Source organism: Gigantopelta aegis, chromosome 2 (assembly GCF_016097555.1).
Source record: "Gigantopelta aegis isolate Gae_Host chromosome 2, Gae_host_genome, whole genome shotgun sequence".
Classification (NCBI taxonomy): Eukaryota; Metazoa; Mollusca; class Gastropoda; order Neomphalida; family Peltospiridae; genus Gigantopelta; species Gigantopelta aegis.
In genome coordinates, this window is record NC_054700.1 from 34,747,996 (window position 1) to 34,820,084 (window position 72,089).

At 35.5% G+C, this 72,089-nt stretch overlaps 4 protein-coding genes across 5 annotated transcripts in view; 2 read left to right on the top strand and 2 right to left on the bottom strand.

Moving 5' to 3' along the window:
- The window catches only part of LOC121384357 (heterogeneous nuclear ribonucleoprotein K-like), a 65,242-nt gene extending 56,884 nt beyond the window's left edge, over positions 1–8,358 (bottom strand). The window contains exon 1 of the mRNA XM_041514724.1: positions 8,264–8,358. The gene's annotated coding sequence lies outside the window, so the exon portion shown is untranslated. The remainder of the gene's footprint in view (positions 1–8,263) is intronic.
- A 722-nt stretch (positions 8,359–9,080) lies between these two features.
- Positions 9,081–15,337, top strand: LOC121384375 (DET1 homolog). The gene is made up of 3 exons (XM_041514751.1): positions 9,081–9,112; positions 11,482–13,071; positions 14,785–15,337. Exons 2-3 carry the CDS (start codon positions 11,522–11,524, stop codon positions 14,975–14,977), a joined length of 1,743 nt encoding a protein of 580 aa, XP_041370685.1. The 5' UTR covers positions 9,081–9,112; positions 11,482–11,521; the 3' UTR covers positions 14,978–15,337.
- Positions 15,338–21,316: 5,979 nt separating this feature from the next.
- LOC121384381 (GTP-binding protein Rit1-like) lies at positions 21,317–48,824 on the top strand. 2 transcript variants are annotated; one of them, XM_041514765.1, is made up of 5 exons: positions 21,317–21,498; positions 33,306–33,362; positions 39,435–39,526; positions 46,369–46,557; positions 47,673–48,824. In XM_041514765.1, exons 1-5 carry the CDS (start codon positions 21,414–21,416, stop codon positions 47,904–47,906), a joined length of 657 nt encoding a protein of 218 aa, XP_041370699.1. In that variant the 5' UTR covers positions 21,317–21,413; the 3' UTR covers positions 47,907–48,824. The 2 variants fall into 2 exon arrangements, with proteins under 2 accessions (XP_041370699.1, XP_041370707.1); XM_041514773.1 differs by having other exon boundaries at positions 39,435–39,508.
- A 16,339-nt stretch (positions 48,825–65,163) lies between these two features.
- Positions 65,164–72,089, bottom strand: part of LOC121384398 (ATP synthase subunit alpha, mitochondrial-like) — a 10,604-nt gene continuing 3,678 nt past the window's right edge. The window contains exons 5-10 of the mRNA XM_041514783.1: positions 70,016–70,182; positions 69,451–69,599; positions 68,447–68,598; positions 67,507–67,839; positions 66,377–66,521; positions 65,164–65,590 (exon numbers count right to left, since the gene is read on the bottom strand). Of these exons, the coding sequence (XP_041370717.1) occupies positions 65,361–65,590; positions 66,377–66,521; positions 67,507–67,839; positions 68,447–68,598; positions 69,451–69,599; positions 70,016–70,182 (1,176 nt within the window). The 3' untranslated portion in view covers positions 65,164–65,360. The remainder of the gene's footprint in view (positions 65,591–66,376; positions 66,522–67,506; positions 67,840–68,446; positions 68,599–69,450; positions 69,600–70,015; positions 70,183–72,089) is intronic.

Here is a 72,089-nt window from a genome sequence, read left to right on the forward strand (position 1 = left end):
CAGTGTCTGTATATTCAATGTGTTTCTGGTCGTCTTAATATTTGTAAAAAGCCCAAACTGGATTTTGTCTTCAAATAATTTTGTACGTACGAAAAAACCCATTTTTGGAAATAAAATGAAATTTAACCTACTACAAATATTAGAACGATCAGAAACATGTTTAATATACAGCCACTAATATTTTATGCAGAAAAATACATTTGATATGTAATTACAAACGTTAAAAAGTGTCTGTTAGTCGAAAACATCTTAAAACTTGCAGCAAACTCAGGAAGGTCCCTTTAATAAATCAATGTGCTTTAGTGGTGTCGTTAAACAAAAAACGTTTTTGAAAAAACCCCAACAAGTATTAAATACCAACTATACTGCATTATCACAATACAATTTTGACCACATCATTGCACCAATATTACAAAGGGTCCAAGCTGTTGTTGTCATGTGATGCTAAAATAACAAAATTGTCAAAAAAGATATTTGATCCTCAACACATATTATTACTTTTATGTTACTGTAGTTTAACTGGATAAAACAAATTAAAGTTGACACTGCATTTTGTATTTGAAACAATATCCATCAAACCGCAAGTATTGCTCTTTTTTTCTACATATACTTATAAACTTTGTTCCACTCAACTAATGATCACATTGTCAATACAAATGTGGTTCTGGTGAAAGCAGATCGTGAATTTTTCAAGGACCATCTGGGAAAACTGCCAACATCAAAGAGGCTGTGAGTCTGTCTATCCTGAAAGGCTGCCTTAGACTCATCCACATTGTTAAAAATAATTTATTATTAATTTCATCATTACTTTCAAACCCCAAACAGCAGATGCTTCCTAATTTCAGTATTTGTGCTGGCAAGTTATTAAACATTCATGTTTCCATTCACGAAGGAAGTCAGGATATATTTTCACACTACTGCTAAGTGAATGAGGTAACCTGGGAATTTCATCACCTATCATATTTACAGGTTACTACCAAACAAAATCCACGACTTTCCATGACACTTTGAATCCTTTTTCAACTACCTTTTTAAGAACATTCAACAATTTTTTCTGTGATCATTCATAGTGATCATTGTTTTTAAACAAATTGTCCTTCTATTCAATTTTAATATAGAAATCTATTCCTTCCACCGGCCTCAGTGGTGTCGTGGTTAGGCCATCGGTCTACAGGTTGGTAGGTAATGGGTTTGGATCCCAGTCGAGGCATGGGATTTTTAATCCAGATACTGACTCCAAACCCTTAGCGAGTGCTCCGCAAGGCTCAATGGGTAGATGTAAAACCACTTGCACCAACCAGTGATCCATAACTGGTTCAACAAAGGCCATGGTTTGTGCTATCCTGCCTGTGGGAAGAGCAAATAAAAGATCCCTTGCTGCTAATCGGAAAGAGGCCCACGTAGTGGTGACAGCTGGTTTCCTCTCAAAATCTGTGTGGTCCTTAACCATATGTGTGATGCCATATAACCGTAAATAAAATGTATCGTTAAATAAAACATTTTTCTTTCTTTCTTTCTATTCCTTCCTTTTTTTTAAATTTGGTCTTAACTTCACAATCTAATTTCTTTGCAATATACATAAGGTGTGGGGCATGTAAAAAAACAAAAAACAAAAAAAACTACTGCCATGATGTTCAGATGACTTTTTAAATGCATATTATTTGAAGTTGAAAATATTTCATTCTGTTCCTAATTTATGAATTTCTACGGCAATTAAAAAAGCATAATATACAAGAACAGGTCACTGCAGATTTACATAAGACATTACCAGACTAATTTTTTTAATGAATACTATTTATAGGATATTAAATGAGCTTCCATTTTGTACCGTATGTGTATGTCCAGATGGAAATAATTTTCAGCTGTCACAAGATTTAGCGAGTGACAATGAAAATTTATTTCACAATTAACCAATCTTAATTTATATCACATAACTTGCTTGCTTGAGGTTTAGTGCACCAATCAATGATGTCATCAAGTGACATCAAAGTCTTACGTCCCACTTAGCTTCAAGTGGAATCTACCACCGATTTGCACCAAGATATTTTTAACAATAAATGTAAATATAAAATAATTTTTAAAAAAACTTTTGATCCACAAAGTAAATTTCTGCATGCTGAAAAATAATCAAACGATCAGACAAAAAGAAAAAAGTACGCAGAAATAAGGAATTCTCTTTTCCACAATTATCTCTGCAGAAAAAGTTAAACAACATCACTAGAGCACATTGAATAATTAAAAATCCTGGTTGATATGACTGTGATGTTCCAACTGACTGCACAACACATGAGATGATGTTAGCTTAATCATGAATCACATAGAGACGACAACATTAAACGATCATCTTGCCATACCAATTTAAAACCAATTTACAGTCAATATACTCACCCTTTTGGTCAGTTTATTTCACATGATTTAGATACATTCAGTAAAATAGGAAGCTTTATTGCCAGTCTTTCATATAACAGCATTCATTATCAACATACCAATAAATTATAAAAACAGAATATTTTAATCTGCACCACAAATTTCACAGGAACACATTGCAACTTTTGTATACACTATTCTCTCTCTGCATATGCAAGATTGAGCTAGCCCACGTGAAAAGAGTAATGTAGGATACATCTGGCCTACGTGGCTACACATGACAAGGGAGCTAACTATTGTTATGTATATAAACTCATCATTTAGTTTGAATAGGATAAAAACTAGATTTTTCTGTCATTTTTTCTCTCTTTTACCTGTGAAGTGAAGCAAATTTATTCCTATATTTTGATAGTGTTCCTATTTGGTATGAACAATCAAAAGAACAAGCCTGTTGTAGTACTTTATTATAAACAATTGAAAATATACGACATATTAATTAGTTGACAACATGAGGTCATCCAAAAACAGTTTCAGGGCTCAAAACGGCCTTTGCGACCAAAGCCCCGTTCTTCTTTCTATAACATATGAGCTACTATTAATAATTGTATGACATATTTATTCCACATTAAAATGTTGCTCGTGGGTCGCAAAACTGAACATATTTTCTTAAACGTACAGCAAGAAACAAAGGAAAAAAGTAAGCATGCCAAGAATTTTAATTTGTTTTTCAGTTCTGTCTAGCGCAAATGAAGTTATGTTGTTTTAGGATAAGGAGAAATGTATCCCCGTTTTGTTTGTATCCATTTCTTACAAATATTTATATTAAACACTGAACACATGAACAACACGTGAACAATTATGTAGCCCAGGTGGTTATTTTTTGTATTATACATGAGCTAAACCTGGGAGACGAGTCACGCTGCGTAATTTTGCACTGATGATGTAAACAAAAAATTATTAAGTTTAGACATTTTGTAAAATATGTACAAAATAAGTACATAATTTGCTCGTCAGTGTTTTCTTTTAATTTTTCACTTCAATATCATGTTTGTTGGTATCTTTGCTATTTAAATGTATGTTAAAACCTGAAATATGAATATTTCTTGTTTGTGCTACCTAAAGCAAGTTTGGGTCACTGAAAATCAAATTTTATTGGCCGAGATATTTTGGGGGGCGACCATATTTTTGGCAAGTTTTAAGCCTTGATAATTTATTATTACACTGATGGAAAAAACAAATGCAAGTTCAGTTTTGGTAATATAATTTTTTATCCGTATACCAAATGTAGTAACAGTTGACACTTAGCTATCTCATGGTACTTTCTAAAGAATTTTTGGTTAAAATTGGGTCAACCATGAGCATGTGCGAAGCTGCATGCTTTTTACCGATTTGTCAAGAAAGGGTGCATCTTGGCCACTGCCACGTGCTATGAAGTTTTGAACAGTACACAGAGTGCACAACATTTCATTTCAACACAATTGAAAAGCAAAACGTTGATAAGGGTAGGGCTATTGCTCTGATTATGCAGGGGCAATCGCACCATTGCATCGCCCAGCAATTTGGGATAAATGAGTCAATGATAGCTCGTTTAGTTGGGCAACTCAAAGCCACAGGAAGATTAGATGACCATACGAGGGGCAGATGTCTGTGCGTTATGTTGCCACGAGGAATACGTCTCACACACTTGTAAATGGCGTAGGCTACCCACATTTCAATATTATCCATACAAACGGCATCTATGATAACACAACAAATCTTGTCAAAATTTATTCAGTAATGAAGACATAACCTAAAAATCGAAACAATGAATTAATCATCAATATATCAAATTGTTTGTTTTCTTCCATCAGTATATTATTATTATTAAAATCTGGATGATGTCATCTTGACAATTTGTAGTGTTAAATGATGGATTCTTATATTCACAGTAACCCTTACTTCAATTAATTAACAAAGTTTACTTCACTATTCTGATGAATGCATCATCCTCCTGGTAGTAATCAATCAAGTTTTTATGATATAATGCAACTTTTGTAATTTATTAATACAAATAGGCAAAATATGATTACATACACAAAAATTAATCAGCTTAGGTACCTTACTATATATTAGCAGTCGTTTCAAGTTTAAAATTACCATCCTGGGATGAGGGATCGACCAAAAAAATGAGTCAACAAAAGAAAAGTCTAAGAAAATCAACAATTATAGGATATTAAACGAGCTTCCATTTCGTATCATGTTTATGTCCTGAGTGAAATATTTTTTAGTTGTCACAAGCTTTAGCAAGTGACAATGAAAATTATTATACAAGGGACATAAACATGAAATGGTAGCGAGTTTAATATCCTATTTATTATCCATAATTGATCTTAATTTATATCACTCATCTCACGTATGGTTATAGTGCGCCAATTGATGACGTCAAAAGTGTTACGTCCCACTTGACATTCTAGTGGGACGTATCACTTTGATATGCACCACGATATTTTTAAGCATATGGGTAATAATATAATTTACGCAAGGCTGTTTTTAACAACTTCCAATCTTTCTATTATTTCTCCTATTTTGATCTGCAACGATTACGCATTTCTTGTACTTACCCGATGCAGAACATCGTTGGGATCTTTTTACATTTTCCTCAGTATCAAGTTGTGATTCAATACACAATTTTCAGAGATCACTACACAATTTTAATATATTAAACAGTAGTTGCTAATCAATTTTTAATGAACTAGAAATATTGCTAATCAATATTTTGAAAACAAAATGCTCGCTGTTATAGCCTTGGCTAATGAGGGCCATCTACCTACATAGCAGTCATGTTATTGGGAGAAAGCCCAGTTTAAGGCCACCACACCCCCATCTAAACTTTCCATGTTAAGAATGGGTTACATCTTGTACTATATAATATGGCTTGTATGTTCTTAAAATTTGTAATTGGTGAATTTTGGCGAGTGTCATTTATCATTCTGCAATTCATAATAAGAAAATTACAAAATTATTTACTCTTTTACATAACATTAAGCTGTAGAAAATGTTTTAAAAAAGTAATGTTTAGTAAGCATAAACAATGAATGTGACAGACATTAGTTAGTTCTATTTACCATGAAGAACAGAAATGTATAAGATACTTTCATTTATTAGTGTTTTTTAAATTCATCACCGATGGGTATTAAAATGTATTACATTGTATATAAAATAACAGTTATGAACAAATTTAATATATGTTCAGCATAAAATTATTTCTTTTAATTATTTTTATTTTTTATTTTTTGGTTATTGTTTTGGTTATTCAAACATTTACAGTTAAAAAACATCAAATAGGTATGTTCCAATGATTAACAGAAAATTGATTTGTTGGGCTATACCTAAAGTGATGATCGATTATAAAAATTATTTTAAGAATTTAACGTGGTAATTGTTAAGGTTCATGGAAGAATGAATGGTGTTGCGTATTAAGAAGAGTTTTATCACCGATCATCAACTTTAAATTACACAATCGGTTAGAATTAATATGTATAGGATTTGAATTTTAAGGACAATGTTCCTGGATCTAGACAAAGTAATGTCTAATTTTACCCTTAATAACTATTTAATATTTTTTTCTTTATGTATACATGAAAACAAACACCAACCCCATCATATAAATACTCATTACAGATTTTTATAATTGATCATCACATCAGTTGAGTCAAACCTATCAATTTTCAAGTATAATCAATATTTGGAACATAACTAATTAGTTCATAAAAAGTGTTTAAAGTAGTTCATTGGTTCAATAACAAATTTACTTTAACTTTTAAAAATAGCAGTCAGTTTTTTATAATTCAGTAAGATTCAGTGTTTCTATTACTTCAATATAAAATTTTATCAAAATACATTTTTTTTTTTTTAAAGACAGAACCCCCCCCCCCCCCCCCCGAACCAATTTGGTTAAAACGGCATTTCAATGTACCAGTGAAACTGATTGCATTGCACAGACTTCTAGCAAGCTCAATGGACAATATTTCGAAATGTTAGGTAACCAGAAGTCAGTTCACACGAGTTTTACTTAGGTATGTTACATGAATATAGTTCTCATAACCTACGAGTTAGGCCTACCTAATCCTAAAACACGAACTACGGTTCTGTGCTACATTGGTGGTTCAAATGTATTTAAAAACAAACGGATTTTCTCTTTCATTACTGATATATGGTATTTTTAATTTTAGAATGTAATTTTCACCACATAACCGATTGGCGGTTCTCGTGATTTTAAAGTTGTGTAACTGACACACAAACAGAACAACGGTTCTCGTGAAATATTGTGCCCTGTAGCTGCTAGTATTTCTCTGTCCTCTCTATATATAATATAGCCGTAACAGCATTTCAATGTGTTGGTGAAATTGATTACATTGCACTGACTTCTAGCTAGCTGTTAATACTTCTATCTCCCCTATATCAACATAAAAATAAAACAAAGTAATAAATTATTAATATAGCTGTTGTTTTAATGAAGATATCATCATTCACATGTTGTAATAATACCATTATAATCATACATTCCCTCCCATTTTAGCCATATATTGTGGTGTCGCCATATATTGTGGTGTCCGTTTCAGACAACACTAGGTGCCTTTTCCCCCCAATTTTGTTCCATTTTCGTTTGAGGCCGTTTTAGCTATAACCCGTTTCCAGAATGTTGCACTTGCCCTATTCAGAACTGTGAATTTGTCTATTGGCAATGTGCAATCTGATTAAAATTAGCTCTGCTAGGTCTAACAGCATTGCGTGGACTCCCATGTCCAGGTGATACTTCATCTATTAATAACAATTTAAATATCGACCAATTACACTTCGCCTTTTATAGCGTTATTCGGGAGCATACAAATTCTAAAAATATTGGGCGAGACTATTTATGCAATAGGCGAACTTGTTTGTGCATTTCAACATTGAAAAAAAACGGGGGGGAAAGTGCAGTAATAAACCCAGGATTGTATACTAGTATACAAACAGATTTTATGGCTATACCATCAGGGTGTTTGTTTTTTGTCTTGAAACAAATTTTATATAAAATTTTATATTGCAATTAGTTTCCAGCATACTTTGTAATTCACCTGAATCATTTCGTATACCCTCGGCATAATCCCAAATGTTTTCCAATTCTTTTCCAATCACTGGCATGATTTTGCAAGTAAGTTTTTGATTGTTCGAATTAAAGGTCAACTGGACATGAGATAACAGGCTGCTGTTAGATTCACATGTAATAGTGGAGCTAATTTTAATTTGATTGGGCAATGTGGTGTATGTATTTCGATATCATTTTGAACTGCTTGTTCGAATGGTTTGGAATTCTTGCACAGCTGATGCAGTCACTAATTCAATGCAAAAAATAAAAAATTATAGTATCACCAGTCCCACTCGTAGTTGCAATTTTTAACGAGTATGTTCTGAACCCCTGATCACATTTCAATAAAACTCCATGTGATTTTTCCTTAGCACCACTTCAGGAGTTCTTTATATTCCCCTGATCAAATATTACAGGCTTTTAGTTTTAAGCATAACGGAATTAGGGCACTGACGATAAATAAAATAATCCGTGTCCATATGAATGATGTAAATTAATAATTGAACTGCTGAGGGGGTTCTTAAAGAAAACAAGGACGACGTGTGGGGAGTGGAAAAAGGTGTGACGGTTTCTGATAATTCCAAATAATCAATGTTATTAAACAAGGAAGTTAATAGTCTAATTCGAGTCGGAAAGTTCTAGCGTAAAACGCGTTTTGCTGTTTTCACAGTTACATTTTGGCTATGCAGTGAAGTAAGAAGTCTGTGTATGAAATAGTCTCCATATTGTGTCATTTATACAAGTGCTCAAAGGCTTATCACATTTGAGGCATATATTATTTGTGCTTACCGCTAATAAAACATAAAAACACCCCAATGATCGAGATGTTTCCTGGAAAAAATGGCTTCCTCGTGGTCGCGTGGCCTAGTGACCTTTACCATAAACCCAAATATACGAATTAACAACGTAGGGTTAATTTTTATGATTAAAAATATAGCATCCTTATTACAATTTGGATATTAAATTAATAGTATAAGCATTTATTGTTTTAAAATGCTATTAATTGCAAAATATATTAAATGAACTTCAAATAAGACGTACCATTTGATATGTGGTATTACCTTTATGGGATCAAAACGTACCCAAACAGAAACGTACCCATTCAAAACGTTCCCATTATTATTTTTTATTTAATAAAAAGAAGATTGAAAGGAGAAAAGTAAAAATCAAACGATGGATATACTTCCAAACTGGCGTCATACAGTTTACAAATATATAACAAAAGTAGGCCTACTAAGTGTCTCTCAGTTGTGACGTTCTAGAACTTTTATCCTGTCCCAACTGTCGTCGAATTCTGTATGTAAATAGGTTCTGTAATACTAGTATATTTATTTTTTTATTTGTAACTTATCTTTGATATCAATTTTGATACCAGTTTAATTTATTTTACTCTTTTGTAATTTTGATTTGTATATGTAATATTTTACGTTAACATTTAACCAATTTACAAATGTATTTTTACTATTTATAATTCCAAATAAAACTGTGATCCTATTTAAATGGAGGTACGTTTTAGTATGAGTACGTTTTGACCAAAATAAAAATTATTGTACCAAATAAGTGGATACATGGTACGTTTTAGTTGGGTACGTTTCGTTTTGGGTACATTTTGACTTGAAGTACGGGAAAAGTTTTGACGTGATTACATTATTTAGACATTATGAAGGCTTACACATTAGTATAACTATATCCCACCTAACGCATTATCCATAAATATAGATCATTACTTTCAAAATATTAGCTACAGGTTTATTGCTTGATCGGAATAATTCAATATGTAGTTTATAATACGTATATTCCTATTTTCACGTTATCACATTTTTCGTGTGCAGGATAACCAAGTCTGAATCGAACGTAAAAAATAGATGGTTCGTTATAACTAAATATTAATGGGCTAAAATTCCTTATCCCCCAAACACATTTATAATTTTTTATGGTTAGTCACTTAGCTCCATGTGACATGTCTGTAGTACTTGTAGGTCTGCTTTCTATTTTTAATGTGTTGGGGGGGAAAAGGGTACCAAGTAGGCCTAAATGCATTGTATCGATAAACTCGCACAAAATTGTGTTAATGGAAAGCGGGTCGTAGATTAAATACTTATATCGCAGGTAATTTTTGTAATTTATAATGATTTTTCGAATAGATATGTACTTAAAATTTAAAGAAAATTATGGGAAACTGATGAAATATCCACTGCAGTCACTTCTGAAAGTGTGCTTCACCCACTTTTATTATAGTTCATCTTTCAGTCTGTAGTACTTGATGCAAAATTGAGTTAACTAAAAAGTCTACATAGAGTGGGGGCGGGTGGGGGGGGGGGGGAATGCAGAATTGAACTAGTTATAACTGAAAATAGTCGTAAGTATTTTTATTTCATGTGTTCACTTTGACAACACCACTTTTGTCATAACATTGCAATTTGGTGTAAAGCATACATTGTACACAAAGCTAGATGAGCATGACTAACTAAAAAAAATTAATCTTTAGTCAGAGTGATTCCCTTGTTGCAATGAATGGATTGGCAACACATACTGATATCAAAAACGGGGAGGAATTTAGTTCAGTGGCAGATGTATAACAAGTCGCAAAATTTATTGCTCTCAGTGCACTTGGTTTTTGCCCCTTCCCTTCCAATGCCACATTATTGGTACATCAAAAGTTGTGATATGTACAATCCTGTCTATGGGAAAGTACAGATACATATAAAAATCCAGGGTTGAAAATTAGCAGTTGCCCGTGGCGACCTTTATTGGCTAAGGGCGACTAAGAATTTTACAAAGGTAGTCCATTGGGCGACCATTGATTTTAGAGTCTGGTGAGTATGGTACTAGTTAAAAAAAACAACAACACACTGCTACTGAATCGAATGTGACAAAACACACTACAAATCGTGGCAACAGAAGACCTAGACCGAATATTTTTGTCTCTGTAAAGCTTTATTTCATGTTTTATATATATTTTTTAATGATTTGTCTGTTTTATATTTATATCCGTTCTATGGGTTTTACAGAGACGGAACATAGTCTATGTTAAAAGTGGGTGGCCACCTGCTTTTAACACCCACTTTCGAGCTATATTTTGACAGTGCCAAAATAATAAATAAAGATAATATTCATATAAAAACATATTAATTTATTAAGTTTTAAACCCATACCATCTCAAATAACATTTTAGTGGGGGTAAAAGTTCAATTTAAATTAAATCAAAAATTCTTTACAAATTACCATCAAACTGCATACGTTAATTAACTCTTTTTTTCTGATACACGTTTTAAGGCAATTGATGGAACATCCAAGGCAATCTGAATGACAAAATTGTAATACATGATCAGGACTGTATCTTTGCACAAAGCAGAATCCTCATCTATAGGAGAACAGCCACCCCTCTTGCATCCCCACACAGTTTATTCCATCCCTCTTGCATCACCACAGAGGACTGCCACTCCCAGATTAGTTTACTAAAGCATGCGCAGTTCTACAGTTAGTCTCTCTGTACAACTGCATTATATTTTACTTTAGAGACAATGCAAGTCAAGCAGCATACCTCGGCTGTTCTAGCATCTTGTTTTCAACCCTGTATTGAAAATGAGATTTAATATATATAATTTAATGGTAATTTGTAAAGAAACATTTTTATTTATACTGGATTTCTTTTTGCAATTTTTATTGAGACAAACAGACTATATACAGTGAGCACATGGTCATTATTCAACAAAAAACATTATAGTTTTGATTTTGGCTGTGCAGTTAAATTTCAATGTGATAAATGGAGGGCTAATTGAATTTGAGAAGGGCCAGTAAGCTTTTTCGTCAACTGGCCCTGCTGGCGACCATGGTTTTCATGTTGGTTTTCAACCCTGAAAATCCCTTGCTGATTTTTGTAAGGAGTAGCCTATGTGACAGTATTAGGTACCCCCTCTTTTACCCTTCCTCCTATAGTCTTCATTTTCCCATTTATTTACTAGTAAAATTGTCAATCTGGGTTTTTTTTCTCTCTTTAAATTCAGGTAAACCCAGGATGTTGCTGCAGTTTGAAATTGTTACAAAATGAAGGAAAGCAGTTGGATGACCAGCACCAGTCTAAATATCCAGGGCAGTATTGTGAGACAGGAAGATGACCTAATCTCGGCGCAATCCAACACGCGCACTGAATGTGGCATCAAACGGCGTACGATTCGCAGCCAGAATGTGGTCCACCGACTTATGCAAAGAGAGACCCACATAGCTAAACCTGGCACCCACTTCCACCAAGCACGACAGTTTTACACAAATGTCTTTCCTAATTATACAGTGATAAATGTAGAAAAACCTCCATGCTTTTTGCGCAAGTTTTCTCCAGATGGTCGTTTTTTCATTGCTTTTTCTTCGGATCAGACTTCGATAGAAATTTATGAATTTCGAGGTTCGGCGGCTGCAGAGGATCTTTTGAAAAATGTTACAGGCGAATTCCTTCCAGGAAATAATGACGAGCTTTCAGTCAATGTTCGCAGCAAATTGTTTGAGAGATTTTTCAAACTTCGACACACAACGACTGTAGCAACAGGCGGTGAACATCTCAACAGGGAATGCAGTCTTTTCACCGATGATGGGAATTACGTGATTGTGGGCTCGGCTGTTTACGTTCCCGAAGACCCTCACCCGTTCTTTTATGACATGTACAGAAACAATGAATCTGTGTCGCCTAATCCAAGGTCACCTCTTGAGGATTACTCCCTCCATTTGGTCGATCTTGAAAGTGGACAGCTGTGTGATAGACGGAAGTTCAAGTGTGACAAAATATTTCTCTCTCACAACCAAGGTTTGTATCTGTACAGAAACATTCTTTCAGTGTTGTCGGTACAACAACAGACAATTCACATATTCCAGGTAGCTTCCAATGGAACGTTTGTTGACGTCCGGAGCATTGGGCGATTCTGTTACGAAGATGATGAGTTGCATTTCCGTCAGGGTTTAGACCCGGTCACAAGGAATGAAGATTTCAATAAACCTTACAGCATCGAATCTCTCAACTCACTCAAGCATCGCTTGCTAGTCTTTCTGTATTCCAAAGCCAAACTGGAAGGGAGTGAATTTGCTCTGCGCAAGTTCTATCAGTACTTCGACCAGTTCCGGGCTTTACGCATGTGGAAGATGCAGCTGCTGGATGAGAACCACCTCCTCATCAAGTACGCAAGTGAAGACGTTGTCACTTTAAAGATCCCTGATCCCAATTCTCAGCCGTCTTTCTTTGTGGTGTACGACATGCTCAGCACACAGGTCCTTGCCGTGTTCGAGAACACGTCCGAGGAATTGCTGGAAATGTTTGAAAACTTCTGTGATCTGTTCCGAAATGCCACGCTGCACAGCGAGGCTCAGTTCACGTGCTCCGTATCCAGCAACCTCTACGCCTGGCAGATCCAGCAGCGGTTCAAGCAGACGATCATCAATGCCAAGTTTGGAGGACACACAGAAGCGATTCGGCGACTTCTGGCTCAGCTGCCAATCAGTGCCCAGTCGTACAGCAGTAGTCCATACCTAGACTTGGCACTATTCAGTTACGACGACAAGTGGGTGTCAGTCATGGAACGACCAAAGGCATGTGGGGATCATCCAATTCGGTAAATAATTAACATGATTTTTGCCCATCTAAAAATATGGTTTTTAAACCTTTGAAAATAGGGTTTTAAACCTCTAAAAATATTATTCTAATTCACTCTGCATATATTAGATGAAATTTGATTGGCTAATCAAATCCATTTTTGGCAGTAAACCCAGCATTAACGTGTCGAAAATTTAGGGGATTTCCCAAAAGCTTATTTACATATCCATACGCTACTTCTCGCTGTTTAGTTGGACATATTTACTTCTGAAATATCACTGTTGAATCTTTTCTGAAGCAAAATGTGCGATCCTCAATATTTTATGACGTATTTATTGTATGTAAATTGGGCTTTAAAAGTTTGTGATGCTAACAGGAAAACCTAAGTAAATAATGAATTGTTATCAAGCACCAGTTATTGCGATGAGTCTTCAGAGTAAGTGAAATCGGTAATAAAGCACTAAAAATTAAGAGCAACAGCAGTTTTACACGTGAAAACATATATTTTAATTAGTTGTGCTATAATTATTTTATAAGGCAGTTGACTTGAAATAGGATAGTTAACACTGTGTTCTTTCTGAAAAGTGATTATTTGCACGAAAAAAACTTTTAATGGATTTATTGAATTAGAATGGGGATAACTGTTGGCCAGTTTTACCTTTAATACTTACATGTTAAATATCGGGGGGGGTGGGGGGTGGGGGGGGGTGTGTTACACATTAAAACAACCCCAGTATATTTATATCAATTCCATCATCTATTAAACTATCTATAGGAATAATAATCGACAGAGATTTCATAATCGATCATCTCATAGGCAGAGTGCAGGATTTAGCTCAGTCTGTTGAGTGCTCGCTTAGGTGCTTGTGTCGCAGGATCAAACCACATTTGTGGATCCATTCAACTGATTTATTTTTTTCTCTCGTTACAACCAGTGCACCACAACTGGTCAAAGCCCGTGGTATGTGCTTGCCTGTCTTTGGGAAAGTGCATATAAATGATCCCTTGCTACATTAGAAAAAATGTAGCAGGTTTCCTTTGACGACTATGTGTCAGAATTACCAAATTTTTGACATCCAATAGTCGATGATTTATTAATCAATGTGCTCTTTACAAAACAAACTTTAAACTTTTTCATAGGCAGAGCCCTACTGATGAATTTTCGGTTGTAATCGACCATTGGAACATCACTGATTAATACATATATAGGGAATAACTGGTTACTGTCTTAAGATATCGGCTTTATCCTGTGAAGGTTAGAAGTGCGAATGCAGCGAGGCTTTGCCGAGCTGCATTCACTATTCGACCTGAGCAGAATAAAGCCGATATCTTAAGACAGTAACCAGTTATTTCTTTTATCTTGCAATCCTACAGGAATATTCAGAAAATCATTATTTATTCCAATTTTGTGTACGCAAATAGAGTATTGTCAACCTAGCAAGGCTTTTGACGTCATTATTTGTAAGATGCTAGCTACATTCTTTCACATTGAAAAGGCGTTCCTATATTCTAATTCATAAATAAATGTCCCAAGTTTTGTATTGTTATTGCAAAACTTAGTTATTTATATTTACTGTACTTCAACAAATGATTTAAAGAGTATGTTTATGGAAAATCTACTCTGAAATACTCGAGTGGAGTTGGGCTTATGTCACGTGAACTATATTTTTAGTCATCATATATGTATACAGTGATTGCGGGATAAATATGTATATATATTTATCTTTTTCAGCTTTTACAGCAGGGACTCTGGTTTACTCAAGTTCAAAATCTATGCCGGTGTGCTGGGTCGCAGCCACCCTCCAACTGCGAGGCGCTTGGTGGCATTTACCTTCCACCCCAGCGAGCCATTCGCAATCAGTGTACAACGGACAAACTCAGAATATGTTGTCAATTTCCATATACGCCATTGTGTATCTCAGTGAAATAAAGTGTGTGGATGTGTTACGCACAAACGTGTATAAGAAATGCATTTTCGTGTCCCAAATTGGACTGCATAAAGTGTGTTTGTTGGTGGTATTAAAGTGATTGTTATGATCTGCATCATTTCTGTACTGATACATTCATATGGTTTAAGCTGTAATTGCTGAAATACTACTGAAGTTACATTTCATCAACATTCAATGAAAACATTAATTTAACTTTAAGTGTCGGTATGCAAGGTGGACCTTTTATTTTGTTGTCAAGACACAGTGAATTTGGTTTAAAATTTTCAAAGATATTTCGCCAAATTGCCAAGTGTATTTATCCAGGTTAACACCTGGTATTAAATAGTGATATAATCATTTATATCTCAAGTGTTGTTGATCTTTGGAGGGGCGGGACTTAGCCCAGTGCGGGCCTCCCAGACCTCCTATATTTCCTATATTTTTTATAGGATCCTATAAAACTCCTATATTGAGATTCATTTCCTATATTTGACTTAATTGTTTTGCCAAAATGCCGATGAATAAAATATATTACTGAGTTATAATATTCACAGTGAAAGGTAGCCAGCCTGTCAGAAATTCAGAAGATGCCTTGAATGTGCCAATCGAGATCCTGCTCACCTGATGAGATGAGATGAGGATGTATTACTGATACAAGCCTTTCAAAGTATCCTGGATATGGGCATGGACTGCTGGCAAGCCTTGGTATATATTTGTTGAGGTAGTAGATGGTATCTTGTGTACATACGTAAGGTAACAACATACCATCAGTAATGTAAATGTCTTTAGAAATTCGTGTAAAATGCCTATAATCATAATAATCGGTCCAAATTTGCCTATAAATCATCTATATTTGACCTCAAAATTCCCATAAAACTCCTATATATGCAAATTCCTATATTTGCTATATTTTAATATGTACAAGTGGCTGGGAGGCCTGCCAGTGGTAAATTTCTCGCTCAATGTGCGGTTGGCTGTGATCGATCCCCGTCGGTGGAGCCATTTGGGCTATTTCTCGTTCCAGCCAGTGCACCACGACTGGTATATCAAAGGCCGTGGTATGTACTACGCTGTCTGTGGGATGGTGCATATAAAAGAATCCTTGCTGCAAATCGAAAAGAGTAGCCCATGAAGTGGCAACAGCCAGTTTCTCTCTCAACATCTGTGTGGTCCTTAACCTTGAGTCTTGCGTTGTGCTTGCATCAAGTCATACATACATTATACATTAATTTATTCTGAAGGATCCTCCAAGGTTAGTATGAACATTGTCAGTATACACAAGACTTTCATTCTTCCTGCATTGCCTATAGGAGGACTGCCACTTTCCCAGGACTGACTGACAAGATGAAGTTTGTTTGCAGCTGCACTATTCCAGTCATCTTGCCAAGTTGCAAAAAGATATATTGGTTAATATCATGTTTAAGATATGTGTACGGCACACCAACCCTGACATGATGCAAATCCAAAGCAAAATCTGCCTTTTCATTACCCCTGAAACCGGTATGGCTGTACACCCAACAAAATAACAATGTATTTATTGGCAGTGAAATGAATGAACATGTTTAACAACACCCCAACACAAAAAATAGACATCGGCCATTGGGGTGTCAAAGTAAAAGGCAATCTAATTAGCAAAAGGTATGGATGAAAAGACATACCGGTACTTTCTTATGACTATCCCAACTGAGGTATGTTCCAGCTTCATATTTTGTAGAGCTTTGAAACAGGAAAGTGTCCGTAAAGATATTTGGATGCCATAGAATTATTAATTTCTTCCAGGGTTTTATTGATTTGCCAAGTTTAACATCTATCCATCTGTCCATGTTATATGTGTTTGTGGAATACATGTGTCCGTTATGTTGTATGAGGTCATTGTGACCCACATCTTTTTAAAGAACAGAAATTATTTTGGAACAGCAATCGGCAGATCAGGTCCATATTTGGGGGGTTCGTCTGAACCCTCCCGCAAAAGCTGAGGTCCACTTTTTTTTCTTATAGCTGACTGTAACTTTTGCAACTCTCCCATAAAACAATATTTGATTGTCTTAGTCATTTAGCATTCCCCTTACCAAAGCAGCAGTGTACATAATTAAGAATTTGTAACTAATCTACCAAAAAAAGAAGAAAAAGGAACCTACATGATTGTAGCAAACATGTTTAATTGTACTTTCTGCTGTATTGATGACTTCATAGCATTCGATCATTACAAATGGCCTCGGTGGCATAGTGGTTAGGCCATCAGTCTACAGGCTGGTAGGTACTGGGTTCGGATCCCAGTTGAGGCATGGGATTTATAATCCAGATACAGACTCCAAACCCTGAGTGAGTGCTCTGCAAGGCTAAATGAGTAGGTGTAAACCACTTGCACCGACCAGTGATCCATAACTGGTTCAACAAACGCCATGGTTTGTACTATCCTGCCTGTGGGAAGCGCAAATAAAAGATCCCTTGATGCTAATCGGAAGAGTAACCCATGTAGTGGCGACAGCGGGTTTCCTCTCAAAATCTGTGTGGTCCTTGACCATATGTCTGATGCCATATAACCGTAAATAAAATGTGTTGAGTGCGTCGTTAAATAAAACATTTCTTTCGATCAGTACATGACAATGACAGCAGTTCTCCTTCCATTAATTTATCAACCAGTTAGAAATAAAAGATTAATGACAGAAAGTACTCCTGTTAGGTCAGGTCAGGTCAGGTCAGGTCAGGTCAGGTCATAGTTTGTAACATGCACATTCTGACCAAGCAGTTGAAGCACACGAATGTCATAGGTGCAGGTGTCGACTTTCGCTGACTCGTCCGTCCAGGACAGGAACAGGTTTGAATTTAGTGGAAGAGGGGGTCGCCCACGCTGGCATGTGCAATGGACCACAAGCAGCCCGACCATGGTCGATAGCGGACGAGGGTGGGTTTTGGTGCTCTTGAATTTGCAAATGTCCCATAGGATTAAGGCCAATTTGAAAATGTTGCTTTCTTAAAAAAAAGACAGAAATATTTTATTTAAAGGTAGGGTCAACTCAAACATGAGCCTTATGCATTGCAAAGATGCATACCCGGACCACCAACACATACTGACACTTTAGCATATAAAAAACGCGTAATTTTAGAGTTAATAAAAAAACCCATGATTATTCCTGTTAACTGGGGGCAGCCATTTTGTTTCGTTTTTGTGATGTCCAGTGGGAGAGCGTGGGGCGAAGTGACGTCAGTTCCTGACCATCTCCTGTATGTACAGTGTAAACAAAAGCAGTAATTTTCGACAAGGCGCTTCTCTTTGATCAACCTGACTTGTAAAACAGCATAAATGACGTAATAATATAATAAACTATTTAACTAAATATATTTCAAGTTGCATTAACGAAACAAAATGGGGTTATAGTATTTTTCGCTGTTAAATAATCCAAAGGAAAAATACACACCTGCCAATCAGGAATCACAGGTAGAAGCAACTAACAGCATAGACCAATTAACTAAGAAAACACTCCGTGTATCATTTCAGTACGTAGGTTAATGCATGGACAAAACATTGTTAATTATTTCGACTTGTTGTGTAGCCACTTTGACAATGGTATTTTATTTTGTATTGAAAAATAATATATATACCGGTAGTGCTGAATATACTTATTGCTTGCTTACTGGGATGTGTATTATTACAGAACATTGCAATGTACGACTATTTAGCATCCCGCAAAAAACAGGTAGATTGTGTTTCTCTAGTTCTAAGGCTCATTCCTGACGTTACGCGTTAAGTATTACGTAACCACCGGCTCGCCAGAGGGCGTACTCACTGAGATGGTACGAAATAGCTGCGCCCGTTATATATAATAGCTGTCACATTTAACCGTTTTATTAATTAACTATACGATTATACTTGTTGATATTAAGCAATAATGTGCATTGTATATCGTTGAATATGCATACCAGGCCAAATGCCTAAATTTTCCCTTCCTTTAACGACGCACTCAACACATTTTATTTACAGTTATATGGCGTCAGACATATGGTTAAGGACCACACAGATATTGAGAGACGAAACCCGCTGTCGCCGCCTCGTGGGCTACTCTCTTTTTTTCGATTAGCAGCAAGGGATCTTTTATATGCACCATCTCACAGACAGAATAGTACATACCACGGCCTTTGATATACCAGTCGTGGTGCACTGGCTGGAACGAAAAATAGCCAAATGTGCCCACAGACGGGGATCGATCTCACACCGACCGTGCATCGAGCGAGCGCTGTATCACTAGACTACGTCACGCCCCCTTGCTTTCTTGAAGGTAATTTCCAAGTATTTAAAAATGTTTTATGGCCAACATCAGAGGCGGATCGGGGGTGGGTGCTAAATTTTGCGACAGTTATAATTTTATTATATAATATATTAATTTAAAACTTTTTACAATCCCCCTCCAAAACTCCCCCAAAGTTGCCTTGACATTCCGTCTCAAGTTATTGGGTCCCCCTCTAAATGGATTTTCTGGATTCGCCACTGAACGTGTAGATGCCATTTTGATGATATGACGCATCAGTGACAAAAAATGAAATGGTATGCAATACCTTTTGCTGAAAACGTTTGAGGACTATACCTGTACTCTTAATAGCCTAAATAGGAGCTGCATGTGTTGGCGATGATTGGTGATGATACATTTTTTATTCATGAATGTAATGTGTTTCGTTTTTCATAAATATGTGCGTTATTAAAGGAAATGATCATAATTCTGAGGTACACGTACATTTTCTGTTACTTAGGTTATAATACGCAATTGCCAAATATAGTTAACATATACCTCGAGTCTAGAATTTCATTATATTGGATTTTTTTTTTTTTTTTTTAAATAACATTAATAATAAAAATACAATCTACAAAATAGTCAAAAATCATTGTTTTAAAATATAAATTTTAAAGTTCCAGATGCCAGGAATAGCTTTTGAGGTTTTCAGAGATTTTATTTTTTCCGGAGAGGCATGCCCCTGGAACCCCATACAAAGTTCGGGCGTTTCGCGCCCTCAAACAATTTCATATCCAAAAGGCCCCAGCAAATACCTAGTCGAACCCTCCCATTCGAAATGCTGGCTACGGGCCTGCATATTGTATATTAAATTTCTAATATGTAATTTGAAATTCATGACACTATCACCACTTGAACATCTCCCACCACCCATGTGTGCGCAAATGTGACCCACTCCTATATGTACCAATGCATTCTTTATTAAGACAACGCAAGCACACCAAACATGGGTCTGATGGAATATTAAAATAAATGGTCACGCCTAGTCGACGCATGCTCGTTAGAACGATAATTTGAAAGGGGGTGGGCTGTCTCCAGTGAGGTTGCAACAGTCTAGTTGATGTACAAGTCACATTTTTATATTTATGTACAGTAGGACCAAAAAAAAAAGCATACCTTTTTCGGGCTGCACAGCACAGGGATTTTTTTTTTTTTTAGTAGTTTTAGAAGTGCCCTTTATGTCTAATGGTATATTATTATTATTATTTATTTATTTTGCTGTCTCCTCCCCCTAGTTACTTACACCTAAACTATAACCCAGAAATGCACATGGCACCATGGCTTACGGGTGGGATTATAACTGTTAGCTGATAATCTCCGTTGATCTTTGGGCCTAAGATAAAACCTCCTTGGTGGACCCATGCTCTGATTAGGATTTTTCTGTCCCAGCCAAGGCAACTGATATATCAAAGGCTGTGATATGTGCTGTCCTGTCTGTAGGATGGTGCATACGAAAGATCCATAATCCATTGCTGCTAATGGGGAAAAAAGTCATGTTTCCTCATAAGACTCAGAATTATCAAATATTTTACATCCATTAACGAATGATTAATAAATTAGTGTGCTCTAGTGGTGTCGTAAAAAGACCAAAAAAAAAAAACACTTTAACTTTGTTCTAAATACTGGTTCTCTCGTGCCATACCACATGTAGGCCTATCATGATATATTAATAGACATATTATTTACCCATATCTGGGAACTTGGAAAAAAGAAAGCATTTAATGAACAAACTAATTTTGAAATTTCCAATAAGAAATTGATCATCATTGACTAGTACAGACGCTGCAATTTTTAGCACTTTTTTCTCTAGATATATACTATAATTATGTATTCGGCTTGCCCCGAATCGAAATCGGTTGATATGACCCGATTAAGCTTTGGATGTAGTACGTATTCACTATACGCAACCAATCATATTCGTACTAACAAAAGCCAAGGCGCCAACACCAATCAGCGTTTGTCTTATCTTTTCCCGGCTGGTAAATACCTCGTCGTGGTTCTCAAAAGCTAAAAATAGATGAGCATTCATTATCTAAACAAATGGTAGAACTGTCATAATAAGAAAACTGTCTTGAAATTAAACAGGCTTCCGAAAGTGTCAGTATGTCTCATCAGGCTGTTTATAATTTCGGCGACTGAGTTAAAATATGAGTGGTGCGGCTACATCCAACACTAAAGGCAGAAAAAAGTACAAGTTGGTTATTCTTGGTGATGGAGGTGTCGGAAAAAGTGGTAAGTACAGGATCTGTAATACTAATGGGGTAGACTGTGTGCTTGTCCGTAAGATTTGTATTTATTTTTATTTTATTGGATGGACTTTCCTTTGGCACTGTCACTAACCCTAACCCTAACTCTATTTATAATAAGTATTTATAGTGCTCTTTATACGTGACAGTGCCAAAGGAAAGTCCTACCATTGTATTTTATTTGTAAAAAAAAGTTGTCTCACAAGAAAGAGAAAGAAGGAAGGTAGCCCGAGTACTCTGACTGTAAGAGAGCTAGACGGACATTTGGACAGTTATACACTCTCATTACAGTCAGAGACCAACCTATGTATTTTTTTGGCAAATCCTGACAACCAAAAAGTTGGCAAAGATTCCCGCTCTAATACCACACCAATCGTATGTTTGACATCAAATACCTTTACATCGATCATTTTCGAGTTAATTGATAAAAAAAAATCCACATATTAATCACTAATACACATACTACAGAAAGAAATCTGACAGCACCCACATTCAGCTACGCTTCGTGACACTCCGTCGCCATAATTACAACATCACGTGATCGCCCAAAATTATTTATACTAAAGGATTTATCTATAAGTGGTATAATTAATTCTTTAAATGCAATCCGTATTTCACCTGACTTTGATGACAATTTTAAGATGATCTGACGCCAAAAGTTGTGCTTTGATATAAAGGGTATGCATGTATCCATATCATTTAGATCAGTCTGTAGAACCTAACCAATGTACATGTATTAATCATTGCCATACATGGCAAACACCAAAAGGTGGAAATCATTTGGATTCTCATTATCTGGTTGGAATGCCGACTGACCAACTGCAGCCGACTCGACCTCATGTTCTGAAGTGTGGCTGTTTCACAACATTATGTTGTAGATCTGAACAGAGCTTGTGCTGTACCCACCCATTGCATGGATGACAGACCTCACTGTAGCAAGATGTCTCAATAGTATCTATCCATCTATCATGTACTGTAGACTGGACAGCAGGTAAATAAAATTCATTGTACCTGGTCATATATTCTGTAAATGGATTAAGGTTCAACCTGCATGCACACATTGTGATCTACATCCAGTTATTCTATTCTGGTAATGTGGATCTATACCCTTACAGATACGTTACAAGAACATATCTATCATGGAATTTGTGACAGGTGTTTTACATTTTTTCCAAAAGTATTTCCCCCTGAGATTAACATCAATGGTGTTACTATTATCAGACGAACTAAAAAACCCTTCATTCTTGGTACACGCAGGGGTATTTGACAACTACAAGATAGGTTACTCAACTTACTGATGGCATCCTTGCTTGGTGACAGAGCAAATTTTGCTAAATGCAGCTATTCACTGACACATTGTCCACAAACTGGGGGACTAAGGAATATATAAACATATATCGCAAAGATAGAACATGTATATGTAGGTTTTGGTCAACTTACAACAAACATATATAGCAAATAACACTAAACATGGACCTGTCAGGGCGACATGAAAATGGGCAGTAGTGGAGAATGGGCCTACCATGACAGATAGGCCTATATCAAAGACTATGGTATGTGTTGTACTGTTTGTGAAATCTATTTAAAAAATATCCTTTGCTTTGGATATAAAAGATCTCCAATTGAGGGTAAGCAAAGCCCTCAAGGTAGCAGGAGATATCAATGAATTACAGTAGCTCAAGTGTCCTCTAGCTGGCTACATCTTGAAAATAAGACAACAAAATAGTTGCCAATTACTATGTCTAAAATATACATTTCTGATGCCACAGACCTTTAGTTTGATTATTATAGAGTCGAATCATGACATTAAACTTACATGTTGTAAACCAGTATCAACGATATATGAAGAAACCAAGCTGTACTCTAACCGTTCCTGACAACATAAATGGAGGCGGAGGATGCTAGAGGATACTCCAGCTAGGTCGATAGCCAAAACTGTGCACCGTTGTTTTACCTTCATATACTATTAATATAAGATATCTTACCATAATTTCACTTCATATCCATATTTTATAAATAGTACAATTTTTTTAAATTACAATAATTTTTTTGCAAACACAGGTACTTTAGTAATCTTAAAACAAAAAGATTTTAATGGCATAATTTAAACATCTCTGCTGGGCAGGGAACATTTCAGTGTCGCATCAGTATTCGCTACACAATTTTAAAACATTAAACAGTAGATGCTTCTCATTTTTCACGTGACTAGAAATATTGCTAATAAATTTTAAAAAATGTTCCCTGCTGGATTGGTATCCTAGGAAACTGTTGGGTGGTGTTCTCACCAACGGGTGTGTAAGAAGCCATTATCATTAATGTAATACATTATATATATGCATCAAAATACTTTCATATATTGACAAAAAGAAGTTTTGGATAGGAACATTGAATAATCACTGAGTCAGTAAAATTATATTTTAACGCAGAGGCCAGCTGGAGTTAAAACAGCTTCTTTCCAAACAATCAGCAGGAGTCGCACTGTTACAGTATTTTTAAATAGACAATAAAAAAACCTTTTGAGATAAAATTAAGGTGAGCTTGGGTGAGCAAGCACAACTAAAAGGACTGCAAATTAACTTTATATGTAATAACTTCAACTGTAAACTGAAAATATTCAAATTAGTAAATTTATGATTATTATACATACATACATACTAATTAATGTATAAATTTATGCAAGGCTCGAAATAGGATATTAAATATCATACGTCCTGCTATTATGTTTTTAAAATAGGCCAACAAAAATATGTCCCGCTAAGAAAAAATACAGCCTTCTGCAAATAAGACAACATGGTTTGGGATGGAGTGTGAAAACTTAGGACCCCTGAGATGTATGTTAGAGCACATAGAATTAAAATATGACAAAAGTACGTAAATCTGTCTTGAGAAATTACCTGACATTTTTTGATGGCTTTAGCTAATGAATTGTTATTTCATGTGCTAGGCCGCTATTTCGAACCCTGTTTAGTTACAGGTGATGCTTGTTGGGCACATACTATTAAATTTTAATACAATGACAGTTTTATAACAGCGTTGTTCTGAAAAATCACATTTCATAGAATAAATTCACTATAAACCAGACTTTTTTTTCTGACTTAATTAAGTCTATGTAACAGTGCTAATGGATTACTTTTGTGAGCCATGTGATTGTTGGAAACCCATGAAAAGGTAATAGTTTTGTGTTCATTAGATCTGAGTTATAAAGAAAAGGAATATTTCTATAATGACATCCAGACACATTAAGTTACAAACTGAAAACTGGAGCTGAGCTGCTATCCATACAAAACTTGAGTGGGATGTGTTTGTGTTTGTGTGTGTGTGTGTGTGTGTGTGGACAAAAAAGTGCAGAAAGCTTACTGTAATAAATACATAAACACATACACACACATGCACACACACGCATACACATACATACTGTTAGATGAACATTGGGCCATACATGTACATGTTGAGATATTTAATACAGTGAAATCCCACCTAATGACCACCCTGGTTCTAAGACCACTCCACCATACAGACCAACATTTTAAAGACTGCAATATTTCCATATCATTTTATAGTTGAAAGGAGTAGCTGAAGAAGGGGTGGCACTAGGCTTTCTGATGCCATATGAATATAAAAATGAGTTGTGCGACATTCAATGAAACATTTCTTTCTTACTTTCAATACAAGATTCTGAATATGTGCTCTCTTAGAATCTTATAGATGTTTCTGTACCAGTCTTGATCACTCACCTGGAGGTGTTGTGTTGTGGGATCAAACCCCAATGGTGGACTCATTCTCTGATTGTTTTTTTGTTCTTTTTTCTTGTCCCAGTCAGTGTGCCACAACTGGTACACAACAAAGGCCATATGCTGTCCCATCTGTTGAAAATTACTGATAGAACATCTCCTGCTGCTAATGGAAAGATGTAGCCGGTTTCATCTGAAGACTACATTTCAGAAATAACAAATGTTTGACATTGAATAGCCGATGATTAATTAAAAATTAGTAGGCTCTATAGTGGTCTCGTTAAACAAAGCAACGTTTAACTATTAAAGATATTTCTGTACCAGTCTTGGTGGTGCAGTGGTTAAGTCATCAGCTTGAAGACTGGTATGTTCTGGGTTCAGATCTCAGTAGAGGTTCCAGCCCAGTTGTATACCAGTAATAATACAGGCTTTCTGCCAGAGGGTAAAATGGGTATGGTGCCATACCTAAATGTTTTAGCAGATTTTTATTTTAAAGTTAACCTTTTGACAAAATTACTTACTCTTTATCATTAATGTATGATTTTCTGAACTCTAATCATAAACTTTTCTTTCTGGGAGCCTCCCCCATACCTCATTGTCTGTAGTTGCATTTAATTCAATAGCGCCATACCCAATAATTTCTTTCTGGCAGAAACACTGGGTATGTATAAATGTCCTCATTTACCTTTTCAAAATCTACAACAGAATGTGCACGTTAAACAATTTTCCATTCAGTGTTCGAGATTAACGGTATCCCGATATCCCGGGGATACCAGAATTTAATTTTGGATACCAGACTTCAAGAAACCAGTATCCCACCGGGATACCATATAATACTAAATTCTCAGGTGGGATACCAGATTTTGAAATGTTAGTATCCAACTGGGATACTGCCCCAAAAATTTAATCTCGAACACTGCCATTCCATTTCAAAATTACATAATTCATATATACAAAAAAATAAAGATTTGATTTTTGAAACTGCTAACCTTTGTCAGCAACAAAAAGTCCAGGAATGTAATGAGGACCGTGTGGTTAATTTAAGATGAAAATAAACCAAAATGAAAGAAGATTTCTGTTGTCCCACTCACAGCAGCAGAAAGTTCATAATTTAAGCAGCAGAATTCAAGTTCACTGCACCTGATGGGAAAGGCAGCTGATCAAACGAGCAGGAAAAGTGAAGAAGCTATTCTTATCTTCCTGCTTGTGAAAGCTTACAGATCGCTAGACTTCCTTAATGTTCTTTTTAAAAATGTACATTTATAACCAGGAAATATTTTGTACATGTTTCAGAGATCACTACACAATTTCAAAACATTAAACAATAGTTGCTATTTTCAATTGACTAGAAATATCACTAATCAAGTTTTTGAAACAAAATGTTCCCCGATAGCTTCTATCCAATTAAGGTTCAAGCACACTATCCTGGAAACTAACTTCAGCTATGTGGGCTGTCTGTCGAGGACAGTGAGTTATTGGTTAGTGAGAGGAAGGAAATGTTTTATTTAATAATGCACTCAACACATTCTATTTACGGTTACAGTTATGTGGCATCGGACATATGGTTAAAGACAACACAGATATTGAGAGAGGAAACCTGCTGTCGACACTTCATGGACTACTCTTTTCGATTAGCAGCAAGGGATCTTTTGTATGCACCATCCCACAGACAGGATAGTACATACCACAGCCTTTGTTACACCAGTTGGAGTACTGGCTGGAACGAGAAATAACCTAATGGGTCCACTGCCGGGGATCGATCCTAGACTGACCACACAACGGTCAGTGAGAGAGAAATTGGTGTAGTGCCCTTACACCAACCCACTATGTCATTAAACTTTGTCTGGGTGCAAGCTTGTACCATGTTGTGAACCTGTTACCTACCAGTCAGTAGTAAGTCTGATAGTTTGTCTACTACACCTCCAAGTCCAAGGCCAGTAAAAATATATAAATACTTTAAGCTATCAGGGATGCAGAAAGTACTCACATGCTCGCCTAGTCCGACAGGTGATCTGTCTTTTTTTGACTGACAGTATATATATATTTTTTGGCATCAAATATGCGACTTCGTATTAGCCATGCCAGAATTCTAATCATGACAAAATACACAAAAATATGTGTACTGCATTGACTATAGACGACGTGGGGGCAACATTCCGAAAATAGTCGATCATTTGAAGTTAAAACAGTATGTATATAATATTGTTAAGCAATACTATATTATTTTATAGGCTGGTGGACTAGTAGAAATAAAATTATAGCGGGCTAGTAAATTTTAGTTGGTTCTGGTCTGGTGGTCTTGTGAAATATTTTCCTTTTTTGCACCCCTGAGCTATATATACATATACGTATAGTTGGAGACAGGATCTAGTTCAGTCAGTAGAGCTCTTGTAGGATTCAACCTTCTTGGTGGATCTATTCTCTGATTGGGTTTTTATTCCCATCCCAGCCAGTGCATGGCAACTGGTATGTCAACGGCTGTGGTATGTGTTGTCTTGTCTGTGGAAAATTGCATATAAAGATCCATTGCTGCTAATGGACAAATGTAATAGGTTTTCTGTGAAGATTATCTACAATATGATTAAAAAAAATTGTGTTTGTTTATAGCAAGTTAACATAGATCCAACTACGGTCGACGACAGCAACTTTTCGCACCCTTGTCTCATCTTTATTTCACTTGCAATCCAAATTTTGTAAATGGTACAATTTTTTAATTACAGTTTTTTTTTTGAAACACATTAATAATGATCAAACAAAAAAAATTCAATAGCAATTTTGCATTTGAATTTTTTCCAGTATTCTTAAAATGGAAACATCATATACCCAGTTTATTGGTATTGTAAGGAGATGTAAAGATTCAAATTCAGAATTAGCTATATTATTACAATGCTTCACCACATTAAAATAAAAGCTGGTCTACTAACCTTGACCCCTGTCAAAGTTCTGTAATGAGCAGATAACACTGTCTACAGGTCCATATTTTTAAAAAAATTATTATTATGGACAAAATATTTAGTTTAAATGTAAAGATGAAAGAAATAAAAAGTACCGTTTGTCAAATATATCATAAAAAAAGTACAGTTGGATATGTTACATTTATTGCATATGAAGCCAAAACAAGGGTGCGAAAAGTGACTGTCGTTGACCTTAAATTAGCAGGGTTTTATCATGTATGTTTCTAGACTGATAATTGGCACCGTTCCCCAAAGGCTATGCCATTTTTTATTCCCAATTTTGGATTAAAAAATTCCCAGTCTGAATGTCAATAATTATTTTGTTATTATTATTATAAAAAGATATATTTTTAAAATGATACATAACACTTGACAAACACCCTTTTCCTCACCCCTAACATTTCTTAACATAAAATAGAGATATTAATTTGAAGAAATTACAAGTACATGTATAGTATTATTCTTTTAAATTCTAACTTTAAGTCAAGACTAAGTCTAAGTCAAATTTTACAAATAAAACCCTTATTAAAAGAAAAAAAAAGAATTGTTTTATTTAACAACGCACTCAACACATTTTATTTATGGTTATATTGCGTCAGACATATGGTTAAGGACCACACAGATTTTGTTGACAGGAAACCTGCTGTCGCCACTACATGGGCCACTCTTTTCGATTAGCAGCAAGGGATCTTTTATTTGCACTTCCCACAGGCAGGATAGCACAAACCATGGCCTTTGTTGAACCAGTTATGGATCACTGGTCGGTGCAAGTGGTTTACACCTACCCATTGAGCTAGCCTGTAGACCGATGGCCTAACTACGACGCCACCGAGGCTGGTAAAAAAACAAAACAAAAAAACAACTTATTAGACCTTCCAGAATCTGTTTTGATTCACAAACTGAACACTGTCAAACTTAATGGTTTTACCAACTACTACATTTTTTTAAAAGTTTGTTTTATTTAACAACAACACTAGAGCCCATTGATTTATTTATTGGATGTCACATTTGGTGATTTTGACATATTGTCTTAGAGAGGAAACTTCCATTTTTCCATTAGCAGTAAGGGATCTTTTTATATGCACCATCCCACAGTCAGGATAGCACATACCACGACCTTTGATATGCCAGTAGTGGTGCACTGGCTGGAATGAAAAATAAGCTGTAATGGGCCCACAGCTGGTCATCGATCCTAGATTGACTGCACATCAGGCAAACATTTTATCACTGGATTACATCCCACGTCACATCTTTTAAACACCCCAGCATCATACATTGTTATTATTATCCTTAAATTAATCTTCAATATGAGTTAAACATCCCATGATCTTTTGGATATTCAAAATGTAGCTTAAAGGTAGTACTAGACCAAATAACTTCCGGCTGGGTCAAAGTTGGAGGTGCACCGAACTTTTGATAGAGAAGTGAACACCACAAGTCCTGTGATTGGTTATAAATGTGAGTGTGTTGGTTGTAAAAAATAATAGTTTTATCTGGGTAAAAAAATAATGCAATTTTATTTCATCTAGTACCAATGTGTCAAGTAGCCTTGTGCTTGAAACATGTATGGGGTACCTGTAAAAAAAAGTACTCGAATTTTGTGCGGAACTAGGGTAGTCATAGATGCTACCCGTTATCTCAGAAACGAGCAGCTTGACCCCCATTTTTTTCTGATTCACTTTAAGTGTGAGGGGTGGTAGTATTTATATCCGTGGCGTTTATGTCGGTTGATACGTTGCAGGTAGGAGTTTTAGCCACATATGTTACTATTGTCGTCTATGGGATTTGATTTGGTAGTATACACCCTATAGCACATATTCAGTGCATAATAAAAAATATGATTTTGTCATTTTATTTAATTAAACTATACTGGTTGATTAATTAGCCATCACTCGACCATGCAAGTTCACAATGACCTTGACCTTGACAATAATCTCTGTACATGGCTCTGAATGGAGTTTGAATCAAAGTTAGCACTGAAGAAAAGTTGGTTTTGGCCTATAATTCATACTGTAAAGATTTCAATAATTTCTTTTTACATGGTATTTGACTTGCCATATACAACTGCTCTTAAATATGGTATTATATATAGGCAACCTAAACTAAGATTTTAATAGCAATTTATTTTTATATTAAAAATAGCATGTGCCAATAGTGGGTTAATGTCTTTAGTTTCCATTAACATTGTTAATTTTTTATGTATGAAATTCTGAAAACTCGAATTTGTAAAGAACTTTATTTTTATTGTCATTTTGACATATTTATAGGATGCTAAGTTATATTTTAGACAAAATAGTAGTTTTATGAAAAAATTTAAGTAAATTTGAAGAAAAACTTTACCAAAAACATAATTAAATTTGTTGTCACTATTGTGCCTTCTATTCTTATTTGTACATAACAATAAGGTTGTTAAACATATACTTAGATCTCCAGATCATTTTTTTCTTCTTAATAATCACTTAGTTAGCTCTCATGAAAAGCATTTTGAGTTTATACTAGATTCAGAACCAATTTTTTCAGATTTGATTATCTGCCTTGGATTAAGTTGATAATTTATTTTATTGTTAAAGCTGTATTACCTAATGTTACTAGCTAAATAAAATGCTGGATTACAGATTGTAGGAATACATCTAATATACATATTGTATTCATCCGGATTAGAAAATAATGCAAGAAAATAGATGTTCGGGTAATTTTGTCATTTAAAAATAGTTTTTTTCAGTAATTAATCAAAAATAAATGTGTAAAAGCTGCATGATAATTCCAGATATCACAACTATTAAAACCTCCAACTACAGTAGGCTATAAATAAAATATAGTCAGTAATATTGGATTTGATTTGGTAGTATACACCCTAAAATTAAACTATTCTTCACAGTAGTTTTGAGGTAAGTGTTCCAGGGGCTTAATTGGTTACCAGGGCCCCCATTCCACTAAGTGATCTACCAGTGTAATGAATACACGTCGTGGCGAATACGATACATACCACGAATATGAGGTGACGAATATGAGGTGACGAATATGAATATTTATTTCACGTCCATGAATACAACATTGAAAAGGTTTTGCAGAAAGGAAGAACAGTATTCATTTTATTTATTTTTTTAAAGTAAAAACTAATTACTACTCATGAGTGTGTCTATTGTCTAGTCAAGAATCATGTTCTTTTAAGGAACACTAACATGTCCACATTTTCACGGGAAAGTGCAGCAATTTAAGGTTTTTTTGTTTTTTGATATGTATTAATCCATCAACCATATTTTTATCGCCAGAGTTCTCGTTAAGAATTATACAAATTTATTGTGCTTTAATCAGCTAATTAAACACTTGCATATAGAAGTTACGTTAAGTGCATAAACTAGAGAAATACACTTGTTATCAAAACAATCAAATTGATATTGCGTTTTAGTTGGTGTGAATTAGAAACCACAATTGTAGTTAGTATTACATATATGTATTCATGTATTTGGTTCAGCTAGTGACGAGTAGAAAGGCAACTACAATACAGATCTCTGTTCGGTGCACCGAATATTCCAGTATATCATAACATCCCTATTAACTATCGTATGCACTTATGGTGATCTTAGCGATAAGTTCGCTTCGTGGAACTGGGCCCTGGTGGTTTTGCAGATGATAGAAACATCAATTTTTGGATGATCCTACGCTGCCTTATTTCAAGGCCTGCAAAGGAGCTATAATTACTAGATGGATACCATTTTTTAATTAAGCAAACCATATTTATATTTTTAAAATCATTAGTTTGCTACTCTGGTTACTAACAAACCGTGGGTTTGATCAGTTAGTGTTGCTAATTAAAGACACTATATGATTACACTGAGTAAATTTCGATAATGATTAAATTAGACTTTGTGCATTCGTGTGTTGTTACTTAGTTCATTCCGGTGTATATTTCCAAGATACGGCGTGTTGTCTAAAGTTCAGAAAGCCATAATCCTTAATTAAGATTTTTATGCTTGCTTCATCTAATATGGTTCAAAGAATTTCTCCTGTTCACATAAATCTCAGCTGTCTAAACTGTCTGGCTAGGACAGAGGGTAATAGACTTTTTTTGTGTGCAAGTTTTTATACGGTGCAAGTGCACGGTGCATAGTGTTACCCAAGACCATGTCACACATATAGAAACATTGTTATTGCAAGGCTTACCCTGCCTATTGCCAAGTTAGATAAATTTTATACAAAGTGGCTACAACATTTAATGTTCGAATGCCAAAATATTCTTTAAATTAGCCACTTTTAAAAGTATATTAAAGGAAATACTCTACATTTATATGTGAAAAAAAAGAAGTTTGTTTTGTTTAATGACACCTCAAGAGCACATTAATTTATTAATCATCGGCTATTGAATGTCAAACATTTGATAATTTTGACATATAGTCTTAGAGTGAAAACCCGCTACATTTGTCCTTTAGTAGCAAGGGATCTTTTATATGCACTATCCCACAGACAGGATAGCACATACCACAGCCTTTAATATACCAGTCGTGGTGCACTGGCTGGAATGAGAAATTATATTTGAAAATGTTCTGCTGTTGGTAATCATAGAAATAATTTTTGATGTGTCCATTATTTCCATTCTGTGTCTGCATAGGGCCCATGCTATGCCAAAAACTGCACATGGTACAGCCTTAACAGGAGAGTTTTGGTGGGGGTGGGGGTGGGGAGGGGGTGCAAAACCTCTCCCTGCTCAAGCAAATTGTCTTTTCTTTTTTGTCAATACATTTTCCTGGAAAACATGTCTCGACCTTCTATAAACTTCAATTGCCACAGTCCAGACTCCACTGCTAAAATTCCTGAACATGTGCTTACCTATCATGTTTTTTCCAGCTCTAGAATAAAATGGGTTAAAATCCATTCCCTCAAATTTTCTGAACGTAAACCATAACTTTCTATAAACATAAAAATATAGCAAAATGAAAGAAACCTTCTGCTGTCCCGGAAACAGCAGCAGCAGCAGCAGCAACAGTAGAATGTTCATGATAAGCAACATTCGAGTTCACTGCCTATGCTTAAAACTGCAAGTCTCTTTAAAATATGTCTGTAGATTTTAAAGGTACTTGTTCCTCTTATAATTGTTTTGTTTATTTCAGCTCTCGTGATCCAGTTTGTGTGTCACAAGTTTCAAGAATACCATGATCCAACGATAGGTTAGTATGACCACAAAATAATCACAACATTTATATTTAATATCACTGCAGTGTTTTAAGTTACACCTCCAAAAGTATTACTATTAGTGATTTGGCCAAATGTCTGTAGCCAAATTCAAGTTTCTGTTAACCAGATAAATTATAACAACATGAAGGCTGTTTAATAACAAAATTATAAAGTTACTACAAACATTAGAACAACCAGAACCACATTGAATAATACAGACACCGATATTCTAGACAAGAAAATACATGGCATATGTAATAGTAGTCATTAAGAAAGCTCTACTAGTTGCAAAGATGATACAGTTCCAGTGTTTCTGCCAGAAAGACATTTTTGGAATGCAACCACAGTCAACAGGTGTTATGGAGGGGGCCTCCCCCAGAAAGAAAATGGGTTACGTTCAGGGTTAGGGTTAAAAAAATCATACAGTAATGAAAGTAAAGTTTGTTTTATTTAACGACGCCACTGGAGCACATTGATTTTTTATCTTATCATCGGCTATTGGACGTCAAACATATGGTCATTCTGACACTGTGTTATAGAGGAAACCCGCTGTCGCCACATAGGCTACTCTTTTTACTACAGGCAGCAAGGGATCTTTTATTTGCGCTTCCCACAGACAGGATAGCACAAACCATAGCCTTTGTTGAACCAGTTATGGATCACTGGTCGGTGCAAGTGGTTTACACCTACCCATTGAGCCTTGCGGAGCACTCACTCAGGGTTTGGAGTCGGTATCTGGATTAAAAATCCCATAACTCGACTGGGATCCGAACCCAGTACCTACCAGCCTGTAGACCGATGGCCTGCCACGACGCCACCGAGGCCGGTCATACAGTAATGATAAGAGTAATTAATTTTGTCAAAAGGTTAACTTTAAAAAAGAAAATCTGCAAACAAATTTGAATATGGTGTTATAATATGGTGAGGTGAGATTGTGAGTTTATTGAAACTAGTTGTGTTTGTATTTTGCATTAGTAAATGATGTTATAATATGGTGAGGTTAGATTGTGAGTTTATTGAAACTAGTTGTGTTTGTATTTTGCTTTAGTAAATGATGTTATAATATGGTGAGGTTAGATTGTGAGTTTATTGAAACTAGTTGTGTTTATGTTTTGCATTAGTAAATGATGTTATAATATGGTGAGGTTAGATTGTGAGTTTATTGAAACTAGTTGTTTGTATTTTGCATTAGTAAATGATGTTATAATATGGTACGGTTAGATTGTGAGTTTATTGAAACTAGTTGTGTTTGTATTTTGCATTAGTAAATGATATGTATAATAAAGTCAGGTGAGATGGCCGCTTTAACTTATTAACAATAACAATTTTTCCACAACCAACTTCTGGTGCCCAATTTGCGGTCTTCTAAGGCAATCATTCTAACATGGTAATATTAATCAATATGAATTTCTGTTGTATTTATTAGTGGATGTTGCTAAATCACAAACTACTTTATTGGATGTTTTTATACAGCAGACAAACTCAAATTGACAATTATGCCTTTGTTGTCCACATGATTGAGTGGTCTCCTGATACACTCCGGATTCATTATCTCCGACTCGTAGAATGGTTTAGCTAACACAACTGAACACCATCATGTTTGCTGTTTATGAGGTATACGCACTAGTGTTTAGCTACTTCCACAGTGTATACAATCTAGACTTGTTAACACAATAAATCCATTGGCTTCATTTTTCTTGTCTTATTTGATGGATCGATAATCGGTCTGCTTTACTCTTTTTTTCAATCTTCCGCTATGGATTTTTTCTCCACAGAACTCATTAGAGTCATGTTAACATTGTTGTTTTAGTAGTTAATTCTTTACGAGCCAGTGATATTGTATGGACATAAATATCAATTACTCTACAGAGTTCATAATACAGAATTTCTCGGCCAGTAATTCGAAGTATTCATGGTTTAGGCATCAGGGTGGGGTTAAATGGGTACTGGTTATAAGGAATACATTCCTTTTTAAAGGGACATTCCTGAGTTTGCTGCAATTTTTAAGATGTTGTCAACTAACAGAGACTTTTTAACGACTGTAATTACATTACATATCAGATATATTTTTCTGCATAAAATATTAGTGGCCGTATATTAAACGTGTTTCTGATCATTCTAATATTTGTACTAGGTTAAATTTCATTTTATTTCCTAAACTATTTATTTTTCATACGTACGAAATTATTTGAAGACAAAATCCAGTTTGGGCTTCTTACAAATATTAAGACGAGCAAAAACACATTGAATATATAGACCTTGATATTCTAAACAAGAAAATATATTTCATATGTAAGTTTAATCGTAGAAATATTGTATTAGTCAGAGACATCTTACAATGCAGCAAACTCAGGAATGTCCCTTTAAAAATGTATATTATGCAGATAAGGAGTATTCATGGTTTAAGCTTGGCATCAGGGTGAGGTTAAATGGGTACTGATTATAAGGAATACATTTTTTTTTTTTAAAGTTGTATTATGCATATATTATATATATATGGGTACTGGTATTTAAGTGACTTCCTTGGCAGTGATTTTTCATGGCTGATATTGTTAGTGAAGTTCCAATGATTGAGTATAATCAGAAACTAGTCTCTGCCAATTTATGATCCATTATAAAAGTTCATGATCGATTGTCACTGAATATGTTAACTGTACCTATTCTTTCAGTTTAGATGATGGAATCTATTGATGTATATATACTGGCTTTAAGATTGTTTTCATGTATACATGAAGAAAATAGATAATCAATAGGTATTAAAAGGAAAGTTAGTGATGTGTATGGTCTGTCTTTGTGAACATGACAATAAGTGCATGGTTCTAACAACGTAAATCCTTCTTAAGTTCACATAATTCAAAACAATTAAATCTATTTGAAAGATGATCAGTTGGTGCAATCTGATTATAATTTACAGCTGACGAACAATGCTAACATTCCAACTGGTTCCAAACATTAACAGTTGCCACTACAGCCTGCCTCAGATTTGGCAAATAAAAGAACAAGATCATTAGTCCTAGACCAAGGTAGATTTGGGGGGGGGGGGGGGGGGCATTTGGGCCAGTAGTGTCTTAATATAACACATCATCACCCATTCAAAATAAATGTGAACAGTTTCATGTTTCTATAATAAACTAACATTCAGGAGTCGCATTTGAATATGATGACCAGTTACTGACATGTAATATAAAGCATGACCAGTTTGGCCACGAGACATTGAAGCATATGTGACTAGAGCATTGCAACAGTTTGCCCTGCCATCATTGTGGATATTTTCCCTGCCATCATTGTGGCTATTTGCCCTGCCATCATTGCAGCAATTTGCCCTGCCATCATTGCGGCTATTTGCCCTGCCATCATTGCGGCTATTTGCCCTGCCATCATTGCGGCTATTTGCCCTGCCATCATTGTTGCTATTTGCTCTGCCATCATTGCAGCAGTTTGCCCTGCCATCATTGTGGCTATTTGCCCTGCCATCATTGTGGCTATTTGCCCTGCCATCATTGCAGCAGTTTGCCCTGCCAGCATTCCTGCCATCATTGAAACTGTTTGCCCTGCCACCATTGAAACAATTTGCCCTGCCATCATTGCAACAATTTGTCCTGCCATCATTGCAACAATTTGCCCTGCCAGCATTGCGGCAGTTTGCCCTGCCAGCATTGCAGCAGTTTGCCCTGCAGTCATTGCGGCAGTTTGCCCTGCCGTCATTGTGGCAGTTTGCCCTGCCGTCATTGTCACTATTTGCCCTGCTATCATTGCGGTAATTTGCTGTGCCATCATTGCCACCTACCTTTCATGCTTACTGTTATACACAACCAGTGCACCATGAGTATGTGCTGTCCTGTCTGTGGGAAAGTGCGTATAAAAGCTCCCTAATGTTAATGGAAAAATGTAGTGATTTTTTTTTCTTCTGAAACAATATTTTAGAATTACCAAATGTTTAACATCCAGTGATGAATAAATCAATGTACTGAAGTAGTATCATTAACAAACAAAACAAATGTTATCTTTAGCTTACTGTTACACATCTCTCTGCATTCAGTAGACACAGCTGTCTACCTTTTTCAAACAGCATCCTACTTTGAAAGAAGATGAATAAGATGCTGGCCCATTAAATACATGTATGTGTACATGTGGTACCCATCTGGTGAATAATCAGGTGCGTGTGCAGGAAATTGTGCAGGAGAGGGGGATCAAGACTGGAAAGTGAAGTTATAGGGGTGGGGGGGGGGGGAGGAAATCGGGCCGTGCTTATCTGCAAAATACATTAAAAAAGACAATCTTCTTGGAACAGGGGGTTTCAACCCTCCATCCCTGCATACGCCTGATGACTACTTTTTTGAAAAGAATTTCTGTAATATTTCTGTCTGAGCCAGTTCCATTATTTTGTGTATTTATTGAATGGCTGCTTCTCAAGATTGCATGCCTCCATACCTGCATTTTTAACATTTCCAACCAGTGCCCCACATCTGGTATATCAAAGGTCATGTTACGTGCTGTCCATGTGAGAATGCACATAAAAGATCCCCAGCTGATTAATATGGGTAAAATACATAGTGGGTTTCCTTTAAGACTGACTGTATGTTGAAATATCAAATGTTTAATGAATGATTGCACTCTATTGGTGTGTAGTGGGGGCGAGACGTAGCCCAGTGGTAAAGCACTCGCTTGATGCGTAGTCAATTTGGGATCGATCCTTATCAGTGGGCCCATTGGGCTATTTGTTGCTCCAGCTAGTGCACCACGACTGGTACATCAAAGGCCATGGTATGTGCTATCCTGTATGGGATGGTGCATATAAAAGATCCTTTGCTGCCAATCGAAAAGAGTAGCCCATTAAGTGGTGACAGCGGATTTCTTCTCTCAATATCTGTGTGGTCCTTAACTATATGTCCGACGCCATATAACCGTAAATAAAATGTGTTGAGTGTGTTGTTAAATAAAACATTTCCTTCCCTCCTTCCTTCTATTGGTGTGGTTAAAGTGACAGAACCTACTTACTAAATACTACAACATAGGTTTCACTATTAGATCTGTTTTTGATAGTTGAAATCAGACATTTGTTAGATTTCATTGTTTAGATTATCCATTTCTGTACTTTCGAAATTGTTCTGGTCATGCTGGTGTGTCTATAATTCAACACTCGAGGTTAATCTTGATGAACTAGTGTGTCTAATACCATGAAATGCATATTTTTCATATTTTAAAATATGCACCTACCTCTGAGAAGTAACAGAGATGAGTTCTAGACTATTTTTAAGCATATTCCCCCCCATTTCAACATCACAGACTTTTGCTTCACTCAGTAACTTTATTTGGATATATTACAGGTTTATAGATTAGCCAGTGGTGGTTCCAGAAAATCTATTTATGGGGGCCGCCAATGACGTGAGGCAGAATCCCAAGAGAACTGGGGGAGGTTTGGAAGGGGGATGAAAATTAATATATAATAAAATTATAACTGTCGCAAAATTTAAAGGGGTGGGGGGCGGGCCCCTCCTCTAGGTCCACCTCTGTTGGACAAATGTAGTGTCCATTTTCACGGCTTGAAAGTGGGGTCTGTTACTTTAAACAACACTAAACTTTCACTTTCCCTACCCTGTCTGTATGATCAGTTCAGGACCATGTTTCATGAAGCTATTTTAGCTATAAGATCACCTTAAGTGCATAAGGTAGTCATGCACTTAAGGCAGTCTTTGTTCTAAGATTTCTTCGTAAAACAGGGCCCTGTATCATCTCTTGCAGTTCACTACCGGCCTTGGTGGAGTCGTGGTTAAACCAGTGGACATGAGGCTGGTAGGTACTGGGTTCGCAGCCCGATACCAGCTCCCACCCAGAGCGAGTTTTGACGACTCAATGGGTAGGTGTAAGACCACTACACCTTCTTCTCTCTCACTAAACACTAACAACTAACAACTAACCCACTGTCCTGACACAGTCCAGATAGCTGAGGTGTGTGCCCGGGACAGCATGTGTGAACCTTACTTGGATATAAGCACGAAAATAAGTTGAAATGAAATAAGAGTTCACTATTAATCTTTGATTAATATGTTGTGCACTATTTTCAGAGGATGCGTATGAACACCAGTGCAAGCTGGATGGTGAAGCGGCTCATTTGGACATCCTTGACACTGCGGGCCAGGTCAGTGGTGCATCTGGGGTACGTTCAGAGGCAATACTCCAGACTAGTTATGCTTGCCTTATGCACTCACATATTTTTGTACACAGGGTAAAATGGGCAAATGTTTCTAGGATATGGAGTCTTGCCCTCAGAAAATTCAAAGTGGCTTTTTCCTTAAAAAAGAGTGAAAGACTTCAGTCATCATTCATTTACTATAGTTTGACGCCCAATAGCCGATGTATTGTTGTGTTTTTTGCGATTAATAAAATTGTCTATTTTTAGTTTTGAAAGTTTTTCTTTTAATTTTTGGTTTGTGCCTTTAATAAGTGTGCTATTTATACAGCATTTCTTTCGCCAATATATAAAAGCCAGTGCTTTTTTTGTCACAAAAAATTTGAATTGTTTGTTTTTTTAATCTGCTAAATATTTATTTAAAATGTTACATATATGTAAGTCACCATTTTTGTGCAGAATTAGCAATAATGGAATTAACGATAGACAATAACTCTAAGCAGAAATTGATATACCTATACTTTGAATTAATTTTTTTTTTAATCTGCTAAATATTTATTTAGAATGTAAGTCACCATTTTTGTGCAGAATTAGCAATAATGGAATTAATAATAGACAATAACTCTAAGCAGAAATTGATGTACCTATAGTCACATGAAAAGGGATAAATAATAATGAATATTTATTAAAATAATATACAAGCATTCTGGATAGTATGTACATGTCAGATATTAAATAATTTTGTTGTCGCCTAGTTTTCGTAACCTGTCTGGTATTTTTTCTTTTTTTAAAAAGACTGTTTTACTGCAGTGGAAGCCATTTGTATGCAACGTAAGCTGTAAAAGTGTTATTTCCTTATTAACTTTAAATAAATCTACTTGTGCGGGTTGACCATTTCTCATAACCTGCAGTGATTATACTGCACTGAAGCTGGTTCATGTAGACCGTGTTGAGTTCACACAATTAATAGAATACTGTAGCAGGACTATCGGTGGCCTTTTACGATCCATGCACAGGGCTTCTAGAATTTTTATAAAATGCACTAACCATGGGATCAGTGATTTAAAAAATGTACTAGCCATGATTAAAAATTCACTAGACCTACTTAACGTTATTAATACAGTTTTACTAAATAATAGTAATAATCAGATATGCCACCTAAAGAGGGGGATAGAACTTAAAACACTAAGATTGGGGTTGGGGCAGGATATTCATATGTACAAAATAGACCCAACAATTTCAGTAGCCATCAGGCATGGCAATAGTAGTTATTTACTAGCCCAACACTGAATATCACTAGCCATGAGTGGGGCTACCATAATCTAGAAGCCCTGATATGGGTCAGAGAAATCCAGTGTATAACTGAGGTCATATGATTTGTTTTCAACATCTGTCACCCATGCTGTCAAACTAAAACATAATCCAGCATTATTTACAATAAAACAAATTCCATGGTGTCATCCATAAGCATAATGTTATCAAGTGCACATTGATTTATTAATAATAGTCTATTGGATGTCAAACATATAGTAATTTTGACATGTAATCATAGAGAGGAAACCTGCTACATTTTCCAAGCAGGGCTTCAGATGTCACTGATTTGGGCACAGTGGGGACTTCTGTCTTGTCTGAGTGCAGGAAGGTCGTTTTAGTTCAGTGCTGTCATTAACAGCTGCTGTAGAGTCATCAATATTCGGAAATGCTTTTCAAGTTATTTTAACCAAATTAAACTTAACATTTCATGTGAAATATTTTGAGGTCAGCATCTTTGTATTTAATAGGAATGTGCAGAAATGGATCTAGGGGGCCCAGGGGCCTGGCCCCCCCTAAATTTTGCGACAATTATAATTTTATTATATATATATATATTTTATTTTTTTTATGATCCCCTCCAAACCTCCCCCAAAGTTCCATTGGCATTCAGCCTCATGTCATTGGGCCCCCCCCCCCCCCCCCCAAATGGATTTTCTGGATCTGTCACTGACATGATTATTTTGGGCCTGTGTATTTTGGGCCAAACGTTTATTGCCTCAACTTTGATGCAATCTAGAGCCCTGCCAAGCCTGAAAAGTCATGGAAATTTAAGTTGGGTTGTGGAAAATTAAAACTGGTTAATACACATGTTTATATATATAAAAAAATTATTTTTAAATAATCCAAATAGTGATCAGCAATTCACATCAGGACATTGCAATATCAGATTAGGATAAAAGCACTTTAAGAAAAGAAAGTTAACGAAATAGCTGTACGCAATAGAAAAGACTGATTCGAGAATAAATTAACAATACATGACACTAAAGTTGAGTGCCTGAGTATGAGCTGCTAGTATCAGGAAGTGAAACGTGATGCGTGTTCTTGAGAAACTCTGCTAGTGGAGAGCTAGTTATGAATGGTCATTACTGAGTGAGTTGTGTTAAAGGGACATTACTGAGTTTGCTGCATTGTAAGATGTTTCCAACTAATAAAATATTTCTTCGATTAAACTTTCATATTAAATATATTTTCTTGTTTATAATGTCAGTATCGGTATATTCAATGTGTTTCTGGTCGTCTTAATATTTGTAAGAAGCCCAAACTGGATTTTGTCTTCAAATAATTTTGTACGTATGAATTTTTTTTTTAACCTAGTACAAATATTACAATGATCAGAAACACGTTTAATATACAGCCACTAATATTTTATGCAGAAAAATATATTTGATATGCAATTACAGTCGTTAAAAAGTCTCTGTTAGTCAATAACATCTTAAAAATTGCAGTAAACTCAGGAATGTTCCTTTAATCAGAAAGCTAAAATAGTCAGAATAATCACATATTAAAAGCATGGTTAACTATAATGTTAAAACATATTATTTATAATATTAAAATTAAAACCACAGTATTGAACACATTGCTTAACTGCAGTAGAATATAAAATATTTTGTTTGTTTCATGTTTTTGGTGGAAGCACATACATGTAATGGCATTGATGCAAAGCAGTATATAATGTAAAAAAAATTGTATTGCTTTATTTTCAGACTTTTCTAAATTTGTTAAACATTAAAACCTGTTTTACTAAAAACAACAGACCTCATTATTTAAGGAAAGTTATCACTTTAGTCATGTTTAGCTCCCCATAACATATCAATTTATCTTTCTTCCTATTTAGCATTCATGTATTGAACAATTTATTGATGATATTAAAAATTCCACATCTATAAGTTCTTTCAAGAAAAAAGTTAAGTAAAAGATTTGGCAGTTTTTGCACATTTTTATGAGGGTGAAAGAAAGCTACAAATACTGCACTGCAGACTTCGATTAGCAATAAGTGATCTACATGGCCACAAATGTACATGCTTCATTAGAGAACATCCATAATATACCTGTGGTCATTATGTTAAGATTCGGAACATTTCCTGTTATTTTGCCCTCTAATACAATAGAGCACCAGACCTACTTATCTAGGTTAAATCTTATAAATGATAAAACCATTCACGGTCTCCTTTATTTTTCTTGTTTCTCAGGTTCTAATTTATATACAAATATTTATATTTTGACAGGTTAAAAATACAATTTTTTTATTTTTTTTTCAACACTAAATGTTCACAAGTTATTACTTCAGTTGTATTATGTAGGGAAAGGTCTTTAGGCTACAACCGTTAACCAATCCCATCTTAGTCTACAGGCCTTGACCATAACTTTGTTCAGTGGTAGCCCACCGGGCTACAAGGTTTTAAAATCTGGTAGACCTCAGTACAAATTGGAAGCCCCCACAATTTTAATCAATTTAAAAAAGAGAGAAAATGGCAAAATAATTTACTTTCATTTAAACATGTTGTTTTAGGTGGGGTTTTTTAGATGTTTAAATGTCTTGTTCATTGCGGAGTAACTGGATGTGCAAAAAAAATCTAATAGCCTGGCGGACTACTGTGTTTAGACATCTGGTAGCCTGAGCAACAAATGGGTAGCCAAAACATCCCGAGCTACCGCTAAGGTCGAGTCCTGTGTAAATATATAAACAGAAATCAATATTGTGTCAACCAAATGTTACTTTATATGGCATCAGTACATGTATGATGATATCTTAAATGGCTCCCCATAATCTCAGTTTGGGGAGCACTTAATCACTCCCCTCAATGTTTTCTTGGTGAGATCTGAAACCATGACTTTGAATTTAGGCTGGTGGTACAGTGCTCGTCTGATGTGTGGTTAGTCTAGGATTGGAAAAAAGTTTGGTTTGTATAACGGCACCACTAGAGCCCATTGATTCATTAATCATCAGCTATTGGATATCAAACATTTGGTAATTTTGACATATAGTCATCAGAGGAAACCTGCTAAAATTTTTACTACTGCAGCAAGGTATCTTTTATATGCACTTTCCCACTGACAGGATAGCACATACCACTGCCTTTGATATACCAGTCATAGTGCACTGGCTGGAACGAGAAATAGCCCAATGGGCCCACCGACGTGTCTAGGATTGATGCCTGTCGGTGGGCCCATTGGGCTATTTCTCGTTCCAGCCAATGCACCACCATATTAAAGACCATGGTATGTGCATAAAAAAATCTCTTGCTACTAATGCAAAAATGTAGTGGGTTTTCTATATGTCTATATGTCAAAATTACCAAATGTTTGACATCCAGTAGCCGATGATTTATTAATCAATGTGCTCTAGTGGTGTCATTGAACATCTAAGACTACATGTATGTCAGAATTACCAGATGTTTGACATCCAGTAGCCAATGATTTATTAATCAATGTGCTCTAGTGGTGTCATTGAACATCTAAGACTACATGTATGTCAGAATTACCAGATGTTTGACATCCAGTAGCCAATGATTTATTATTCAATGTGCTCTAGTGGTGTCATTGAACATCTAAGACTACATGTATGTCAGAATTACCAGATGTTTGACATCCAGTAGCCAATGATTTATTATTCAATGTGCTCTAGTGGTGTCATTGAACATCTAAGACTACATGTATGTCAGAATTACCAGATGTTTGACATCCAGTAGCCAATGATTTATTAATCAATGTGCTCTAGTGGTGTCATTGAACATCTAATACTACATGTATGTCAGAATTACCAGATGTTTGACATCCAGTAGCCAATGATTTATTATTCAATGTGCTCTAGTGGTGTCATTGAACATCTAAGACTACATGTATGTCAGAATTACCAGATGTTTGACATCCAGTAGCCAATGATTTATTATTCAATGTGCTCTAGTGGTGTCATTGAACATCTAAGACTACATATATGTCAGAATTACCAGATGTTTGACATCCAGTAGCCAATGATTTATTAATCAATGTGCTCTAGTGGTGTCATTGAACATCTAAGACTACATGTATGTCAGAATTACCAGATGTTTGACATCCAGTAGCCAATGATTTATTAATCAATGTGCTCTAGTGGTGTCATTGAACATCTAATACTACATGTATGTCAGAATTACCAGATGTTTGACATCCAGTAGCCAATGATTAAAAATTAAATGTGTTCTAGTGCAGGGCACAATATTTCACAAGAACTGTTCTGTTCGTGTGTCGGTTACACAACTTTAAAATCACAACAAAAAAAACAAAAAAAAGTGTTTTATTTAACGACGCACTCAACACATTTTATTTACGGTTATATAGCGTCAGACATATGGTTAAGGACCACATAGATTTTTTTTTAGAGGAAACCCGCTGTCGCCACATAGGCTACTCTTTTATGACAGGCAGCAAGGGATCTTTTATTTGCGCTTCCCACAGGCAGGATAGCACAAACCATGGCCTTTGTTGAACCAGTTATGGATCACTGGTTGGTGCAAGTGGTTTACACCTACTCATTGAGCCTTGCGGAGCACTCACTCAGGGTTTGGAGTCGGTATCTGGATTAAAAATTCCATGCCTCGACTGGGATCCGAACCCAGTACCTACCAGCCTGTAGACCGATGGCCTGCCACGACGCCACCGAGGCTGGTTTAAAATCACAAGAACCGCCAATCGGTTTATGTTTTTGAACCATCAGTGTAGCACAGAACCGTAGTTCAAGTGTTTCAGCATTAGGTAGGCCTGACTCACGGTTACGAGAACTATATTCACGTAACCGAACAATTGGTTACCTACATAAAACCCACATGAACTGACTTCAGGTGACCTAAGATTTTGAAATATTGTCCCCTGTAGTGGTGTCGTTAAACAGAACAAACTTTAACTTTGAACATTACCAGGTTTGGTCGTCTGACTTCAGTATTTGTCAGTTTGAACTATTTGTATTTGTAAAATTGAAAGAAAACAGGCATAAAACTATGATTATTGTCATTTGTGTGTGTTTAACAGCCGGAGTTCACTGCTATGCGGGAACAGTATTTGTAAAATTTTAAGAAAACAGGCATAAAACTTTGATTATTGTAATTTGTGTTTGTTTAACAGCCAGAGTTCACTGCTTTGCGGGAACAGTATTTGTAAAATTTAAACAAAACAGGCATAAAACTTTGATTGTTGTCATTTTTGTTTGTTTAACAGCCAGAGTTCACTGCTTTGCGAGAACAGTATTTGTAAAATTTAAACAAAACAGGCATACAACTTTGATTGTTGTCATTTTTGTTTGTTCAGAGTTCACTGCTTTGCGAGAACAGTATTTGTAAAATTTAAACAAAACAGGCATACAACTTTGATTGTTGTCATTTTTGTTTGTTTAACAGCCAGAGTTCACTGCTATGCGGGAACAGTATTTGTAAAATTTAAAGAAAACAGGCATAAAACTTTGATTATTGTCCTTTGTGTTTGTTTAACAGCCAGAGTTCACTGCTATGCGGGAACAGTATTTGTAAAATTTTAAGAAAACGGGCATAAAACTTTGATTATATTCCTTTGTGTTTGTTTAACAGCCGGAGTTCACTGCTATGCGGGAACAGTACATGCGGAATGGTCAGGGCTTCGTCATCTGCTACTCCATTACTGACCGGCGGAGCTTTGATGAGGTCATGGCATACAAGAAATTAATTGACCGTGTCCGAGTCCAAGATATTCCTATTGTAATCGCAGCCAACAAGTGCGATTTAGAAGAAAGAAGAAAGGTATGTGGTGTGTATACACTAGACAAACCAACAGTAAAGTCAACTAGACATAGATAAATTATGAAACAGTATGTTCTCAATTAAAGAGTCCTTGATGTTAACTGGTAAAAGTAACCTATGTGATGGCAAGGCAGTGGTACAGTGCTCGCTCGATGTGCAGTCAGTGTGGGATCGATCACCATCGGTGGGCCCCATCGGGCTATTTCTCATTCCAGTCAGTGCAGCACAACTGGTATATCAAAGGCTGTGGTATGTACTACCCTGTCTGTGGGATGGTGCATATAAAAGATCCCTTGCTGCTAATCGAAAAGAGTAGAGTAGCCCACGAAGTGGCGACAGTGGGTTTCCTCTCTGAATATCTGTGTGGTCCTTAACCAAATGTCTGATGCCATATAGCCGTAAATATAATGTGTTGAGTGGGTCGTTAAATAACACATTTCTGCCTTGTTCTTTGACATTAACCACACTTCATTGATAGCCCAGGCTGTTGAAGTTACAAATGGTTTTTAAAATTAACTATTTCTTCATCATCAACATCCTTTTGCAAACAAATGTATTACAATTTTTATAAGAAGATGTATTTTTCAATTGGTATTTTATCTTCTTCTGGGGTTTTTAAATTTCATCTTTACTCAAGCTGGTCTTTTGCTTATATATTTACATTAACAATTAACCAGTTAATAAGGTTTTTTTTTCTTTTTCTTTTACAACACCCTAAATTATAGAACAAGGGTACTTGACACAGTGGTTCTAGATGAAATAAAATTGTTGCTTAAATAAAAACTCTAGTATCCGATAGATGCACTTTGAACTTTGGCCTGCTGGATGTTATTTACTGTAGTGCTACCCATAGAGTCATAATCAGGACTAGCTTTGGGTGATCAGAAATTTCTGCCAAATCATCATTTTAAACTTCGAAAAAGACAAAAAACATGTTACTTTTTTAAATAAAATAACAATTATTACCTGAAATTTATTCACCAAATTAATATATATGTAAAATTTGCCATTTGTTTCTAAAATTCGCAGTTGTCTACCTTGGCAAGTGTCAGAGCTAGCCCTGCTTAATTGTGTTATGTAATTGTGTATTTAATAATATATATTTTTATTGTCAGATTTCAGCGGAAGATGGGACAGCACTGGCACGGTCACTGGGCTGTCCTTTCTACGAGACGTCGGCAGTTCTACGACAATGTGTAGATGACGTCTTTCATGGGCTGGTTCGAGAAATACGCCGCAAAGAGAGAGAAGCACACGAAGCAATGGAAAAACAGAACCAGAAGAGAAACAGATTGAAAAGATTTCAGTCTTTCTTCGGAAATATGTTTAAAAGGACTCACCATCATTGATGTTGTGATAGAAGTCTGTACAGTGTTAGTGTAGGAATGTCTTTGAGAGGACGCAAAATCATTAATGTCATGATAGAAGTCTTTGTTTGTTAGGATATTATTCTAAAATGACTCAAAATTATTGATGTTATGATAGAAGGTTTTTTAAAATTAATCTAAAATGACTCAAAATCACTGATGTTAAAATAGAAATCTACTTGAAAATGTCTTTAAAAGTCGTTGATATTATTTAGAAATATGTTTGAAAGAAGTCAAAATGTTTTAAAAGGTATCATCCATAATATAATATAAGTGTGAAAATGCCGTTGTAATTGTTCAGAAAAATTAATATCTGGACACTGTTTATGATGACCTGAAATTTATATTAAGATCAAAATATCTAGAAACATGTTTATAAGGACCTGAAATGAATATTGTGATCAAAACATCTAGAAACATGTTTATAAGGACCCGAAATGAATATTGTGATCAAAATATCTAGAAACATGTTTATAAGGACCCGAAATGAATATTGTGATCAAAATATCTAGAAACATGTTTATAAGGACCCGAAATGAATATTGTGATCTAAACATCTAGAAACATGTTTATAAGGACCCGAAATGAATATTGTGATCTAAACATCTAGAAACATGTTTATAAGGACCCGAAATGAATATTATGATCTAAACATCTAGAAACATGTTTATAAAGACCTGAAATGAATATTATGATCAAAATCTTTAGAAACATGTTTATGAGAACCTGAAATGAATATTGTGATCAAAATATCTAGAAACATGTTTATAAGGACCTGAAATGATTGAAGTGTGATTGGAAATGTATTTGAGGGATTGTAATAGAGACCTCTTCATTTGTAAACTCCACGTTAGTGTTTTGTTTTGTCAATAGCAATTATAAAATACTTGCTGTCTGTGATGCTTGCTTGTTGATCCTTCATGTAACAGAATTTGCATGATTTATTTATTTATTTAATTTTTATAAATATTCATTTATTTATTTATTTATTTATTAATTTATTCAAAAGTTATGTATATTTTATTGACAGTTAGCATATTTATGAAAATCTATTGATGTTGAAAAGCTTTCAGCTAGTAATTTAAGTAAATTTTGTATGATATTTTGTATTTGTGCTTTTGGTAAAAAAAAAAGAAGCTAAATTAGGTGTAGTTTTGATGTCCAAAGAATTTTGACCTGGTCAGTAAATTTGTCTTTTATTGCAAATACATGTGTGCTCAAGAAAGGACCAAAACTATGGTTTCTTAAGTGGAATACCGGCATTCCATTGGCTTCTAGGCTAAGCAGCTAGGCATGATATTTAAAACTTTATTTTACATATATTTCAACAATATTTTTAAAACATCCTCCGCAGGTTACTGGCATGATGGACTTTTGAGACGGATTGGGTCGATAAGTCAACACAGCAATACACAGATAAGGTTTAAACTTTTCGTGTTCACATAGATGTAGTAGGATAAACATGTACGGTCTTAATCTAAATACAGAATTTCAAATCTGTTTTCACAGCTTATTTATTGCAGCTGTTCATTGCAAGAATGTACCACCAAATCACTAGTAACTAGCATATATATTTTTGTACACAATAAACTAAGTAAGAATTGAAAACTGAATACAATAAATTCTGTATATTTATTGTTCATTGCTACCATTTGTTAAACTGCATGCAGTTTTATCACATGTATCCATGAATACATGTAACTGCAAGATACTCCATAATTGTTTTGTTTTTAACATGGTCATGTTTGAGAAACCCCTGCTTTAAATATGCAGTTTTATCACGTTATTGAATACATGTAACTGCAAGATACTCCATAATTGTTTTGTTTTTAACATGGTCATGTTTGAGAAACCCCTGCTTTAAATATGTCCAGAGTTATGTCCCTTGACAGATAACTCTTTTTCAATTCTTTTCCGCATGTGCTAGTCAGCAGCTCTTTATTTCACAAAATGTCAGATTAGGGGTCAGATTAAAAAATTGTAATTAGGAAACGTTAAATTTATTGTTAATAGTTTAATGCGGTCATAATTACATATTAATATTATTGTGGTGCATTGTTCAGAATATATGTAAGTACCCGGTAATAACCTAAAATCATGACTTATCATGTTCAATATTTATTTCAGTCTGTGATCATATTCATTAGGTATACTAGTGGTCATATCACAGCTGGTCATGTTCAACATTTATTTCAATAATGATGTTGCTGGTCATGTTCATTATTTGTATTACTGTTAGTAGTGATATCACCACTATGGTAATGTTCCATTTTTATTTCACTAGTGATATTATCAATGTGATCATGTTTATTAGTTACATCAGTAGTAATATCAGCACTTGCCAACTTGATATTTATAACCATAGTGATATCACTACTGTGGTAATTAATATTCCTTATTTATTTTAAGTAGTGATATTACCAGTGAGATCATATTCCTTAGTTATATCAGTAATAAATAATATCACCAGTTATCAAGCTTGATATTTATATCCATATGGATATCACCACCATTGTAATATTCTCTATTTAATTTGGTCATATTTATTATTAGTATTAGAATTAAATAGTATTAGTGTTATTATTGTAAGTATTATTAATAGATATATCACTGATGTTTAAGTTCAGTATTTATATGAACAGTAATATCGCCAGATGTTTGATATTTATATTCATAGAAGGTAAACTGCAATAAAGTGACAATACCAAGGTAGGCAGTATATTAAAAGGTTCTAGTGTATAAAGATATTTAAACTACAATAGGGCAATTCATGAATCAGAATTATTTTTAAAGAATTAAGACAGAGTTATGTTCCTTTAATGATTCAATGAGTACCGGGGTACATAGTGTGTATTTTGTTAAATCTAATTTTAATTGTTTTAGCCATTAATGTAATTCATCAAGATTAACCTCGAATGCAAACGCAAGCGCAAGCCGAGGTTAATCTAGGGAGTGCAAACAGCCATAGGCAAAATCTAGCCATTCCGACAAAATTACTCGGAATGAAATTGTGGTCAAAATAACAAATACCATCTCATTTTCTCACCCCAGTCAGTTATCTTAATCCATTTCGAGCTTTTGGAGACCAAGAAATACTTACTTTGTACATATATCTTCACTCTGAATTACAGGAAAGATTTCTTTTCAACATCACCTGTCCTCAAAACAAGTGTGATTCTTATGTTTATTAGATTCCAGAGTAGTCCTCAGCTGGAGAGCCTTAACTGTCGCTGTAGACTGCTGGTCTTGAAATCTTCCCCGCAAACAAGGTAGACAACGACCATAGTTGAGCAAGGAGTTCCTTCTTCCGTTGAGAATCCAAAGTCGCTCGCTTCAAATATGCCTGACGACGATGGTGGGTCAGCATGGTCGACATGGAAGTAATGGACAAAGTAAGAAAAGCCAACATCTGTGCAGGTTGCTGGAACAATGCATAGCACCGGGAATCTTTCACCTGTGTAGCCATGGCTGCCAGAAAGACGTCTAAGTATGACTGCACATAGAGACATCGGCGTTGAGCTATGTCCATAGTTTGGACCTGTCGATCCGAAAGCTCCACCTGCGACGGTTTTCCCAACCAATACACATCATCATCTAATCCAGGAGCAGTGTCCTTGAATGGCATGTTGAAGACTGGATACGTCCTGGAAGTCCACTGCGGAAGGTGCCAACGCATCATCCGGAAAGTCCTTCAGTACTCTGGCACAGGCAAGACGGTCTGATGTGCTCGCCGCAGTTGGAGACACGGACCGTGGACGGTCCCATCGAGAGCCAGTGGAAACCTTGGACCCCACATCACACTTATTTTGAGGATAGGTAATGTATCCATAAAAGAGAAAACACCAAGTTTTCTCCAAAGTGATATTTTTCAAAAGCGTGCAGCATTTTTATCTGCCCTTATTGGTAGGAAATAAAATTATGTATGTGGAAAATGATTGGTGAAGTAAAAGTGCTCGATGTTCCACAATAAATACAAAATGAAATGAAATGAAATTAAAAAGATATTTTTTTTTAATTATAATACAAATTAATATAAATGAAATAAAAATAAATTTAATAAACCCCACATTTTTCTCATTTGCCAGTAATTAAAATGTTACTGATGTGTCTTGCTTATGCCTTTATTGTTCCATTTAACAACAAAATACTTTAAAATAAAAGTAAAATAATTTCAGGAACATTCCTCAATTCATAAGGCAGAATACTATATATATATATATACACAAACATGACAGTTATTTCATCATTTGTTGATAACATTTGTTCTTGATGATATCAAGCCATTTGGATAACTGTAATTGCAAATTGGCCACAGTAGCAGTATCGGTAAGGCGTCAATTGTCTGCTCTGGGATTCTTCACTACACGTGGGCAAGTTTTTGGGATCAATATCGGCACAGGAATAATGAAACCATTCACCATTCATGCACTGTTCCTGTCTTTCACAGCCAATAAAGTCTTCATCTCTGTCTTCTTTGCAACAATACACATCGCTGTCAACGTCCACTGATGTCTCTAACAATAGTGGACCAATGTGAACTTGTTGCCAGACTGCATTAACGATTTTGTCACTGAAGTCGTCTGTTTTTTTCCTATCCTCCACTACCTGCTTGTCAATTCCTTCTGGTGCACCGTGTGGTCTAACACCGGTATCTTCCATACCGAGCTGTTCTGTCGCAAGCAATGAAACCATGGCTTCTGTGGTGATGCACATCAACTCCCAAGCATGACTAAAGTTATCGCCGATATCCGCCTTTACATTTCGATAGTTGCGCACATTTTTATATGATACAAAGTTCCCTTGTCACCTGCACTGGATTTGTTAAAGAATGCATCATAATGCTGCTGTGTCTTGCTTGTGCCTTTAGTGTTCCATTTAACATCAAAATAATACTTTAAAATAAAAGTAAAATAATTTTAGGAACATTCCTCAATTTCTGTGAATTAAAAGTCAAACAGTACAACTTGATTTATAAGGCAGAATACTATATATATATATATACACACACACGACAGTTATTTCGTTGTTTGTTGATAACATTTGTTCTTGATGATATCAAGCCGTTTGGATAACCTTAATTGCAAATTGGCCTGGATAGTTGGACTGTTTGTTCTGCACAAAGTCTGGGAATGCTGTGTGACGTCTTCCAGGAATGGACTTGAAAATGCATTCATTTTTCATCATCTGTAGTACACGAGCGACATTAGCATCCCTTTTGTAACCTCATCTATGATGTCTGTAAACTTAATTTTTGACCATTTTCGAGTCAAAAACAATATCCAAAGCTTCTCCAAGCGGACCAACTATTTGACTGCATCGTGACAAGGTCGGCAACGAGTAATAACCTTTAGCCTCACTCAACATGCTTTTGAACAGACGGTTGAAAATTTTGTTCATGAGATCTGCTGGTAGATTACGGCCAATGCCCCCACTGTAATTTATGACTCTGTCCCATTGTAATTCGTGGTCAAGCTTCTGTGGTAATCAGCAATTTATTGAAGCTAACAGTCAATGAGCCACAATTACGTACTTCATGTGTTTTCGTCTGTAAAACTGCACACGGTAAACAGCCAGTGTGACATCATTGTATCAGCATCTGCTGCCCTGACCACATCTTGCCTGCAAAGAAGGTTCCTTCCACTCCATGCTATAACCACTGTATAGTTTCACTTGTAGTCGTCGCCATCAGGAGGGTTTGTCTTCCTTTTTTTAGTTGTTCCTCTCTTGGCTGACATCCTTTTTTGATGTTCTACTGTACTTGGCTCACTGCAGTACCAGTCACCATCAGGTACTGTGTCAGGTGTAATACTCACGCACTGATAATGGTACCACTCCTTTTGTTGACATTTGTCATCAGCAGAACACCCTATCATAGGAACATCTGTCCCAAGATCACGTTCACAGTAGCAGTATCGGTAAGACATCACTTGTCTGCTCTGGGATTCTTCACTACGGAACCATAACTTGGGCAAGTTTTCGGGATCAATATCAGCACAGGAATAATGAAACCATTTACCATTCCTGCACTGTTCCCATCTTTCACAACCAATGAAGCCTTCATCTCGGTCTTCTTTGCAACAATACACATCGCTGTCAACGTCCACTGATGTCTCTAACAATAGTGGACCAGTGTGATCTTGTTGCCAGACTGCATTAACGATTTTGTCACTGAAGTCGTCTGTTTTTTTCCTATCCTCCACTACCTGCTTGTCAATTCCTTCTGGTGCACCATGTGGTCTAACACCGGTATCTTCCATACCGAGCCGTTCTGTCGCAAGCAATGAAACCATGGCTTCTGTGGTGATGCACATCAACTCCCAAGCATGACTAAAGTTATCGCCGATATCCGCCTTTACATTTCGATAGTTGCGCACATTTTTTATATGATACAAAGTTCCCTTGTCACCTGCACTGGATTGCATAATGCATCATAATGATCCTGAAGGAGTATCATTTCTTTGTGAAATTCTTGGGCACATGGCCGCAATCTTTCAAGTCCCCATATTGATGTACTTGCCTTGTTTGACACCTAATAGCCTATATCTCTGTTTTTGTGCTGGGGTGTCGTTAAACATCCATTCATTCCTTCAAGTCTTGCCCATTGGTTGCTTGCGTTCGAGGTTAAATAATGATAAACTAGCCATTAATGGTACTAATATTTATTATATAACATTTAGTGAAATATCTTAAAATATCAGTGAAATAAAAAGTGTTATCAGTCACTCGATGTGATAACACATTTTAAAGTGAAAATTTCACTATTTCACTCTAAAATGTGTTATCATCACTGTAAAAAGTGTTATCTTCACTGTAAGAAAGCCGGAACTATTTTGCTGCTGGCATTTTAAAAATAACGGTAAAGTGCCAAAAGTTAAATATAATAAATAGAAAATTTCATTTTTTGGTCAAATATGATTTATATCTCATCTCGTTGCACAAGTATGTTAAAGATACATGACTGATTTTAATTCTTAAATTGTCTACTTTATCAGGAAATCCTTTGCTTGCTACATATCATTAAACTGTTTTTTTTATGAGTAGTTACACTTTAACAGATTGCCAGTAATAGATAAACAAACAATGTTTATGCCAGTAGGTACTTATCATCTGACCATTGTTAAAAACGGTTTCACACAACCCACCATTTTATCAGTAAATGATAATATTTTTTAAAGAGAAAATGAGTAAACTGGGTTTTTTTGTTTTTTGTATTTTCAAGTTTGCCTCTGGGCCTATGCTTATAAAACTTAAAGTCTAGACTTTAACGTAATGCTATTTGAATGGCATTGCCATGACGTTAAAAGTCTTGACTTTAAGGTGTTATAAGCACGGGGCCTGATATGTCTTTTTAAAAACTTTATTTGATATGTCAACTAGTTATGTTTTGTTAGATATCACATGAAGTTGCTTTATTGCCTACAAATAAAATAGTGTTGTATGTTATGTAGTGTTAAATTATTCTTGTATATAGCATTTGCATAGATTTTTAATTATGTTTTGGAGCATGTAGTCAATATCTTAAATGAAGGACAGTATACGATGTGTGATTAAATAGTGATGTTTTTGTTATCACTTCCTTGTGTATATTAACTTAGTATTTTTAGTATTATATTTCAAAACTGACTTGTCCGTTTGAGGAAGTTGTATTCTAGACAAAAGTTGATATATATTTTTGTATTGTAAAACTAGCATATTTGAATAATCCTCTTTGTGTGCATTTTTGTCTGAGTGCAAACATAGCTAGGACAATTGCCTTGCCTTGTATATAAAGTATATTTAAAGAATGACAGTCGATAAAATGAAAAGAACCGAGGTAATGAATTGTAAAACAATCATCAATGCCATGTATAAGATTTAAACAAGGTCATTTTACAGGGTGTTACCTGGGACAGTATTTCCAAATTTTAGATAACCGGAAGTTGGTTCATGTGAGTGTTGCCTAGGTAACCAATTGGTTAGTTATGTAAATTTTATTTGCATAACTGGTGAGTTATCTAACCCTAAAACTTGTACAGTGTTACTGTATTTATGTTCAATTATATTTTAAATTAACTGATCTTTCAATGATATTATTTTGATGTGGTGTGCATCAAGTGTCTAAAAATCAGTCTAAAACTATGCAGCTTTTAATTGAAGAACATAACAGTTCATTAGGTAACTGTTTGGCTGTTAACGTGATTTTAAATTTGTGAAACTGACATGCGAGGTGCAGGATTTATTTCAGTCAGTCGAGTGCTCGCTTGAGGTGCTTGTATCGATTCAACTGATTTGGGGTTTTCCCATTCCAACCAGTGAACCACCACTAGTCAAAGGCTGAGGTATGTACTTTTCTGTATGTGGGAAAGTGCATCTAAAAGATCCCATGATGCATTAGGAAAAATGTAGCGGATTTCCTCTGATTACTTCATGTCAGAATTACGAAATGTTTGACATCCCATAGCTGTTGATTAATTAATCAATGTTCTCTAGTTGTGTCATTACACAAACCAAACTTTATTTTTTTGATTGACATGCAAACAAAACAACATTTCACATAAACTATTGTGCCATAGTATAGTAATGTAGAAAACTAGGTAGGCTTACTGCTATTACTGTTACATTCTATACATTGAGGACATTTAGCAAACACCCACCCCAGTAAAGTATATTTTTTGAAGTTAGCTGTTGTTGTTTGGCTGCAGTCATACAAAACAGTATGTATAAGTACTAGTTAAGAGCATATTTCAAAACTGAATTTTAAATCAGTACAAACAACTGGAATCAATCTGTTGGAATATAAATTAAAATTTATAATTCAGTTTCATTTAAAACTGTATTAGAATATTTAATCAAACATCAGGTAATATTCAATGAGGGGAAAATACACTATTATTGTTCTTCTCTTACATACTTTAAACATTTGATATAGATGATGATTACTTAGTCAGTGTTCTCCAGTAGTATCATTAAACAAAAACAAAAAAACATTACTTGAACAAACATTATATTGTATAATTTTTTTAGAGTATTTATTTTAGACTACTATACATTAATAGATTGTGAATTTGTTTTTATTGTTACGCTTACTGATGTTTTTTTCTATTTGTGGCATTTTTATTTGCATTTAAAAGATTTTAAACAAATATTTTTGCATTTAAAATATGACATTTCTTTTTTTTTGATACCTGTTATTTATTTTCTATGGTAATTTTAGTTCTTTTAGATTATTTTTGAATCAATCAAATAACATTTAATATGACAGTGTGAAACAAAATCATTTGCCCAGAATTGTGCTATTAATGTGTAGAATGTTTTTTTAAATCCGGTTTACATAAGACCAAATATACAGTGAAATCCCTCTAAACCTTGGCACCAAGTAAAATGTCTGTTTTTTAAGGATATCTGGGGCCTAATTCACTAAACTCTCGCAACTTTGCGATCTCGCAATGCAATGCTAAAAGACTTACAAAGAGGATGCTTTGTTGTCTAGCAGAGCCTAAGAGACCTTCGTGAATTAGGCCCCTGGGCCCCGTTCCACGAAGCGATCTTAGCACTAAGATCACCTTAGTGCATAAGGTAACTATGGACTTAAGGTAATCTTAGGGCTAAGATTGCTTTGTGGAACGGGGCACTGGTGTTTAAGGAGGTTCTGTTCTGTACTGATATTTTAAAAAAGGATCATGATAAATGTCCGCTCTTGAGGGAATTCTAGTTTACTGAGGGTCCAGGTTGAAGGATCTAGTGCAATTTAAGTAAGTTGTTCCCCCCCCCCCCCCCCCCCCCCCCCCCAACAATTCTGAATAAAAAATATTATTGGTAGTAAATCATAAGGCAGAGATGAAATTTACTTGTAGAATGCAGGAAATTGCATTTCCGGACATCTAGTTTTCAAAATTTTACAGGGGAGCTTTACGCCCTCGATCTCGGTCAGGCCCCCCCCCCCCCCCCCCCCCCCAATGTCTACTTGTTTCTGTTGTGCCTGTTTACTGTACATGATTCTTAGTAAATTGGATCTTTGTGAGAGTTTTAAAAAAATTAAGAGGCTTAATAAAAATTACTAGTTTGTTTTGTTTTATAAAAAATAGATTTAGAAACTAACCTACTCTATATAGCCATATGGTATCATATTTTTATGGGGCCTGTAGGCCATTATTAGCATAACATAAGATTGGTTTTACAGTACAGTCAAACCTTCTATAGTGGCCACCTGTGTTAAAGGTGCTATGTCAAAGTTGCAATAATGGCGGTTTCCGCCAAAAATATTTCATTAAATTTTGTACACATTCAACACATTACGTTTACACACAATTCTTTGCAGTCAGCTGACAGAAGAAACAAAGATGGTGGCCATGCTCTATTTAGCCAAACATTATATTCAGGATATGCTTTTGTTGTCCAGTAGCAAGACTTAAAAATTATTATTGTAGAGTTCATTATGGAAATACTGTGTGGGATCAATTAATTTGTAGTCATTATTACAAATAATTGAAAATAACAAAATATTCATTGTAATTTCAACTTTGACATAGGATCTTTAAGAGGCCACATTTTTATTCTCACAAATCAACTATATATATATATATATATATATATATATATATATATATATATATATATATATAAACTTACCTGTATTAAGCAGGCACCTGTCTTTAAAAAACAGTTTAATATTTCTCTAGGTGGCTGCTTAACACAGGTTTGACTATACGTGTATATGTCTGTTAAAAGTAAAATATAGTGATATTAATTGATTTTTGCTTCAAAGGTAAGAACCTTATTAAATGCATTTTTCATTTTAAAAATAATAAAATACAAATATTTACTTTAAAAAATGTTGTCCATATATTAATTACCAGGTAACTTATTTTTAGAGGTTTATTGATGGAATACCCTCATTATAATAGTTTTTTGTTTGATAGTTGTTGCATTCTTGTTGTTACACAATTGTATATGAATTTTATTTTTATGTATTTATATGTTTTGACTGTTATAGTGGACTATATTTTATATTAACTTTTTGTCTTCATAGATTTTTATGGAGGGAACCCTCTGAGGATTCCCACTGGATTGAAAATGTGGAATACTTGATAATCTTTTTCTATATACATGTAGGCCTACATCCATAAAAATTTACTATTGTTAAATACATTATTTTAATCAGTTTAGTCCTAGTTTTGGTTCTGGTTCTAGTCCACGGGAAAATAGTAGAAATTATAAAATCTCATTTTGTGGAATTTGATTCTTATGCTGGGTTTTCCCCCATTTCAAAAATTAGAATGTCATTTTATTTGAAAATTAGCATGTTATTTTATATACTAAAACACAAAAGAAATGCAAATATTTAATGTGTATATTTTTTCTTGATGCAGTTAATTCTGTAAACACTGTCACAATGGGTCTGAAATATTCTTAAGACATTAATAATTTTAATGTACTCAAAAAGTAATGGGAATGGAACTGAATAATTTTAAATAAATTTAAGAAACTTAATATTTGCGTTTCCATAGTTACCTTTTTAGTCATAAACATCTCTATGTAACTTGCAGCATAAAGCACTTTTCATCTTTCTCACTTGAGAGATTCATATTTAAGAATTTGTCACATTATTTCAACTTACCTCATAAACGTTTACAAGAATGAAATACCTGTTCTAGGTAGTCGCATTTTATTACCTCAAAATACTGATCAGGTGAAATATCATTTTGTAAAGTAGTTAGTGATTAAAGTAAGGTCACTTTCAGAATTCGTCACATTGAATTTCGTGCTCCATCCAGTGCACTACGACTGGTACATCAAAGGCTGTGGTATGTACTATCCTGTATAGGATGGTGCATATAAAAGATCCTTTGCTGCTAATCGAAAAGAGTAGCCCATGAAATGGCGACAACTGGTTTTCTCTTTCAATATCTGTGTGGTCCTTAACTATATAACCATAAATAAATGTGTTGAGTGCATCATTAAATAAAACATTTCCTTCCTTCATCACATTGAGAGTATGTACCTGGGGGGGGGGGGGGGGGGGGGGAAATAATTCTTGTCTCGCCTTATCAAAATAAAAAGGTGAGATATAGCTGTTACTTTTCTAACAACAGCGTCAACTTTTGTGTTAAAATTTAATCTTAAAGTTTTGCGTTTAGATCAGTTTCTCACAAACGTTAACTCCTAAGTCAATAAAAATCTTATGGTAGGCAAGACATTTCATTATGTGGAATTCTTGTTTGAATAAAACATATTCATCACTCTCAAATATTTTATTTAAACCAACTGTTTATTAAATATATATATATATATATATATATATATATATACCGTACAGCAAACCCACCATCATGAAATAATAACTATGACCCACAAACATCCTCTCATCATCGGGGTTAGGCCTAATAAGCTATAGTATGAATGTGCATAATTTGGTGTTTTGCAGCATGTAAAACATTTAATGTTTTCATTTTTCGTTAATGAGTCATTAATGGACATTTTGAAGTTTACGAAGTAACTGCAAATTAATGAGTTGCTTTTAAATCATCATTACATGCATTATATAAGCTTGTAAGGAACATTTCCAAGTTCATTAGTCTAGTCAATTCAGTAACCTCCTGAAGAGTTTAGACATGCAGAACCCTGTGTACTGTCTACAAATATTGGTTTTCTTTTTACTGCAACAGTGGCTCATAAGCATTTTCACCATTGATTTGTAACAAAAATATTATGATTTACGGTAATTTGGACAGTATATTAACAAATGTTAAAAAATGTCTTCTAACTATACCAGCAGCAGCCTTATCAATGTAGCTGAACTCTATTAGAGTTACCCGGTACTGACCAGTGGAAACTGGTTTGTGTCTTGGCATAAGGCAGGTTCCTATGCAATAATATACTGACGTCTAAAAGAAACTTTACACAGTTTAAAATTGTATTATTAAAAAACAAAAAACGGTATGGTGGGATATAAAAGTATCACGAAATTCAACTTTCTTTTCAGCATCACATGGCTGGAACTAGAGGGAGCATACAGTAGAAGAATTTTAGGCCATCCCATTATCTGTTGGACCAGACTACTAGCCGTGGTGGTGGGGGGAGGGTGCATTTGTTTGAAGACAGATAAACCTATCTATAAACGAGAAAACACCAAGTTTTCTCCAATCTGAACGCCACAATACACTTTGTGATACATGCTTTCTAAATTGGTTCTTTTTAATTAGCAACAATATTTACCAAATTATTTAAATTTTATTATGTACGGTATGTAAAGTTTCTTTTGGATGTCAGTATAGTTAGCAGTATGTTATTGATGAAGTGCGAAATATTACTTGTCATATTATGTGATGTTGTTCTGGATCTGTTGTCACACATTTGTGTCTTCATTGTACAAAAGCTAATATTTTAATTCAAATGGTAGTTGAATGTTCTTCAAATATGTACTGTCATGATAATTAATAAGTCCAATAATGCGCATACCGGTTCGTTGTAATTGTATAATCTGAATGTTATAAGAAGTTCATCTCAATGGTAAGACTTACTTTTGGTGAGGACCTCATATTAGTAGGATGACTTTTTTCATATTGGTGGGAAGACGTGTTTGATATCATTGGAAAGACTCATTTGATATTATTAAGAAGCCTTGTTTCATATTGGTGGGAGAACTTGTTTCATAATGATGAGATAACCTGATATTAGTAAGACTTTAATATGTGTGGGAAGACGTGTTTGATATCATTGGAAAGACTCGTTTGATATTGTTAAGAAGCCTTGTTTCATATTGGTGGGAGAAGTAGTTTCATAATGATGAGATAACCTGATATTGGTAGGACTTTAATATGTTTGGGAAGACATGTTAAATATCAATGGAAAGACTCATTTGATATTATTAAGAAGCCTTGTTTTATATTGGTGGAAGGACTTGTTTGATATTGGTGAGAGAACGGTTTTTATATCTCTGAGAGGGCTAGTTTGATATTTGTAAGAAGACTTGTTTGATATTACAGAGATGACTCTTTTGTTAATATAGATCTCTGAAAGGGCTAATTTGACATCTGTAAGAAGACTTGTTTAATATTGGTGGAAGCACTTGTTGGATATTGGTGAGAGAACTGTTTTTATATCTCTGAGAGGGCTAATTTGACATCTGTAAGAAGACTTGTTTCATATTGGTGGAGGACTTGTTTGATTTCAGTGAGTTTATATGGTTAATATCAGAGGACTTGTTTGAAATCACCGAGTGGACTTCTTTGGATACTAGTGGAAAGGCTGTTTGGATATATATATCAGGATGAAGGCTTCATTTTCACTTTCATTTAATAATAGAATAACAGCTTACATTCCACCAGCTTTTATTGTAACAAGACAAGTGTAAACATTAGCAGCAGTTTGAATATATTGATGGACTTTGTCCACTAACTCCCTTCCTCTAAGACACTTGACCGAGCGTGTTCTACAGGGTAATGTGATATACATGTCCAGCAATTTTCTGACATGTCAGCACATACCCTGGCATTTAGTATCCTAACTTGTGGGACACTTGTTTGGGTGATTCTACAACCTTTTGTTCTTCTGCAGCCTAATTTACTAAACTCTCACAACTCAGTGCTTCTAGATTATGGTAGCCCCACTCCCGTGGCTAGTAATATTCAATGTCGGGCTAGTAAATAACTACTATTGCCATGCCCGACGGCTAGTGAAAAAAATTGTCAACTGTTACAGTTGTCTTATTTTGTAAATATTAATATCCTGCATCCACCCCCCACCTACAGTGTTAGTGTTTGTGTTTTTAAACTCTATCTCCCTCTTTAAGTGACATATCTGATTATTACTATTATTTAGTAAAATTGTATTATCTTAAAAGTAAAGTTGGGCTGGTGAATTTTTAAAATCACTGATCCCATGGCTAGTGGCTTTTATAAAAATTCTAGAAGCCCTGCACAACGTTGCAGATTTTACGGTTGAATGCTAAGAGACTTGCAAGGATGATGCATTGCTGCTAGAGAGTTTTGTGAATTAGGCCCAACTGATGGCCAACATTCAGTCCCCCCGACTCCCAGGATTGAAAAACTCACCGTCTGGAACCGACACTGGATTTGCCATTGTCAAAGCAACAGATCTTGTTAGCAGGACAAGAATGAAATCTAGGTGTTCTCCATCAGTCTTCTAGGGATCACCTATCATTATTAAAGTTCCTCGAAGTCATTTAACTTATAGGACCTATTTTTCATAATAACAGTTTAAACTGCTGTGGTTTATGGTGAATAGTCGTACCTTTACAATCGAGAATGATATTCCATTTTTTTTTTTTTTACTCATTGTTTGGAATATGTGTTAAAAAGTGACAGTTGTAGGTCTAAATGTAAATGCTTAATTAATTGTTATATAACTTTAATTTGGGTGTTAAATTTTTTTTATTACTGTAGGACAGTCTTGGTACCCAGATATGTTGCCATGACATAAGCAATATTCAGTCTGTTCCAGGCAGTAATGCTAGATTCTGGTTATAGGTGTGAATAATGATGCCCAGAAAATGAATCATTAGGATTCGTTTGTACTGACCAGTCATAAATACATAAGATGTTAAAGTGTGTTTGCTGCATGCGTATTTCATTAGTGCTGCATGTGATAACCGATTGTGTGATCAAGAAAATAAACATTAGAATCATGTATTTTGGAGTTACTTTTATTTTACTTTGTTGAGCAGGGCATGTGTGAAGTGAACATCAATATATCAGTGAAATGGCCTTTTACAAAAAGTAATCTTGGATGAGACAAGTCAGCTCTCAAAATAGCTTCTGTGCCATCAAAAATCACAATTCCTTGGGGATACAGACCAGCTGAATGGCTGCTTCTATCTATATATAATTTTTCACCGAGGACCACTTACAAATGGATGCCATACTTTATGAAGCATTTTAACAATCGTCCTAATTGTACTGATATTCAGTTCTAGTTTCTACCACAAATAAAATTACATTGTATAATGTTTACTATATTTGCATGTCCAATCTTAAAAAGTAATGGGTTGTGCGAGTTTTCATTAAAAAAAGCTAAGTGTCCACTGGTTAGGGGGCACAATACTTGCCTTGCTCCAAGTGCTGGCAACTGATGCTACGCCACTGCTTGTAAATCATAAATTTAAGTACCATAACTGTGAAAATGGGTAAATCGCCATGAAAGGCAAACTAAGTCTGTAATGGTACATGATAAAGCTATACCCGAAAGAAAGAAAGGTTTTATTTAATGACCCACTCAACACATTTTATTTACGGTTATATGGCGTCAGACATATGGTTAAGGACCACACAGATCTTGAGAGGAAACCCACTGTCGCCACTACATGAGCTACTCTTTCCGATTAGCAGCAAGGGATCTTTTATTTGCACTTCCCACAGGCAGGATAGCACAAACCATGGCCTTTGTTGAACCAGTTATGGATCACTGGTCGGTGCAAGTGGTTTACACCTACCCATTGAGGCTTGCGGAGCACTCGCTCAGGGTTTGGAGTCGGTATCTGGATTAAAAATCCCATGCCTCGACTGGGATCCGAACCCAGTACCTACCAGCCTGTAGACCGATGGCCTAACCATGACGCCACCGAGGCCGGTTCTATACACAAAATGTCAGCTCAGTATCTCAAGCCATTATGAGAAAAACATCCGGAAAACTATGTTGGACTGACCAACAGACTAATAATCATCATTGTCAGGAACTATCACATCAATTGTGTGTCACTAACTGGTCGTGCATATATGCAAGAAATTAGGTGGGAGGGGGTTGTTCGGTAAAGTCAGATCCCTGGAACACACTCAATTTTTAAAAGAATTTTTTAATAAGTTTTTTTTAGATCTCCAAAGTTCAAGGGCCCCAGTTATTAAAAATGAGTAAATTGCCATGCAAGTCAAACATGATCTGTAACAACATGATAAAGCAATACACAAAATTTCAGCTCAATATCTCACGGCAGTGTGAAAAAACATCCAGGAAACTATATGTGGGAAAGACAGTGGTACCAACTGAAAGGACAGAAGAAACCTAGTCCTCTTCAGTTGGAACAGTAGGGGACTAATTAACCAAGTCAAATTCCTTGATATCCTGATGTCTTTCACCGACAAGATATTCAAAGCAAATCAACAACTTTTTGCCAGCAGGCAAATCCAACTGCATGCTAAAACATTTTTTAAATGTATATTCAACATTATTTTGCTAATCAAATGGATATGTTCATGCTAGAGGCCTTATGAAACTGTATTCTATACAAAAAACAACAACCCAAGAGTTCTTAAAGTTATCCTTTAATTAAATTCCAATCTTGTTCATTCCATGATTTATGGAATTTTCTTTTTGTACAAATTTCAATACAAACATCGTCTGTCATCACATGACGATGCTAAACTTCCACACATTATTATTTTAGATAAAGCACTACTATACACTTCAACAATGTCAACAATGTCCTAAGTAGTGTCAAATTTATCATGCAAATCCCTGCAAAAAGGTTATTACGATATTCTTCAACTTGGCATCGGATTCGTCTGTGATTTTTCCGTCTACATTAATTGTTTTTAGAAGATCTGTGTGGCTTGCCTTCAAGTGCAGCAAGAACTCTTTTTCAAACTGTGTGATCTTTGCAGGTTCAACTTTGTCAAGATAACCTCTCACGCCAGCGTAGATGACACAAACCTGTTCCTCAATGGCCATGGGCACTGAGAAAAAACAACATTTAAGTACAGAAATATACAGCAGTAGCTTGTTAGTTCTGCCTATTCAGATACGAAATAAAAACAGCAATCACCCCAATCAATTTATTTTTTATTAGGATTTTTGAAAACATGAAATTAAGAGTTCCAGGTAAAACAACAGTACACCTATCCCGAAAATGTACATGTCCAATTTGGACGGTAATAGGAAACATTTTGTTAAAAAAAAATTTAACTGTTCATGATAAGCTAAGACAGCTTTTGATGAAGTACATCAATTTTCACTAACAATAATAAAGGTTCATATTTTCAGCTGGCTCCTGGCTTACCAGTTGTCGAGGGCTTATCTGCCCCATTTATGCAAGCGTTTATTCTCATTTTAACAGGGTTGGTTTTTTTGTGTGTACAAACAGTACACAAACTGGGAATTAGTTTCAAATCCAAATATGAAGTGCATAAAAATGTCCATCTTTAATGAGAGAGAGAGAGAGAGAGAGAGAGAGAGAGAGAGAGAGAGAGAGAGAGAGAGAGAGAGAGAAACAAAAAAGGTATGCATGCTCAAGAGGATGTTGATAAATATGAGTGGCTCCCTGGGTTATGCTTCAGTTTGGTTACCTGATTAAAAACAAGTCCCCCCTCCCCCTATATACACCTAGTTGTATTCCTCTATCCAACAATGAATTTGTGAATATCAACAGTTACTTTATACTGTATTCCATATATAAAAACAGCAGAACTGTCTACACAATTAACTTTTTTCTATTAAAGTCTTAAGCCAAAATATGAACTCACCGTATTGACCCTGCTTTAAAAGTTCCGTGAGTCGGACACCTCGGTTGAGCAGATTCTGTGTGGCCTGATCCAAATCAGAACCAAACTGGGCGAAAGCCGCAACTTCACGATACTGTGCCAACTCCAGTTTCATCGAACCAGCAACCTGCAATAAGACAGGACCATCTAATTACACCACAGAATATACTGGGTTGGGTTGGGGCTAGGAAAGTTCAATTTAAATATTACAAAAACAAAAGGTATTTTTTTATTAAATACAATTTAACCAAAAGTAGCAAAGGGGAGATAACTGAAGACCAACGTATCCCTTTGCTTACTGCATAAAAAGTAATTATTACACCTGGCAATGTCTGCAATTTAAATGGGATGACCAGTCTGCATTAGTTTACGGATATATTCTTTTCTTCAGAAACATAAACCATCATTCAGTCGTTTAAATCATTTGTTTACTTGCTTTTATTAGATAATTATTACATGACAAATTAGAAAAATACATTTTCTAAAAACTTTAAGGCAATTAAATATGCTGATGGGATGAAATACGGTAACACATAAATAATAACAGAAAATATTTACTGGAACGAAAACCTTCATCCACAGAGTTAACCGACACAGACTGTCAATCTCACAGTACTGACATTAAACCCCAAATAATCTTATTTTATACATACGTAACTTTTCTAACAACTGCAGAAATGTTTAATTTGGAATTTAGTATTGAACACACAAAGGAATGTCACTGATAAAACTGTTGTATACAACACCGGCTTCTCTGGATGTATACCTCAAGATGTTCGATAACCTGTCTCATCCTCGATCAAGTTTGTTTTGTTTAATGACAGTCTTGCAGAGAAAACCTACATTTTCCCCATTAGTAGCAAAGGATCTTTTATATACACCATCCCACAGACAGGATATCACATACCACAGCCTTTGATATACCAATCGTGGCTTGAACAAGAAATAGCCCACCCAATTAGGTAATGGGGCCCACCCATTAGGATCAATCCTAGATCAGGCAAGCACTTTACCACTGGGCTACATTCCACCCCATCCAGGACAAAGATAAAAAAAATAAAAATAAAACATTTTTTTAAATCATAACAATTATACAAGGAAATTTAACGTACTTGTTTCATTGACCGAGTCTGGGCAGCTGATCCCACACGACTGACAGACAAGCCCACGTTGATGGCTGGCCGAATTCCTTTGTAGAAGAGCTCAGTTTCCAAAAAGATCTGCCCATCTGTGATTGAGATGACATTCGTGGGAATGTAGGCGGATACGTCTCCGGCCTGTGTTTCAATTATGGGAAGAGCGGTCAATGATCCTCCCTGGTTGGCGTCGTTCATTTTAGCAGCTCGCTCGAGCAGACGAGAGTGGAGGTAGAAGACATCTCCGGGGTAAGCCTCACGACCAGGGGGACGTCGCAGTAGCAGAGACATTTGACGATAAGCTACAGCCTGCAAAACGTTCATAAAAACATGGTCAGACTACTTCACACAAATAATAATCTGTATGCACAGAGTTCAACAAACCCACTAGCCTGACGCCTGGGACCAATTCTTTTTAACACAGGGCTAGTGACAAATGCAAAATCCTGTAGGCTATTTGAGCAACTGACACCATTCCTGGCAACAATTCACTACCAAATACACTGAGCAAGACAATGCATTATCTTGTTACATTGTATTGTGCATTAGTTATTTTATTTTGGGTGGTTATACTGCATAACTGTCCATTTAACCATAAAACTGTCTGAACTGAAAGTTATATACATGTTATCTGTTATGTCAGTATGACCGTATGTCACGTTTGCCAAATATAAATGCAGAAACTGAAATCGTCTGAAAATAACTCCACATACATTTTTTTTTTTCTGCTATACTATCAAACTTTTTTAAAATGTGAACCAACAGATGTATAATTTAAACTACTTTAAGTAAACTGAAGTTCAACAATTACATCTAATATATAACTTGCTAAAAATAGCCAAATAAATATTTAATGATATCCCAGCATAAATAAAACCCCATCATTTTAGTCTTGAAATTTGGACTGAAATATTACCTGTTTTGACAAATCATCATAGATGATCAGAGCATGCATGCCGTTGTCACGGAAGAACTCTCCCATAGCACAAGCAGAGTAGGGTGCCAGATACTGCAGAGGGGCAGCGTCAGAGGCAGTGGCACTTACCACAATGGTGTACTTCATGGCATCTAACAAAACAAAATATACAGAAAATGTACACTAATCCCATAGTCCCTTTTTTTTTTTTTTTGGTTCAGTTCTCCTTACATAAGGGGTGTTTTGGTGCCAAATTTAACAGAAAAGACATTCAATTACTAGTAGTGTGTTAAACAATCACAAATGAAATAAATAAAGTTTGTTTTGCTTAACGACACCACTAGAGCACATTAATTAATCATCAGCTATTAGATGTCAAACATTTGGAATTTCTGACTCATAGTCAGAGGAATCCCACTACATTTTTCGTATACAGCAAAGGATCTTTTATATGCACTTTCCCATAGACAGGAAAGCACATCCCACAGCCTTTGACCACTTGTGGTGTACTGGGTGGAACGAGAAAAAACCTAATTAGTTGAATGTCTACCGAGGTGGTTTGATCCAATCCCAAATGAAGTGTTTTTAATTAAAATATTCACAGAAGCATTCAAAATAAAAATGAAAACTCTGTGAAAAATAAATGTATATTAGTCAAAATGTTTAACCAAAGGTAACCTGAACTGTTTTTAAGACATCAACAATATAGTACAGTGTAAAATTAGTGTTTATATAAATTACAGAAATCCACTGTATAATTAAGAAAAGAATGTTTTTCTTGAACACCACTGGAGGACACGATTAATTATTGGCTACTGGATGTCAAACATTTGGTAATTCCGACTCTTAGAGGAAACCTGCTACATTTTTCCTAATTACAGCAAGGGATCTTTTATATGCATTTTCCCACAGACAGGAAAGCACATACCCCAGCCCTTTTCCAGTTGTGGTGCATTGGTTGGAATGCGAACAAATATTATGAAAGGATTAAACCAATAACACACCAGTATCTGTAAGACGTTTAACAAGCTGAGCGACAGTGGATCTCTTCTGACCAATGGCAACGTAAATACAATACAGTTTGGCTTTTTCTTCAGAGGCTTCATTGAACTGTCTCTGGTTGATGATCGCGTCAATGGCAATGGCAGTTTTCCTGCAAAACAATAATTACTTTAGTTGTGGAAACCGCAAATCTATTTTGCTAGTATTTTAATTCACTAAAAACAAAGTTTCTGACCTTTTTTTTTACCTACGGGGCTTTACAATAACTGAGATAAACAGTTTAATATCAATATGTTAACGTTAGCAGATATAGGTGGGGTGTGTGTGTGTGTGTTTTAATGAAAAAGGAAAAGGATGTTTCAGAACTTTAAATTTTTTTACTTGTAATTTAAAATGAAAGTATAAACTCCAGGGCATAGCATAAATTGTTTATTGTAGTAATAAAATGTATCGTCTTGGCAGCATAATAAATGCTAAGCCTTACCAAAACCACTGAGCGAAATTTAAACTGACCAGGAATCTGTTAATGTTATAATCAAGAAGTAATAAATAAAACAATATACACACCCTGTCTGCCTGTCACCAATAATGAGTTCTCGCTGTCCTCTGCCAATGGGTACCAAACTGTCGACAGCCTTGATCCCAGTCAACATGGGCTCCTTGACTGATGTTCTTGGAATGATACCGGGGGCTTTAGCTCCCACCCGGAACCTCTTCGTTGCTCCCAATGGTCCCTGTAAGACAAACATTGTATTATGGTAATAACAAAAAATAGTAACAAATACCCAAATACAGACTGACTGAAAATAATTGAATATATCCAAAACGAAGTACACCACAAGTAATTATCAGGTTCTAAAAGGAAAGAAATATGACGCATCATATTTTAAACTATTGTTATTCGATTTCTAACATATGGTTTTTTCACTATTTAAAACTACTGTTATTTGGATTCTAACATATGGTTGTTTCACTATTTGAAACTACAGTTGAATCCCGTTGGCAAAGAGTTCGACCCATCGGGTAGTTCGACCTAAGCATTCGGTCAACATCGGATATTTCCGTGATATCAGTTTGAAAGTTGAAAAAGATGCAGGCTATGTATTAACTCATTACCACATAGAACAGTGTTTTGACGTATGGTACATTTCTCCATGGAAACGTCTTTTGACGTGTAAGCGCATTTCCATGCAGACGTCTTTTGACGAGTACGAAAAAAACCGATTATAACTTCGTAAATATTCGGTAAGAAACCGACGTATATTTTTCCGAAGTTCAAGTTCAAGGTCTGATGAAAATTTCCCACAAGCCATGTCGTGACTGTTTATAAATAAACACAGGTTATATCCGGTTTTTAACAACACGTGTAGCAAAATTTTACAAAATGTCGACCATGGAAGAAAGCGATGGAGAGTCATTATTTGAGGGTTTTGATGAGAGTGAAGTAGGGGATGATATTTCTGACATTGATGTTGGAAATATATCAGTAAGTGATGTTGAATCAAGTGACGATGAACTGTCTGATGACGGTGACCTGAACTGGACCGATCAAATTTGACGACACTTTCGTGGTGAACGATTTTCGCGAAGAAACTGGACCTCAACTGCCTGAAGATTTTGATGTAAATACTGCTTCGCCGTTAGACTATTTTTTACGTTATTTACGTTATTTCCTTTGACATTATTTGCTAATATTGTTGACCACACAAACAACTACGCAATTTGGAAAATGGCCCAATCCGGCGAAAATTACCCAAAATGGATAGCTACCACCGTTGAAGAAATGGCCGCGTATATCGGACTGAACATCTTTATGGGGATCGATTCCAAGCCACATTACAACATGTACTGGTGCCCGTAAGTCTACAAACAGTCTGCTTGCGATATGTTCAAAGTTAATCTCTAAGCCGAGGCCCAGGCGTGTGCTAATTGTTTGATCGGCATTACGATACAAGTTAATTAATCTAACAGTTAATGTAATACTAGCTGTACTTGAAAGATCACTGCACATAGCCTCTTAAACAACGTGGCAAGTGTGGTAAAGAAAAGATTGCATGGCTATTGTTACGATTCCCTTATTCATCTATAGTTCGTTCCGCCTACATAATTAGTCAGAAGGTTGTAATAACCAGCTGCGCATGCGCAGCAATTAGTCGTCTTGTGGACCATTTTTTCAGCTGCATGTTTTTTGATACCTTACGCATCAGCGGTTCGAGAGAAATATAACTAATTACACTGACGGGACCGATAATTTGGTTCGAGGGAAGGCTTATAGTCGACCCTGGACATGTTCGATCCATCAGCAGTTGGTATAATGGTTTACCGAACCAAAATCTCGGGACTTCGTTCTTGGTTCGAGCGTCGCGGGGTGTTCCACCCTTCCGAGGTCGAGCCAACGAGATTCTACTGTATTGTTATTCGGTTTCTAACATATGGTTGTTTCACTGGTTAAGAGTGCGGAAACACTGCTGCTACACAGGATAAATCATACTGCAGCCATTAATGTAAAAGTCACAAACTAAAATCCATTGAGAGCCATCTCAACTTGTCAAGCACTACCACTGAGCTATGTAGCTACCTTCTAAAGTTCTGATGTCAAATTGTGCAACCCGAATACCAGCTAAGTGAAATAACTGTCAAA

Excerpts from the sequence above, each read along its gene's own strand:
- LOC121384381 (XM_041514765.1), top strand. The coding sequence starts at position 21,414 with ATGAGTGGTGCGGCTACATCCAACACTAAAGGCAGAAAAAAGTACAAG. Across the intron at positions 21,499-33,305 it reads TGGAGGTGTCGGAAAAAGTG|CTCTCGTGATCCAGTTTGTG; the intron begins GTAAGTACAGGA and ends TGTTTATTTCAG. Across the intron at positions 33,363-39,434 it reads ATACCATGATCCAACGATAG|AGGATGCGTATGAACACCAG; the intron begins GTTAGTATGACC and ends CACTATTTTCAG.
- LOC121384375 (XM_041514751.1), top strand. The coding sequence starts at position 11,522 with ATGAAGGAAAGCAGTTGGATGACCAGCACCAGTCTAAATATCCAGGGC. Across the intron at positions 13,072-14,784 it reads TGTGGGGATCATCCAATTCG|CTTTTACAGCAGGGACTCTG; the intron begins GTAAATAATTAA and ends TATCTTTTTCAG.